This window comes from Neolamprologus brichardi, chromosome 23, assembly GCF_056152115.1.
Source record: "Neolamprologus brichardi isolate AB-2024 chromosome 23, ASM5615211v1, whole genome shotgun sequence".
Taxonomy (NCBI): domain Eukaryota; kingdom Metazoa; phylum Chordata; class Actinopteri; order Cichliformes; family Cichlidae; genus Neolamprologus; species Neolamprologus brichardi.
This window is the reverse complement of record NC_142125.1, coordinates 30,076,611-30,148,699: the sequence shown is the minus strand read 5'-3', so window position 1 is coordinate 30,148,699 and position 72,089 is coordinate 30,076,611. Positions and strand designations below refer to the sequence as shown.

At 39.7% G+C, this 72,089-nt stretch overlaps 2 protein-coding genes and 1 long non-coding RNA gene across 4 annotated transcripts; 1 reads left to right on the top strand and 2 right to left on the bottom strand.

The window, feature by feature from the left end:
* Positions 1–545: 545 nt before the first annotated feature.
* LOC148096253 (uncharacterized) lies at positions 546–8,449 on the bottom strand. Its single transcript, XR_015717191.1, has 6 exons — positions 8,425–8,449; positions 6,049–6,080; positions 5,169–5,194; positions 3,170–3,200; positions 2,059–2,085; positions 546–1,082 (listed from the first exon to the last, which is right to left on the bottom strand). It is a non-coding gene; the product is annotated as an uncharacterized LOC148096253 (long non-coding RNA).
* Positions 8,450–9,709: 1,260 nt separating this feature from the next.
* Positions 9,710–13,207, bottom strand: LOC148096252 (uncharacterized). The gene is made up of 6 exons (XM_087836381.1): positions 13,156–13,207; positions 11,583–11,682; positions 11,024–11,383; positions 10,668–10,736; positions 10,413–10,559; positions 9,710–9,937 (listed from the first exon to the last, which is right to left on the bottom strand). The coding sequence occupies exons 2-6, from the start codon at positions 11,679–11,681 to the stop codon at positions 9,710–9,712; spliced, it is 903 nt and encodes a 300-aa protein (XP_087692507.1). The 5' UTR covers position 11,682; positions 13,156–13,207.
* Positions 13,208–25,383: 12,176 nt separating this feature from the next.
* LOC102781165 (glucose-6-phosphate exchanger SLC37A1-like) lies at positions 25,384–69,806 on the top strand. 2 transcript variants are annotated; one of them, XM_087836300.1, is made up of 20 exons: positions 25,384–25,711; positions 34,357–34,438; positions 35,679–35,799; positions 36,011–36,089; positions 36,614–36,749; positions 37,356–37,432; positions 38,083–38,243; positions 38,491–38,543; positions 38,773–38,847; positions 39,280–39,318; positions 40,195–40,317; positions 40,696–40,786; positions 42,041–42,103; positions 63,509–63,594; positions 64,414–64,462; positions 65,253–65,326; positions 65,455–65,533; positions 65,925–66,022; positions 66,413–66,477; positions 68,102–69,806. In XM_087836300.1, the coding sequence occupies exons 1-20, from the start codon at positions 25,656–25,658 to the stop codon at positions 68,115–68,117; spliced, it is 1,623 nt and encodes a 540-aa protein (XP_087692426.1). In that variant the 5' UTR covers positions 25,384–25,655; the 3' UTR covers positions 68,118–69,806. The 2 variants fall into 2 exon arrangements, with proteins under 2 accessions (XP_087692426.1, XP_087692427.1); XM_087836301.1 differs by lacking the exon at positions 39,280–39,318 and having other exon boundaries at positions 25,385–25,711.
* Positions 69,807–72,089: the final 2,283 nt, after the last annotated feature.

The window sequence follows — 72,089 nt, the reverse complement described above, 5'->3', positions numbered from 1 at the left end:
TGGAAACACTGAAAAACTTGTAGCTCTTCTACTATTGAATCTGATAAATGTACAGTTACTCAAATGTTCTTGTGAATCTGTAATAGATGTACAAGGTTGGCTTTAATCTAAACTCAATATGAAAGATATTCAAAGGTCTCTCAAAACACTTGGCTCAGTTTTATTTTATCTCTTTCAAAATCTTACATATATTTCTTTTAATCTGTATATGGATATGCAGAATAAATAGCAACAATCAAAATACTATAATAAAACTCTTAGCTTTTAAGTAGAAGTACTGCAAATCTTTCAGATATCTAAATTTTAAAGCAAATATAAACAGCTGTGGTGGTGTGGTGATCAAATGAGAGGCAATGAGGATTCTTCAGCTGAATGTTCTGCAGCAGTCAGGAAACAGGAAGTCTGGGTCCTCAGGGCAGCTTCTCGATGATAACTGCAGCCGAACACTTACACTCAGTAACAGAAATGGCTTTGTCTTTAAATAATATTAGTATACACTTACTGCAGTCAAATGTTATAGTCAATGAAACAACTAGCCAAATGTATTTGAAATAATCTAATATTTATGTGAATATAGCACTTTGGATATATTACACAATAACAAGATTATCTTATTACAAATAAACCTTTAAAAAGGTATATATGTTATATAATTTATCAAAGTAATTTCACCTGTAAGCCAAACTATCAGTGTTTATTACAAAGTGTAATGCTGAGACTAAAACTGCAAATGTAGGGCTGTGTAAGTAGTTTCTACTATAAAGTCTACTGTAGTTCTACTACTGTATATTCAACCTTCTACTTGTAATTTCTAACAAAATGACTGGATGTGAGAGGACAGGAAAGAAGGAGCAGTGAGAGTGGAGATCTCTCAGAATTCTGAATACAGATTGACAAAATTCTGATAACAATTTCTGAAAACTTGGATTTCTGAAAATGGGTTCTGATAAAATTAGATAGAGCAGTAGGGATAGAGGGATACAAGATAGAATGGCTTTCAAATTAGATAGAGCAGGGAGAGTGATAGGACAGACAGAATTGCTTATAATGATAGAGGGAGAGGGTTGTCTGCAGCAGGTCACCTGTAAGACACAAAAGGACTGGAATTAGTGGTATTTCCAATAAGCTTGGCTTTACCATATTCTTCAGACTATAAGGCGCACTTAAAATCCTGTCATTTTCTAAAATAGGTAAATAAAATAAACAGTGTGCATTATGTATTGATTCTGGTTGTGCTTACTGACATCGAACTGGATTTATGTGGTACACGGTGCTCAAAATTCTGTCAAATATTTAGTAAGAGTTTGGTAAGCTTCAAAGCTGCACCGCTTGATGTACTGTTGGAGCATTATGGCTACCATAGCCAGGAGCCTCTTGGAGTAATTCGTATAGTGCTTTAACACAATAGTATGGTGTGCGTACAAGGACGTGGCAACTGTTAAGAGACATGCTTACGAAGCAGATTTCAAACTGATCAGCCCATCAAGAATTTGATGGATTTGTGGAAGAGGAATTAACTGAAAAAGTGAGTGTATTGTTCTGTATTTTCTGTGCTACAAATTAACAATGTTGAGAGTTACTATGAGTTAAATGAAGATCAAATTATCTGACTGTTTTGTTTACCTTAATGTACCTTATGCTTAAAAACAGACTAATTTATTTACATGCCTTGTAATCTGAAAAATACAGTACAGAGCTTTACACAATTAAGATTTCTACAGTAAAGTATTGGACTGAACTGAATGACAATGTTTAACAAATGGTGGTGGAGCTGTTATAAGGACACTTGCGTTCTATTTAAACAATAAACTAAGTCTATAAACTCAAACCAAGATGTGCTGCTACAGCAACTTAGTGTTTTTCTCCACTTTATACATGAAATCATCCCTATAAAACTGCTTTTTGTATTTAGGTATACATAGGCAGGTTTAGGTGTATCAGGTTATCCTTGTTAGATGATTTTGAAACGTGACAAAAAAAAGAAAGCATAAACAAAATGAATCTGCAAGGAAAAAATACTTTTCCCAGGACTGTACCTCAGACAAAACCTTTACTTACCAGCGTTGAGACGATCAGATCAGTAGTCTAGAGAAAGGAAACAATATATCAGATCACTGTTTAATCACTCAGACTGTTGAGCCTCTTCACACACAATTAAATTTACTTTGTCATAAAATAACAAGTAAAATCCTCAATTTCTTTAAGCCTTTATAAACTTAACTGTACTCTTAATTTTTAGATCTCACGTGGCTATCACGTGTAACAAAATCATTCATTACTACAGAAGTGCAAAAAATAGGCACAAATATTTGTTGGCACAAATGCAGGATATACCAAATGTTTCTAATAAAATGTGAAGAACCACAAATTTTAATCTCATTTCAGATTAAAGACATTGGATGCAAAATAATTGTTTAAATCAGAAGTAACAGAAAACCTCCCCAGGTTTTAGTTAGTCTGGTCTGAATATGTAAATCCAAAATACAAGTAAATACTGACATGTTGCAGCAATGTCAGTGGCACATCGTTTTGTCATTGAAATTAAAATTTCTTAAAATATTATACTAAAAAGTCCTTCCATTGTACCTATTGGCAGGAATATTTATGTATTTTGCAGTATGTCCCTTTTTGGGAACATTTATATTTGATTCTAAAATACTGGCTTTAATATACCTATTCACACTTTTGATTTTCTTACTTTTTATTATTGCTTAAGTGTCAAAGTATCACTTCTAGTCACTCAGGCAAAATACTTCTAGTGTTGTGACTTCATGCTAATTCATAAGTGGAATATGAGAGACAATAGAAATCGATAGCTGTGGTGCTCTTAAGTGTTTAAGTTACCACCTATACTCACCTAAAGCACTTTCATAGTTTTGTTTGATACTTAAATCCACAAACATAATGAGAAATCGAACAATTGTATAAAGACAACTCTGACATTTAGCTACATTTGGACTTGATAAGTCATCATAAATGAAAATCAGACATAAATGGGCTATTAAACTTCAGGGACATTTTCAGGGGCAGTCAGAGGTCCTCTGTGGGGGGTTTGCTGCTACAGATTATAAATGCTGACTATGTGTTTTTGCCCAGAGCAAATGGCAAGATGTCACAAATAGCCAAACTGTAAGTAAATTACTAAACATCACCATCACTGTCTACTTACCAGCAAAGGCAAAACCAAAGATCTGTTCACTCTATAACAAAAGACAAAAATACAGAATGAGACAACTCAAATCAGCATCAGAGTCAATAATGCATCACTCTCTGTAGTCAAAAAGATTCAGGAAATTTCTTTGTTTACCACAGTTGGAATACAAACAACAACAACTGTTTTTTTTTCTACACCTTAATCACTCTCCTCATAAAGGTAATATGAGATTTTATCCATTTGCAATAAGCCACAAGAGTTTCTTAGTCATGTAATGTTCTAAAATTTAGGTTCTATTACATAACAGAGTAGAAATCATAACCAGTGATTTGCTATTTAAAAGCATACAACAATCACAAATGATGCCTTGTATGTAATGTTTGTAGGCTTTAACATTTGAGGTGGCCTGCATTGAAATTCTATTAAAACAAAAACAAACAGAGTCTGGAAACTTAAACCAAGATGTGCTGCTACAATAACTTACTAAATATTGTGTGGTCCAACAAAAACCACACACTGAGGTTAGAGCAGACAGTTTCTTTAAACCTGCTTTAAAGACTTATCGGAAGGTTGCCGGTTCGAGTCCCGGACAGTCTCGGTGGCTGTGTCCTTGGGCAAGACACTTCACCCGTTGCCTACTGGTGGTGGTCAGAGGGCCTGGTGGCGCCAGTGTCCAGCGCCAGTCAGTCAGTGCACTTCAGGGTGGCTGTGGCTACAATGTAGCTGCCATCACCAGTGTTGTAACAGAGACAGATGGAAAAGCTTCAGGACGCCAGCCCTTAAAGACTGAAATTTGTGACCCCTGCCCTATGTGAATATTCAATTTATTTATTTAAACTGCTAGTCGTGAGCCGCTCTAATGTGAAACAAACTCAGAGAGAGTTATAATTCTGGAAAGATTTACAAAAACCTGTGGGGGCTTTGCTGCTACAGATTATACAGATTTGGAGACCCCAGAAAACAAAAATCCTCCCAGATGTTGTAGGTGAACAGGCAAAATCAATGACTGGCCAAAAAGAACAACTCCATTCTCACATTTGCCAAAAAATATCTTGATCATAACCAAGAGCTGTGCTGACTCACTGCACTAAACTGAATCTTCTATAGTGAGACAAAACATTACCAAAAAAACAACAACAATAAAGAAACAAACACCAGCAATAAAGTCAAACATGGTGCTGTTATTTTACTCCTTCAGGACCTACATCAAGCCATCAGGTCCTGAGCTTAAGTTTAATCACACTTGGGATTCACAGCAGGAAATTGATCTAAAGCACACGAGCAAGTCCAACTCTGAATGGTAAATGGCCTGTATTTATATATCGCTTTACTAGTCCCTAAGGACCCCAAAGCGCTTTACACATCCAGTCATCCACCGATTCACACTGGTGATGGCAGCTACATTGTAGCCATAGCCACCCTGGGGCGCACTGACAGAGGCGAGACTGCCGGACGCTGGTGCCACCGGGCCCTCTGACCACCACCAGTAGTAGGCAACGGGTGAAGTGTCTTGCCCAAGGACACAACGACCGAGACTGTACGAGCCGGGGCTCGAACCGGCAACCTTCCAATTACAAGGCGAACTCCCAACTCTTGAGCCACGATCGAATGAAACAAAACTCTTGGTGTAGACTAATTAGAGTCTGTACTTGAATGGAATTGAGATAGTTGGTATGACTTGAAAACCCTATATTGGACCTTAATTAAGACGATTCTGAAAGTAGAGTGGACCAAAATCCCCTCAGTGATGTAAACCAGTCATTATTAATTACTGTAAATGCATGATGGTACTTGTTGCTCATTAGATTATCTTAGGTTGTTCTGGTTTGTTTTTCTCTGCTTCATACATAAAATCATGACTTTAAAAATCATGACTTTAAAAATGCTTTTTGGTATTCATCCAGGTTCTCCCTGTTAGATGATATGAAACATGTGACAAAAGCATAAACAAAATAAACCTGCAAGGAAGAAAGACTTTTCCCAGCACTGTATTTCAAACACAACCTTTACTTACCAGACTAAGACGATCAGATCAGCAGTCTAGAGAAACGAAACAATAATCAGATCACTGTGTAATGATTCAGACTTTTGACCCTCTTTACACTCAATCCAGCTTACTGTGACAAAAATTAACCATTAAGATCCTCGATTTCTTAAAGCCTTTAACTTACTGCACTCTAAACATGAAAAACATTAGTTGCAGGGTCTCACATGGCTATAACATGTGTAATAAAAGCATTCACTACTACAGAAGTGCAAAGAATAGGCACCAATATTTATTGGCACAATGCAGGATATACCAAATATTTCCTACAAAGAAGCTTTGTGGCTCCAACATTTTCTATCACAAGTCAGTTTTAATAAAATTTGAAAAACCATAACTTTAAATTTCATTTCATATTAAAAATATTGGATACAAAAAATGATAGTCTACATAAATTACACACTGGCTTTAATATAGCAACGATTATCGACTCAGAACTTTGGTTAACTTATTTTTTTTAATTATTGCTCAAGTGTTTAAGCTACCACTTCCATTCACTCATGTTCTGACTTTAATGTAATACTTGAGCAGAATATGAGACACAATATAAATCAATAGCTGTGGTGTTTAAGTTACCACTTATACTGACTCACCTAAAACATGTATGATTTGAGAAGCCATCAAAATTAAAATCAGACATAAATGGTCTATTAAACTTCAGGGACATTTTCAGGGAGAGACACAGGTCCTGTGTGGGGGCTTTGCTGCTACAGATTATAAATCCTGACTATGTGTTTTTGCCTGTCAGTCAATGGATGTCACAAAAAGCCAAACTATTGTATGCTAATTGCTAAACATGTTACACAATGCCGGGTTTATATTGCTTCAGTTACAATGACTGTTTACTTACCAGCAAAGGCAAAACTCACGATGTATTTCACTCTGTGTAACAAAAGACAAAGAGGAAAAAATACAGAATCAGACAACTAAAATCAGCATCAGTTAAGATTCAGTTAACTTGTATGATATATTTGGAGGCTTTAACATTTGAGGTGGCCTGCATTCAAATTCTACTTCCTGAAAATATTATCAAGTGCACACAGTATCATTTAATATGCTGATGTTTTAAAATAAATATCTATACACCTTATTAGTAATATTAATGGCCCACTGCTGAATTTTATTTATTTGAAGGTGGCCTTTTTTATTTCATTAATTTTTCATAAAGTGAAAAGTTGAGAGCTGCAGATTTAGGTTGTATTTAAATGCGGGCCTGAACAAACAAGCTTTTGTTAAACAGTTTTTAAAAATGTGAAAAGTCTCCTTCTCATTAAGAGATGTTATTATTCTTGTATTTAATATGTATTTTATCCTCTCTCTCTCCCCCTTCCATTAATTAACCCCCAACACAGACGTGTCCAAATTCATGGGCTGCATCCTCCTGAGGACCCGGCCTTCGCGGTCTACGTGGGCCGGGTCCTCAGAAGGTCGGGTAGGCCGGAAGTAAACGGCTGGGGAAATTGGACAGTCTAGCCTTCTGATTAGCGTCACCGCTGTCTCGGAGTTTAATAAACTCGGCCGTCTGCTCCTTGCTATCTAAAATATAACAGGACACCGGGAGTTGTGCCGTTCTCGGCGGCTTCAGTGACCCTCGAGCTCCCGGCTTGCTATCGAGCTGGTGGGTAGCAGATGCTCCGAAAACGTCGAAGCACTTTTGTAAATATGCGATATCTTGATAAACCGAGCAGATATTTGATGTTTACACAGCTACTTTCCCGCCTGAAAATATGTTAAAAGTTTATTTTGTGACCCAGAAAGATTAGTAAGAGTAATTTTAAAACTTAGTAGCGGCCGCCATTATTGGAAACTGGAGTTTGGCTGGGCCGCGCTATGAATTCTGGGATACGGTGGGCCAGGAAGGACACACCCGACTCATCCTTCAAATTCGGGGAAAAGGACGACGCATTTGTCGGCTGCATTCGGAGGAGTCTACGAATTTGGACAGCCTTCGGCACGTCGCTGTGACGGTCTACAAATGCGGCCTCAGGAGGATGCAGCCCATGAATTTGGACACGACTATGCGGCCCAGCCAAACTTCAGTTTCCAACAATGGCGGCCGCTACAAAGTTTTAAAGTTACTCTTACTAATCTTTCTGAGTCACAAAATAAACTTTTAACATATTTTCAGGCGGGAAAGTACCTGTGTAAACATCAAATATCTGCTCGGTTTATCAAGATTTTGCATATTTGCAAAAGTGCTTCAACGTTTAGCTCGATAGCAAGCCGGGAGCTCGAGGGTCACTGAAGCCGCCGAGAACGGCACAACTCCGGCACATCATTTTCAGATCACCGCGGACTTTCGATACCCGGGTTAAACGTAATATATAAGTCACTTAGACAACCTAAAAAAAATATTGTTTGGCTTTTTTCAGTGTTTTATTTTTTCGTAAGTAAATCGGTTTGGCTGAGATTAAAGTGATTAGATAACATAAAACTGTATTAATCCCCCGGGTGGGTACCTCCTTGGTTTTCACACAGCTGACTAAACGTCAAACAGAAAACTGATTAAAAATAATTATGAGATGGTTGAGAATTTACGCCTAGATAGCAAGGAGCAGACGCCGAGTTTATTAAACTCCACCGAGACAGCGGTGATGCTAATCAGAAGGCTAGACCGTCCAATTTCCCCAGCCGTTTACTTCCGGCCTACCCGACCTTCCGAGGACCCGGCCCACGTAGAACGCGAAGGCCGGGTACTCAGGAGGAAAATCCAAATTCATGGGCTGTTTTTTTCTCCCGCTGTTGGGTCAGAGGCGGTAAAATGGCTCCTTCAAAGTTGCAGAACCTGCCGCTTCAATTATGTAATGTACCGCCATGGTTCTAAAATGGCGGCACGTTACATACCCTTACAGCCTAAATAATGAGGCGGTTTTAACCGACTGATTTGTTAGAACTAACTGCACCTTCCGTAACAGACTCAGAAATACTAACACACCGAATGAAGCTAATGAAACAACACAATAAAGTGTAGCATACAGTCAAATGAACCATTGTCATTTCAAACTGGGTCTATAAAAGCGCTAGGCGTTAGCATTGGGTTGTCAGGGCTAGCTTCTCGAAAACTCCTTTAAAATAGAAAATTTACAACTTCTCACTAAAAAAGCAGACATTGTATTGCTTTAATATGACTTATACTTTAACTGGCTTTATAAGTCACTAACAACAACTCGGTGAATCACTCAAACAGATAATAAACATTTCAGAGAAGAGAAGAGAAGCAGCTTACCGGGGCAGCGATCCGTGGAAAAGTGGGCGGAGGTTCAGAAGTGAGCCAGAGACGTAAGAAAAAAGAGGCGTTCACTGGTAGTGGGAAATTACACAAAATGGACCTTGAGAACGTAAAAAAAAATGTAATGTAAATGTAAATTTAATAATAATTTTACAGTATTTTTTGCCACAGAAAAAACTAGCAGAAATAAATTTTTTAAAGTTGAATAAATATTTCAAACATGATTATTTAAATTTGAATTAATGATTAAAAGTCATAAATCAATATAAGGTCATTGTGTTAAAATGTGATGTATTAATATAGATTTATTTAACTGACTGAAGCAATGACAACAGTCTTCTCCTGAACACCAACACCAAGGAGGTGGTAAAGAGTTCACCAGACCTAAAAAAAACAAAACAATGCAGGACAGTCTGCAAAGATGTCGAGTCAGTCAGACATTGTGCAGAGCAGATGAGGAAGAAGTTGTAATCTAAAATGGAGAACAATAAATACAGCCACCTAAGCATCCTCACAGGACAAGATGAACTGCAGTGAGAGGGTCATCTCACTGCACTGCAGGACTCAGAGGTTCAGGAGGGTCTTTATCCCCATTGCCATGAGGCTTTTTAACAGCAACTACTCACATGTTCTTCTCACATTTATTTCTTTTATTCTAATAAACATTGGTAGTAATCATATAAATTCTGAGCTAAATGGACTTGCCCTGATAGGCTTCAGCCAGCACAGAAGCTAATACACCACAACACTTAGGGAAACTGAAAATGACTGTTATTAATGTTTTCAAACTGTTTAAGAAAAATATATATAATCTTTCAGCCTTCTAAAAACACACACATAAAAACAGTATTATATGATGTTGAACATACAGATAGGCAGTTGTTGGCCTACAGGAGGAGTGTTCTTTATCGAAGTTTTTAAGTGCTTAAAACGTCTGTTAATCTCTGTACAGAGCATGCAATGTAACTGTACATTAGAGAGTGTTTTATAAACCATGTCTTCTGTTTCATTTAATAAACATGAGACTGCTTTATGCATATTCAGCTATTTATTAGATTTTATCAGATTACAAAACACTTAGCATAAGAATGCAATTGAAAGTATAACTTTTAAATATTGTTTAAATGAATGAACATAGCAACTTGAACATTTTAAAAAATACAAACAAAACAAATGAACTATATTTATATATATAGATCTATATATATATACACATATCTATATATATCTATATCTATCTATATATATCTATATATATCTATATATATAGATATATATATATTTATTCTGTTTTTTTTATGTCTACTATTTGTTTTCCTTTGATTTTTACAGTAACAGTGACCGTGTCCTTCTCAAACTCCTCCTCGTAGGGCTTCCACATTTTCTCTTCAATGAAGAGGGTTTCTCCAGTTTGACGGAGAACCTGCAGCTGGGTGGACTGCAGTGCACTGCACTGCTCTGCAGTGGCCACACCAACTATAGATACTTCAGTCCTTTCATCTTCCTTTGTCTGTCGATACACAAAAAGCATATATTTAATATGGTAATCACGTCTTGATGCATGCTCAATGATCCATGTAAGTAAATCCCAAAAGGCTGATTCTGTTCATCTGGACGTAGCATTTTCAAGTGGGAGAAATGTTTCGTCACTCATCCAGGTGACTTCTTCAGTCTCTTTTACCCAATCTTTTAAACAGTACATTGCATAATGACTGAAACTAGCCCACTGAAGAAACAATAGGCTGGGAGGTCAGTTCATTGGTCAATAATATACAAATTGTCATGCGCACTGATCAAAGACCACAGAAACCTGCAGTCCGCTGAGACTGAAGAAGTCACTTGGATGAGTGATGAAACATTTCTCCCACTTGAAAATGCTACGTCCAGATGAACAGAGTCAATCTTTTGGACCACCTATAATTCTAAACATTTTGGCAAATGACATTACTATTACATGTTGGTACAAACATATGGCTTCTTCATACCTCAATCTTTGTATGGGAAGTCGTCTGGAGCTGTACTCCATAGGCAGAGCAGTGCACTTTCACATGGGAGATGTTTAGCTGATCTCCCACATGAACATCGACAACTGACGCCTCCCTCCACAAGGAGACAGTCATGGTATGCCCATCCTGAAATCACAAAAATGACAGAATGAAACATTTATTCATTAACTAATAGAAATCTCAAATATGCCTATTTTCACCATTTTCAATATTTCACTTTAGTTGCACCATTACCTGCTTTAGCTGGAGCGTTCTTATTGGCACCAGTTGTTTGCCTGAGCAAACTGTCCTCACTGCCGAACACTGAAAATTCAATTAAAATATAATGTCAGTTATAGTGATTGCATAAATCTGTGTGTGTACATATAGGTGCTTCTTTCTTGACTTACTACATCTATTATTTTATTATTGTTGTTAATGATAAATCTACAACCATTTACAAAATAATAGTGGTTGATCTTGTTCTCACAATTTTGTGTTTGTTTGACAAGAACAATAAAATTATTATTTTTACTTTTAAAGACAAAAAAGTAATGGTTTCTTAGAAAACCTAAAGCAATATCAATTCTGATGGAACCACAAATATTTACCTCCACAACCTCCCCTTCCACTGTCATGAGCCCTCCAGATGTTGGGCTCATCTTTAGTGGTGTTGCTGGGGAAGGTGGATTAAGAAGCTCCTCCGCCTTTATGATGAGGGCCTCTGACACAGCAAGGGCAGGCGCTTTAAAGAACTGGGTCCTTGCTGTAATGTTAATGAGATAAGGGGGAGCTTGGCCCCTCAGCTCATGTCCCCTCATCATGTAGGACATGTCTTGTTTTACTTTGGAGGAGAATTCTTCAAATAAGGTGATTTTTACCACTGTTTCACCATCAGTGATGGCTGCCACTTTATTTTTTTTTGTTGTCAGTGGTTTGACCCCTCCACCCTGCATATCCCAGCTGATCACCTGATAAATACATAAATAAAGAAATGTATTTCTATGATCTTACTCCATAGCCATGTTCATACATGTGAAAGTCTACATCATATGATTGTTGGGTTTTTCTCTGTATTTATTATTGTACGATCTACTGTACAATATAAAGCGCCTTAAAGCGACTGTTGTTGTGATTTGATGCTATGTAAATAAAATTGAATTGAATCACCTTTAGCTGGTCGCAGGATTTTAACACCCTGATGTGAATGGGTGGGGGCCGGAAGTACGGCGTCTCAGGCCGGTTATCTGTCAATTTCCTTAAGGCCATTCTGAAGAAAAAAAAGCAAAACAAACACATTAACAGGTTCATACATTTCTGCTGGATCCAGTTCTGATAGAATACAGTAACATCTGTTACTTTCATGTCGTCTATTCACATTTTGATATAAAACAAACACATCATGAACTTCCTCAACCCTAAGTGTGTTTCTGAGGTTCCTGCTTGATATTTACATACCTGAAAACATTTCAATATTTCTGTAAAAACACAAATTATCTTTACAAAATGTTGGTCTGAAAATTAATTTAACGCTTATGAGCCTTCATAAAATACATACAAATATTACAGCACATGTAAGTCTATCCAATTCACTCTGGATGGAACGCAGAAAAAAAAAATCACAATTTTCTTTTCCCCACTTAATATTTTTCAGATAATAATTAAAATAATTATTAATTAAAATAATACTTGAAAAAAGGTTACAGTGGACAATAGAAAACAATGAATCATCATAGGAAGATTATCTGAAAAAGGATTCATGCTCCTGAAGTGAAAAACAGCAACATTACATCTTAAAGATTGCCTGCCTGCCCTTCCCCCTCCCCCAACACATACAGGGCAGGTGCGCACACACACAAACAAAAACATAGTGCACCTGCTTGGTCTCTGTGGCTTTAGTTCATATTGGCTCCCCTTTTTAATCATTTGAGACGATAAAATTATAGAATTACTGTCCCTGCTTTTAGGTGAGTCCCGCCCTCCTTAACTGGGCAGAAAATGGCAATTTTTTGACCAGAAAAAAGCTCTGTGGGAGATGACCACCACCCTTTGCACCAGGCAGTGGAAACATTAGGGCTGAATAGATTTCTCTTTTATATATGTTCCTGTCAACTATTCCTCCTGTCTGCTATGTATATTGTCTTCCGGCACAGTACAATTTCATGACAATACAGGGCTATGAATACGATAAATACTTAGCTATATTCCTATTGGTTACTCAGCTGCTGTATAGACTGGGAAAGTAATTGGCTTGCAAAGTTGGGAGGCGGTTGCCAGGGCAGAGTGCCAGCCTTAAGCAATTTTTTCCTACTAACAGCCCAAACGTAACGTCTTAAAGTTTATAAAACTGTTATAGATCTGGAAGATTTGTCTGATTCTGTAAGATCTTAATATTTCATAAAAAAATAGATGCCATTTTCATGAATACATTCAGATAGTTTTTTCAATTAAATATCCCTGAAACAATAAGTTCATCAAACTATGACACCTCCAAATACATTGCTATCAATACTAAATGTGAATTTATCAAAAGTGATTTTTTTTCTTCGAGAGAAAAATGAAGATACACATATATAAAACATTCGTAGGCCGATAGAAAAGTCAGACCGAATTTTAGGGGTACTTTGACAGTCTTTATATTCACAGGAACTTAAATGGCTAGATCTTTTATCTTTCACTACACAATAATGTGTTGTACATAGTATAAAGGCACTAAAAAAACGGCTCCAATATCAAAACTTACGTTTTATGAAGTTATCACAAGAGCACAAAGTAGAAGAGCTGTTACTCTGACCGAAAGTTTCTTCAGAAAGACCGGGAAAGGGACTGCTGGTCTTTTATGTTACAAATTGTGATGCAATCTGTTGTTACCTGCCTGATTGGCTAACTATGATTGTTGTTTTTCCCAATTGTACTGCCTTGTGTTGATTTTGTCCCTTTACTTTAGGGCGGTTTTTGTTGGTGATCAGACCCGATTCTTGTCTAATTTGAATTATGAAATTATCATTACTATTTTATAAGTCTCAAACTTACAATTTAAAACGTATAAAATTGCTGGTCTTTTTTATTTTTTATGTAGTTAATGTAGTTATGTAGTTCGACTGCTAAAGCCCTGCATGTATTTTTTAGATGAGCTTTTATTTTGAAAGTGGCGATCTCTTTTCCTGGTGTCAAGGGGAAGCACGCCCGACAGATCCACGTTACTGCTAGTCCCCGGGACAGAGTGCGGGAAATCAATGCGGTTCAAATACGTTCATGGACACAGGAGTGCTAATTCCCTCTAGATTTCGCCCAAAGGCGCAGGTTTCAAGGCTGCACACGGTGACTGAGCATCCTAACAAAGGTTCAAGCTTCAAGGTTTTACTTCAAAAAGGTAAGCCAGACTTGGTCAACACATGAAAGGAAAAGGTAAATGTATTAGCTATGTTAAATATAAGTGCCTAATCATGATAGCTTGCTGTAGGGTAAAACACTTAAGGTCAGAAATCTTTACAGTTGTGTTCATTGTAAAGCTGTTGTTTAGGGTATGTTTAAAATAATGTATTATGTAGTTGCACCACCACAGTTATGAAACTGAGAAATGTAATGATGTAAAAGCTATAGCCTGGTTGGGGTTTTGGCTTGGTGAGCTTACAGCCTCCTTAAAATCTGTCAGAATTATCTACAGACAGACTGTTCAATTCATATAACCATTTAATTCAACAAATATATGAAGAAATATGTCAAAGTTAGTATGACTTTCAATCATGAACAACATTGATGTAAAGAAAATTTACCAAACTTTACCAAGTATAACTACAACTCCCAGAATGCACCGGACGAGGGAGCAGGTTGGGCCTGCTGCTCTGGCCAGCTTACCCATGGGGGCAATGGACCCTGTGCACGAGAAAATGCTAACTTCCTGGTTTGAGACCGGATGTGGGGTTGTACATTTCCGGTAGCTTTACTTTGCGGTCAATCGCTACTGCAAAGATATACTCCAAAATTGATGTCCAAAACTCGAAAACGGAACGATCGCGTTAAGTTACAAAGAGGAGAAAGTGGGAACACTCACCACTGTTGTGTCATAAAAATCTAATGATCAATTTTGACGTTTAAAGAGTTTAGATTGATCAGTTGTTTACATCACTCAACACAAGCAGAACTGCAGCAGAAGACACATCGTCCACATTCAGAAGCACATCTCTGTATAGTGACTGGTCTTATGATTTAAACAGGCAAATGTTCAGCATTCAAACTACAGGTGAACAATAGTCAAACCAGATGTTTTCCCCGTTATGTCGATATCAGCTAGTCAAGTACACACACACACAGCATGTTAACAAACCGTGAAAAAAAGCCACACAAAAAATTAATGCTTGCTGGTAACGGTTTCTATACATTAGTATTTACGAAGGGTATGTTGTGACTTACCTTCAAAATTACAGCGGCCCCTCGCTATAACGCGGTTCACCTTTCACCTCGCTGTTTCGCAGATTTTTTAGTGCAAGTTTGCATGCTTTTTTACGTCCTGCGTTCTGATCGCTGCAGACGATCTCCTCCGTCTCTCCTGTACAGTACAGAATCGCTGCATCGCTAGCAGTGTGACTCTGAAGTGCAGTGCTGTATGTCCACGATGTACACGAAACGTTTTGCACCGTCAAAAAATAAAATTGGCTACTTGATTTCACCTATCACTGGTTATTTTTAGAACATAACACCGCGATAAACGAGGGACAGCTGAGAAATATAACATTTGAATCCATTTTCTCTTTTCCCCTGAGGCGTGGGGGAAAAATATCGACAAGTCGATGAACTTCATTTACAGATATATTGGGTAAATGCCCGAGACATCTATAGAAATGTAAATCGCCGCTTTATTTATGAATTTGCTTAACTTGTTTTGGACCGTAAACAGGGCGCGAATAGGACACCGGAAACAAAGCTCCCCACAGGAGTTTCCGCACCGGAAGTAGCATATGCTAACGTGCACATAGTCAATGACAGTGGGAGTTTACATGCTAGGAGTTTCTGCAAGCATGCAAAAAAACCCCGCAATAATATCACGGTTTCTTTTTGGCAAAAATCCAATTCTATAGTAAAGATACACAGCAGAGACTCGGGATGAAGATTTGTATGAGTTTGTAGTTAGCCATCTGCTGAGCAGGGAAAAAGCAATACTGACATGTATGCTGCACTGACGCTATTTGCAGTCCAGTTACATTTGTAAGAGAAGCTGTAGGTGATATAACATGTTTTCAGTAAATCGCTTACATTTTGCCTGAAAACAGAGCAGACTAAAGAGCTCACTGTCATTGTCCAGAGTTTGATCACTCAGTGTCTATGTTTTGTGATTATTAATATTCTTTGTTTTAATTCTTTTTCTGGTTACTTGTTGTTATTTGCAGTGTTTACGTGTTCTCTGTGCATTCCTTGTATTGTGTCTAGTGTTCTTGGTTCTATGTTCATGTTTCCTGTTTTACTTTTGAGAGTCTCGTGCCCCGTGCTTGAGTGTAATCTCTTTTGCTTCCTCCTGGTCTCCTCTGATTAGTGTCATCTGTGTCTCTCTCCTGTGTGCTATTTCAATTTTTCCCTCTGTGTGTACATATAGGTTGTTTCCCAATTAAGAGACCGCACACTTGAAGTATGCGCACTACATGTACTACGTACGGTGAGTACTATAAATACCAGAAGTGCGGAAGTGAGAGGCTTGTGAAATGGGACGGTCTTGCCTTCCTTGCGCTGTTCAGGTTACCTAGCAACCATGATACTAACTGTGAGAAACGTTTCATACAGCATTGTGTGACATAAGTGAAGGAGGAAAAATGTTTTTTTGGTTTTTAATTTTTGTCATGAGATTTGTTTGGAGGGTAGTCCTCACTATGAGAAATAGACTGCAAAAATCCTGTCTCTCTGCTGTGTGTAAAAACGGCTGCACCTGTTTTGGCGGGAAAATGTACACAGCATCTCTGATTGGTTGATTCAAATCCAGCAGCTCACAGGCTGCTTGACTGATCTATAAAGTTGCTTCTCTCTCTTTCTGTGTGTGTTATAGTATTTCTAAATTATAGTATTTCTGCTTTTTATAGTATTTCTGCTAAATTATAGTATTTCTGCTTTTAATAGGATTTGTGCTTAATATAGTATTTCTGCTTTTTATAGTATTTGTGCTTAATATAGTAGTTCTGCTTTTTATAAGATTTGTGCTTAATATAGTATTTCTGCTTTTTATAGGATTTGTGCTTAATATAGTATTTTTGCTTTTTATAGTATTTCTGCTAAATTATAGTATTTCTGTTACATTATAGTATTTCTGCTTTTTATAGTATTTGTGCTAAATTATAGTATTTCTGCTAAATTATAGTATTTCTGCTTTTTATAGTGTTTCTGCTTTTTATACGATTTGTGCTTAATATAGTATTTGTGCTAAATTATAGTATTTCTGCTAAATTACAGTATTTCTGCTTTTTATAGTATTTCTGCTAAATTATAATATTTCTGCTAAATTATAGTATTTCTGCTTTTTATAGTGTTTCTGCTTTTTAGACGATTTGTGCTTAATATAGTATTTCTGCTAAATTATATTATTTCTGCTAAATTATAGTATTTTTGCTTTTTATAGTATTACTGCTTTTTGTACTATTTCTGCTTAATATAGTATTTCTGCTAAATTATAGTATTTCTGCTTTTTATAGTATTACTGCTTTTTGTACTATTTCTGCTTAATATAGTATTTCTGCTAAATTATAGTATTTCTGCTTTTTATAGTATTTGTGCTTCATTTAGTATTTGTGCTTAATATAGTATTTCTGCTAAATTATAGTATTTCTGCTTTTTATAGTAGTTCTGCTTTTTATAGGATTTGTGCTTAATATAGTATTTTTGCTAAATTATAGTATTTCTGCTTTTTATAGGATTTGTGCTTAATATAGTATTTCTGCTTAATATAGTATTTGTGCTTTTTATAGTATTTCTGCTTTTTATAGTATTTGTGCTTAATATAGTATTTTCTGCTAAATATAGTATTTTCTGCTAAATTATAGTATTTCTGCTTTTTATAGTATTTGTGCTAAAACATAGTATTTCTACTAAATGTAGTATTTATGCTTAATCATACTATTTCTATATATTACTGCCAGGTCCCCAGGCAGCCAATCCTCTGTGAGGACTCAGACATTCAAATTCACAAATCAGAGCCTGCACGGCTTCCCAGCCAGCCAATCATATCTGAGGGCTCAGGCATTCAAATTTGCATATTGGGGCCTTCACGGCTTGTAAGCCAGCCAATCCTATCTGAGGTCTGCCGTTTCTTCTCTCGTCATATCTCAGCGACGGTTGTACAAAGAGTAATGAAAATTGCAGTCAAAGTACACCAAAGTCCGCTTATTCACCCAGTACAAAAATTATGTTTCTAATCCACCTAGTTTTTGAGTTACACGACGTTTTGTAACTCCAAAAAACGGCGTTTTTTGCCTCTCACCGCGATCTAATTCTGACTGCTCATCACCCTGTTTTCCAGGCGCCCGCTCTCTTTCCCAGTGGCGCAGTTGGTCTGCAACCAAAAGGTCGTGGGTTCAATTCCACCTTGATCAACATGTTTTTCTACCTTCAAATTAATACACTATCACAGACCAGTAATTCATATTCATCATTTATTACAATTCTGCAAACTTTTATCATTTTACCAGCTTTTCTAATATGGACCTCACATTCTTGTTAACACTCCATGGCACAAATACTGTTCCCTTTAGGCTCTGTGTATGTGTGTGTGTATCAATATTTCTCCCATTTTAAAGTATTACTCCTCCATAATTGTATTTCTGTTAAATCAAAGTACTTTTACTACATCTTAGTACTTCTGCTCAATCATAGTATTTCTGCTAAATCATAGTATTTTTGCCAAATCATGGTTTTTGTGCCAAATCATAACATTTGTGTTATGTTATAGTATTACTACTAAGTGGAGGAATTTCTGTCATGTTACAGTATATGTGCTGATTACAGTATTTCTGCTAAATCATACTATTTCTACTATATTATATTTTTCTTTCTAAATATAGCATTTCTGCTATATAATTGTATTTCCGCTATGTTATAATATTTGTGCTAAACCAGAGTATTTGTGCTGAAACATACTATTTATTTAAAATTACAATATACATAGTTCATCACAGTGTCTCTGGTAAATCCCAGTATTTCTGCTATGTTGTACTATTTTTCTAAATCATAGTGTTTCTGTAATGTTTAAGTATTTTTGGCTAAATATATTCTTTCTATTATCTTATACTATTTCTCCTAAATTCTTGTATATTTGAGAATTTATCATGTTTCTGGTAAGTTACAATATTTCTGCCAAGTTCTGCTATGCTATTGTATTTCTGCCAAGTATTATGTTTCCTCTAAGATATTGCAGTTCTGCTAAGTTATTACCTTTTAGCAAAGTTCCTTTGCTTCTGCAAAGTTTTTACAATTTCTGCAACATTTCAGCTTTTTCAGCTAGTTTTTGCAGACAGCTTCAGCTTTAAAGCATCAACACTGCATTTTCGCAGGAAATGCAAATTTTTCTAGTTCTTATTATTATTCCTCAGTTTCCGCCTGAAATTTTGCAGCGAAACTCGCCCCACAGTTTTGAGACAAGGGTTACATATGTTATATCATTTTGTACGGCTGGGTCTGGACTAGTATGCTATGACTTTTGGTGTTTATGACTTTTATAGTTTTTTAAATATTTAGATTTTAGTGCAAATTTTGGCCCATTTCTAGGCCCATGAGAAAGATTAAACTTTTGGCCCCATAGAAACAGATTTCAAACTTCATTTGTGGTGTGTTGGCTCTCTCTAGTGGTATGTCAGGAGTGGTACGGCCTGTCTACCCGTATTTGGATTACCGCAATGACGAGAATATCAACAGCACGCACAGCGTTGCTGCTTTCAGGAACTATTGAAATTTTTAAGGTTGCACGAACCATTGAATACTTACGGTAACCGCAAGGGCATATGCTTGGTGGAAAACTCCATATCCCACAATTCATAGCATGCCTCTACCGAGTGAAACAATGGCGGCTGCCACCTCGTTTTTATATTCCTCTTATTCGTGTTTCTAGGTCACAAAATAAACTTTTAAGATATTTTCAGGCGAGAATGTAGTTGTGTAAACTTCAAATATCTGCTCGTTTTATCAAGAAGTCCCATATTAGCAACAGTTCTCTCATGATGTTACTGCTAGCGCCGCATGGCAGCTAGCCGGCTACCTGGCTAGCGCGGCTTGGCTGACACCCAGGCCCGGCTGGCTGACACCCAGGCCAGTGTTGTGCCAAAAAGTGATTGTCTGCCAAAAACTGATTTCCGGTATTTGCCAAAAACTGATTGCTCGTATTTAAACTGCTATAAGTAACTTGTTATATGTGAAACATATGTCAAATGCATCCCTCATGGATGACACAAAGTCATATTGAGCCACAAACAACATTCGTGTAACAAGGTAGAAACCGCAATCAGTTTTTGGCAGCGACTTTTATAGAACCTTTATTTATGCAGTTAAAAAAATCTCATTAACATTAAAAATGTCTTTTGTAAGAGTAAGTTGGCCAGGAGGACAGCAGAAATGGCAGCAAATATTACAATAGTGATGTAAAAATATTTTAAGTGGGGATAAAGGACCAGATTGGTTATAATGTGAGTACAATAACACAGAGTTATAAAGATACTTGAAAAAACAGATAATCTTTTAATTCTATATATAATCCCTTTGTAAACGCTGTTCACCGAAGTCTATTTACCAACATACGTAAAGATATTGCACATAAAAAATACACGGAAACATTGGAAATCAGTTTTTGGCAGGCAATCACTTTTTGGCACAACACCTGTTGTGCAGGCAATCACTTTTTGGCACAACACCGGCTCACGCTCTCGTTTCACCCCCTAGTCTTTCGTGAGTACTCTTGGTTGGCTGCTGGACTTATTTTTCATTTATATGGGCTGGTGATTCATTTATTCATTTTAGTAACGGTAAAAACAGTGAAAGGTGGTGGATTGTCCAGATGCTGTTCGATGTGGAAAAAATAACTCAGTTGTTTGGTGGTGGCTAACGCGGAGCTACAACAGTAGGCAGCTAACCACCGGTGTATGACAGAAAGGAGATGGGGAAAAAGAGAGATGCAAGGCGGCTGCCGAGCGACTGGGCCTGGCTTACACCGAGAGCGGTTCTCTGTCTTGTTTCACCCCCTCTCTCTCACACACACACGCCGCCGGTACGAGTGTCCGGTGAACTGAATGTCAGGTAAGAACCATTGAATACTTACGGTAACCGCAAGGGTGTATGCTTGGTGGAAAACTCTATATCCCACAATTCATAGCACGCCTCTACCGAGTGAAACAATGGCGGCTGCCACCTCGTTTTTATATTTCTCTTATTCGTGCTTCTAGGTCACAAAATAAACTTTTAAGATATTTTCAGGCGAGAATGTCGGTGTGTAAACTTCAAATAGCTGCTCGTTTTACCAAGACAAGGCATATTAGCTACAGTTCTCTTACGTGTTGCTGCTAGCCGGCTAGCTAGCTAGCGCGGTTAGTCGGCTAGCTAGCTAGCGCGGTTAGTCGGCTAGCTAGCTAGCGCGGCTAGCCGGCTAGCGCCCCTTCGCTCAAAGGCACCCGGGCTTGGCTTTCAGTGAGGCGGCTTACACTCGTTTCACCCCCGATCGCTCACAAATAGTCTGTTTCTCAGCTGGACTTATTTTTCGTTTATATGGGCCAATGATTCATTTATTCATTTTAGTAACGGTATAAACAGTGAAAGGTGGTTGTCCAGATGCTGGTCGATGTGGAAAAAATAAGTTGTTTGGTGGTGGCTAACGCGGAGCTACAACAGAAGGCAGCTAGCCACCGGTGTATGACAGAAAGGGCATGCGGGGAAAGAGACATACGAGGCGGCCGCCGATCGACCGGTGGTGGCTAACGTGGAGCTCAATCATGGATCAGGGAAACCGAAGGCAGGAGAAGCAGGCGGCTGCCGGTGTTCCAGATCTACTGGCGTTTAGATCAACTGGCGTTGGTCGAACAGATGTGTGGCAGTCTTGCGTTTCAAGAGCTGCTACCGACAAACCAGCAAAAAAACGCCAAATGTGTCATCTGTGACACTTGTGAGGTTATCTCGAACACACTCTGTCAGTCTTGATGCCGTTGAACAACAAAATGTTTACAAATGTTTCGAGTTTACCTGGTGATATCCTCATGCGCGACGCGATCGCGAAAACAGCAAACAATTAACACCACGCCGATGTTGTTCACAGGACAGCAAGAGTAAACGATCGGGAGACTCTTGTCGTCGTTATCGTTCCCCTCACACGTTTTATTTCTCCGGTTTCAGCGTTTTTGCTTCACAACTAAAGCGAGCAGTTTACTTTTTGCACTAACATGGAGTCGAATCAACCAGCGCCACCTCTGGCCAAGTGCCACAGCCTACAGCCAGATCAACCTGTGACACACATCTGCAGCACGTTTGAATTCGTTTCATGCACAACACATTTGTACCTTTCAATTGTCTCTGTCTGTGCGTCATGCAAATAAACCTTGAAAAGAACGAAATGATATCATGTATGTATTATCAGCCCACATTTGTACAAAATGCCAAATTATATACACAAAGTCATAAGAATCAACACCCTTGTTCATCATGATATCAATACTTTTGCCCATAAGAAAAATGTCATGAACAAATATAGACACACTAATATTTCACCAGTGTTGTAACATCACATGTCGTTAGCATGGGTAAGATAACGAAATCAATACCTCAGATGGAAGCACCTTGACTGGGTTACTTCAACATCACTGGGTGACATGTCACTTTGATGCACCGACAGTGGAATTATAGTTCAGGTGACCTGCATGCCTTTGCACTTTAAAGACACTAGACCACCTAAAGGACGCATGGAAACATCAAGTGATACACAGATAAGACTGTTGCACAGAAATATGCAGTATCTGCACACTGTAACATGTTTAGTTGCTTTACTCAAGAGCCTGACTTCAGATGAATGGCTCTGACAATCTAATTTTTCTTGCAGATTGAATGCACCTTCTATGGGAAGTGGTACCACACAGTGTGTGTGGACTTCCCCTCTGCAGAAGGCAACTACAAATGTTGTGGTTGCTAAATAAACAGAAAAAATTGATCCCTGTTGTGTTCGCTTACTGATTGTTTTTAGTGTTGACAATCCACATTGCTGGGATTGCATCTTTCAACATGTTTGTGGGTAGATCTGAATGTACCAGGGGTAAGTGCAGCCACTCAGCCTCTACTCAATGTGATCACAGCAGCAGGTGCAGATGTGTCACAAGTTAATCTAGTAGTAGGCTGTGGTATTTGGCCACAGGTGGCAGCAGTGGACTGACCTCCATTGGAGACTGCTCCAGCTGCTATGTGATAGTGGATCTGCTACAAATTGAAGATCATAAGCAAGTTTTGGAAATTAACCCTTGTATTATGTTGAAAAACAAAAGTGACATTGATTTTGTTGCGGGTCATTTTGACCCGTACTGTGTAAATCCACTCAGAATTGTCAAGAAACTGCAATAAAACAATAGCAACTTTATTTTCCATGAGATAAACATGTAGAACACAGACATACAACAGTTAGACTTTCCATAACTATTTTAGGAACAATTTAGTTTTTCGTTCTTACAAACACATTTCTGTTGAACTTGCCCAACGTTCTCAGTTTTTCAATGTTCAACATTTTCGATTTTGTCCACATGATGGACAGAATGTAACTGTGTGCTTTCTGCAGATGTACTTCTTGCATTTCTCACAAAAAGTGTTTGTTTTCAAACAGGAATCTTCCTAACTAAGATTTAAAACAAAAGATGTCTACGTCTCCTCCAGTCTGACAAACAGATGACAAACCAATCGACACACCTGAGTCACTGACTTTCTTAAATCCACTCACTCTCACTGGCTCTGTTTATTAATAATCACTGTGTAACTGCTGTGAATTCACAGTAACTGCCATCTCCTTACAAATGTTCATTAGATTGACCACACTTATACAGACTGTATATAACTACCAACTCTCCAGCCATGTTGATGGATTGCCTATATTGGCTGGAAATATTCATTTCCAGAGAAAAGACACAGACAGACTCTGCTTACAGGATGTGATGTGACAACACTGATGAAATATTGCTGTGTCATATTTGTCCAAGGCGTATTTCATTGTTATGGAAAAAGAGAATATTAAAATCATGATGACCAATTGGAGTGGTGATTTCTATGACTTTGTGTATATAATTTGGAATTTTGTACAAATGTAGGCCAATAGGAAATATATGATATCATTTCGTTCTTTTCAAAGGTTTATTTGCATGACGCACAGACAGAGACAATTGAAAGGTACAAATGTGTCGTGCATGAAACGAATTCAAACGTGCTGCAGATGTGTGTCACAGGTTGATCTGGCTGTAGGCTGTGGCACTTGGCCAGAGGTGGCGCGTGAGGATATCACCAGGTAAACTCGAAACATTTGTAAACATTTTGTTGTTCGACGGCATCAAGACTGACGGAGTGTGTTGGAGATAACCTCACAAGTGTCACAGATGACACACTTGGCGTTTTTTTGCTGGTTTGTCGGTAGCAGCTCCTGAAACGCAAGACTGCCACACATCTGTTCGACCAACGCCAGTTGATCTAAACGCCAGTAGATCTAAACGCCAGTAGATCTAAACGCCAGTAGATCGGAGCGTGAGGTGAACTGAATTTCAGGTAAGAAGGTATGAACTGCACTCTATTTGGGTCAGATATAAACCGAGTTTAGGTGTAGTTTATTTTCGTTGTGCTGACTTTTTACAATCAGTTTTTACAATGGTAAGTTACTGATGTTGAACTTTATGACAGCCTCCCCTGTCATTCTCTCACCTGTTGCAACTTCAGTCGTGAAACTGATCAATGATCGGCTTTTCTCTCTTGTTTGTTTATTGCGCTAAACAACAGCAGCACGTTTAAATTGATCAGCTGTTGTTAGAATTCATTTGATTTTAATTTCTAGTATCAGCTGATGTTTGCTGGAGCCACAGCTGTAAAAACGGCTGGTCCAAACCATGAGATGTCCTTACTGAATCATCAGAGCTGAACTGGTGATGGAGAAACAAGTTTACCTTTTAGGTGACATGAATGAGTTGAAGGAAAGTTATGAACTGTTTCTGAGAGACGAATAACACAATATCCTTTTTTTGTGTAGCTGACAGCTGGTAACTGTGCAGGGGCGGATCTAGCAAAGCTTTTGCCAGGGGCCCAGGTAGGGCATTAACAGGGAAAGGGGGGCACAAAGAAATACTTTTCTTTCTTACTCTCATATAAAATATTTACCTTTTATTAAATAGTTATCTGAATCTTACAACCAAAGTTTGTATAATAATACACAAGATTGGCTGTAGGCCATTGTTAATCATTCAGAACACTGTGTAAAAATAACAAAAAGTGAATGCAAAAGTGCACAAATATTTATTTTACGTGTTTGATGTGTGTGGCGGGTCGTGGTCTGCAGTGCCGCTGCAGGGGAGGTGGACCCACCTGAGCGGCATCTGCAACCACGCCTTTCAGGCGTAAAGTCTGTGCTCTCTCGGCTGGTTTTTTTGGTGTGTGTCGGGCTGTGAGATGAAAAGCTACAGCCAGCTGTGTGGGTACAGAAACCATGTGTGAAAAGTGGTCAATAAAGTAATGCTACAAAGCGTGTTCATGCAAACATTGTCGGGTCTGCCGTGGTACAATGGGACTTCTGCTCATGAACCTCTGTGCACAGTGTCTACAAATCGGGGCTGTACAAAGTCACCTCATCTTTACACAAAACCGTAAGCTGTCATCTGTGAGGCGTGAGCGGTGTTTGTTGGTGGAGAATAGCTGCTCTGGTGAGTTTTACTCTCTGTAGCCGTATGAATGGCAAACTACACTGATTAGCAGCGGCATAGGCACACTTAAAATTTCTTCGGAAATTTTCGCTTTCTAGTTATTATTATTATTATTATTATTATTTATTAGCATTATCTCTTCTTCATTGTTCTATTCATCCTTTCAGACTGCTGACATCTTCCAACCAGCTCCATGGCTTTGTGGATCAGCTGACTGTAGTTTCTTTTGAAGATGGATATGAACAGAGACAGCAGGGCCATGTCTGCATGTACTTCATGATTTCCTTCAGCGCGAAGAGATTTGAATGCTGAGCCCTCATTAGCTGCCTGTTAGTGGGATTCTCCATACCTGTGTTCAAACATGGCTCCTTTTCCTCCAGGGGTCCGCCTGCTGGTGTCCTTTGACAGGGACCAATGGTGAGTTTAAATTGGACCGGCTGTCTAAAGGTGCTATTGACATTAAATTCTGACCAGTTGTTGGTAACAACCCACCCAGTCCACAGATGTAAAGAAATCAAACCATAGATGGCCATAAATTATATGTAATAATGAGAAGTGGAACAGGGAAATGGTACAGAAACACATAAAGAAAGAAAGGTGCAAAAAGACCTGGAAAAATTTTACCAGCTGAAATCTATCAGTAATTACAAAACTAACCTCTCACTTAGTGCAAATTAATATCAACTGGTTCAGTCCCAACTGGTGAGCTCTCATTACCAAGGTGTCACACAAGAAACATCTCATACTGGACAAAACCAATGGAGAGCTCCAGAAAGATCTAGAACCAGCAGGTATGATTGTTTCAAAGAAAACAATAAGTAATGTCACATTTGCCGTCGCCTGTATGCAAGCTCACATACGTGACTGCACTGCTGAGGAAAAAGCATGTTGTGAACTACTGAGAGAACATAGTGTGGTCAGATGAGACTAAAATTAAACTAATAGCAACGCATGAGACAGTTTCCTCACACAGGAAGTGTGTTGAAGCTGTCATCACCAACAAAGGCTTTTGTATGAAGTATTAAATACATTTCACTAAGCGTGATTATTACATTATTACACATAATTTATGGACTTCTATGGTTGGATTTCTTTGCATGTGTGGATTGGATGGGTTGTTACCAACATTTGGTGATAATTTAATGTCAATAGCACCTTTAGAGATATATTTACTAAGAAATTTGGTGACATATTCAATATTTATTTTACTTGCTGCATACGTTGAAGCCGATCTTTCTGATCACCCTGTAAAATTTACTGTGCAAGGTCGAGCAGTTAGTTTCTGCCTCTTTGACGTAGTAGTTGGCCGTTGAGGCTGCAGCCAGCCAAGTGTCATTGTTGGAGCTGCGTCAGCAAAAATTCCCGGCAGGTAGTTTTACCTGTGCTTACACCTAGTTTCACATACCTGATGCTTTGTGTAGACTCGACTTTCAGGTTTCTGAAAATATGTTGGAATGTTTGTTATTTTTGGTTGTGATTGATTTATTTATAATATTTTTGTTGAAAAGATTTGTAAAAATTCTTTCCATAATGCTGAATAAGCAGAACAGCAGTAACTTTGATCTCTTTCTTTCCTTTTTCTTTTTTGTAAGAGATCAGGGTTTTTTTTAAAGTAGGCTTTAAGTTGTTTGGGCTCATCTTTGGCCTGCATCCAGAAATATCATCTAAGTAGTTACATTGGAATGAACAGGAACAAACCCATTTTTTTGTTATCCTGACTTTGATTTAACAATTGATTTATTAACAAACGTGTTTAATAATTTTTCAGCAAAAGCAGGAGGACACAGACTTTATAGGAAACATATCTTATTTAATGTTTCTGAAACATCCAAAGTTTTCTTTCTACTGCATGACAAATGCAGTAATAAGGTACACGTTTAAGACATTTGACCCTGTGTTTGGGTTTGTAAAGCTTTCATTAGTTACACTGTCTTCACTAAGCCTTTGAAAAGTTATAGTGGGATTTTGTTTTTTTACTTGTGTGTTTATATAACTTAGAATAATTGTGCACTCCTCTGTGAACAGCTAGTGCGTTGGTCCCGGCCACCTATTATAAATTACCAATTTAGGGTAACACTGGTGATACAGAAAGGGGCAATGATGTGACATTCCATGCATTAAATGTAGGGGTCATTAATCATCAGAGCAGCTGCTCATCTAAAAGGTTGAAACTGTTGGTGGAAGTGGTTGTTATTCACTTGAGCTACTTGTAATTCAGACTGCTGTGCACTGGATATATCTAGCTTTTATTATTTGAAGGAAAAAAAAGACAAATTGTTGCCCACTGTGTTAGTTCAAGAATGCATCAGGTTTAAACATAGAAGTCATCTCATTTAAATGTAGCACAAATGAGAAAAAATGTTTTGTCATGACATCACTTTGATTAGTTGAGTATCTGAGGCTGAGGCCACGGGACTGTAAAACATGATTGTTGGGCTTCATTTCTGTACAGAACAGTCATTTAAGATTAGTTAGTAAATAACAATTAGCTAATGTTGTTCATGAGACTAAAATCATCTCACTGTGGTAATGTAAATATAATATGGCCAATATTATATTATTGTCAGATTATTATGTGTGTGTGTGTGTGTGTGTGTATATGTGTATGTGTGTGTGTGTGTATACGTGTGTGTGTGTGTGTGTATATATGTATGTATACACGTGTGTGTGTGTGTATATATGTATGTATATATATGTGTGTATATATGTATATATATGTATGTATATGCATGCTTTAAAACCAAGTTAACGCTGAAAGTACAAACATCACTAATGTCACACAACTTTGCCAACATGTGGCCAACAGCAATGTTTTAATGTTCTTCGTTATTAAACATTCGCACATAAATAAGTGACGTCATGTTCAGTACTTACTTTTGACAGTTCACTCTTCAGCCGCTCCCTTCTGCCGTATTTTGCGGCAAAATTATCCACACCCACCGCCGCGCTATGAATTGTGGGATATATGGGACCACGAAGCGTGCACCGGACCACGCTTGATATTTGGGGAAATCGACGGCGCATTTGGAGTATGCGTTTGAAGTACACTTCGAATTGGGACAGCCGTCGTCGCGTGGCGGTGACGTAATCGCACTTAAAATGCGTACTTCAAGCGTGCAGACCCTGAATTGGGACACAGCAATTGTGTCCTTTGGAGCTGGTGGGCAGCAACCCCTGCCCCCATTTGCATCGGAAACCCCGGGCTACCTATACCGGGTTCCCACGCTACCTTCCCGGCGAAAGCGTTATCGTCGCCGGGGTAAATGAAGCGGTCGCCTGGTGAAGCTAAAGGTTTACCTAAAGAATTATTCTGCTGTTTTCCGACCAGTGCATGGATTCTTGCCAAGGCCGTTTGCGTCTCGGCGTTTTCTGGATCCTGTTGATGCCTGTTTGGTGCCTGTGGTCGGCTTTGATGATGATGCTCCACGGCCTCGCTGCCCATGCCCTCCCAGGCTAAACCTCCGCTGTCAATATTATCGGAACCTGAGATCGCTGTGGCGGGTTTCTGGACCTCCTGAACCCCGAGCGCCAACTCCAGCTCCCGCTAGGATTGGCCTGGTGAACGTCAGATCACTTTTAAACAAAACTTTTATTCTTCGGGACTTCTTCAGTTCCCGTGATCTGGATTTTTTTGTGTGTGACTGAGACGTGGCTGAGTGTTGGTGAGTCCAGTGCTCTATCTGAACTCTTACCTGTGGATTGTTGCTATTTTAACTCGCCACGGACGTCAGGCAGAGGTGGAGGCACAGTGACTGTTTACGAAAAGGATTTTAAATGTAAGCAGTGTTTTCTAAAGCCTTCGTTCTCCAGCTTTGAACTTACCTCGTTTGAGGTGAGTCGTACAAATCCGATTTTCTGCGCTGTCATCTATCGCCCCCCGAAATACAATAAGAACTTCATAAACGACTTTTCTGATTTTTTTTTTAGCTGGGATTATGCCCAACTATGAAAGTGTTCTTATTGTTGGAGATTTTAATATACATGTATGTTGTCCTGATAAGCCACTGGTAGAGGACTTTTTAAGCCTTATTGACTCTTTTAGCCTGGTACAGTCCGTGCCTGGCCCTACACATGAGCACGGACACACACTGGACCTTGTTCTGTCATGTGGTCTGCCTGTCACCACCTTGGAGATTTGTGACTGTGCACTCTCAGATCATATGCCTGTGTTATTCAACGTTGGTTTGACACATACCGCAGTTAAATCTGGCGCTGCTACTCGGTGCTGTCGGGTTATTAACCCCGCCACTGCCGCGCAGTTTTCTGCTGCTTTTAATCAGCTCGGCGGCCCTTCTGACTTTGTTTCCTCTGATACAGAAGAGCTAAATTCCTGGTTTTATTCTTGCTGTCAAACAATCATGGACTCTGTGGCTCCTTTAAAAACCAGGCAGCCTAAGGCTAAACTTGAGCCTTGGTTTAATGAGAGCAGTCGTGCTGTTAAGAGGGAATGTCGTCGAGCAGAACGGAGATGGAAAAAGGATAAATTGCATGTATCATTTCAAATTCTCAAAGACTGCTGGCATCGCTACCAGAACACTGTTAAAGAGGCAAAAAGGGAATATTTTGCAAATATTATTTCTTCCAACTGTCATAACCCACGTGTGTTATTTAGGACCATTGACACTGTTCTTAATACTCCATTGAATGTCTGTTTGGAAGTTTCTCCTGAGATTTGCAATGATTTTCTGAACTTTTTTATTGAAAAGGTTGTCACCATCAGGGCTCTTATCACAGCTCCTGACTCTGACCCCTCTGTCTCTGTCCCTTGCGCTGCTGTTTTCACTCAGTTTGAGCTTGTGACGCTCTCCACTTTAGAGGCTGTGGTTCGCCATATTAAGCCCACAGGTTCCCCACGGGATCCTGTCCCTCCACAATTCTTTAAAGAAATTTTTCCTAGTATACGACAGTATGTCCTTGAAATTATTAAAAGCAGTCTGTCTTCTGGTATGGTTCCTGCAAATTTCAAACATGCAGTAGTGCAGCCACTGCTTAAGAAACCTGGCCTTGATCACACAGTTTTAGCGAACTATAGGCCTATTTCCAAGCTGCCTTTAGTCTCCAAGGTTTTAGAGAAAATTGTTTTTAGTCAACTGAAAGATTTTATAGATGATAATGGCATCTTTTGAGGTTTTTCAATCAGGTTTTAAAACCCTTCACAGCACAGAATCTGCATTATTAAGCGTTTTTAATGACCTCCTTCTGGCATGTGATTCTGGTAACCATGTTGTTCTTGTCTTGCTTGACCTAACTGCTGCCTTTGACACCGTAGACCACAATATTCTAATTTCTCGATTACATGATGTAGTGGGTATTGGTGGCACTGCACTTAATTGGTTTAGGTCTTATTTGTCAAATAGAACTTTCTCTGTCAGCCTTCTCGGTTACGAATCGTCTTCTGCTCCTCTGTCATGCGGCGTCCCACAGGGCTCAATTTTAGGGCCACTGCTCTTTTCACTGTATCTATTGCCTCTGGGTTCTATCCTTAGAAGGCCTGGGATCTCATTTCATTGTTATGCCGATGACTGCCAAATTTATTTGCCACTAAAACACAAGGATGGCATCTCCATAAAACCTCTCTTGACATGTCTAGATGAAATTAAAGCTTGGTTGGCTCTAAACTTTTTAAATTTTAATGAAAAGAAAACAGAAGTGTTGGTGTTTGGACCCAGTGGTCCCTGTGAGTCCTCCTCTGTTGTTTTAGGATCCCTGGAAGTCTATTTTAAACCTGTTGTTACTGACCTTGGTTTTAAGTTGGACAGTGATTTTAAATTGGACAACCAAATCAGATCAGTGGTGAAGTCCAGTTTTTATCATTTAAGGCGACTGGCAAGAGTAAAATCTTTTCTTTCGAGGCAGCATCTTGAAACCGTGATCCATGCTTTTATTTCTTCCCGCCTAGATACTGTAACTCACTTTATGTGGGGGTCAGTCAGTCATTGCTCTCACGTCTGCAGCTGGTTCAAAATGCGGCTGCACGACTCCTAACAGGAACTCGAAAAAGAGAGCATATAACCCCTGTGCTAGCCTCTCTGCACTGCCTGCCTGTGTCTTTTAGAGTTAATTTTAAACTTCTTATGTTTGTTTTTAAATGCCTTCACAGTCTTGCCCCGCCTTACCTCTCTGAGCTTCTTCATCCCCACATACCCTGTCGGTCTCTCAGGTCAGCTGACCAGCTGCTCCTGGAGGTACTGAGATCCAGGAGGAAGCTCAGAGGGGACAGGGCCTTCTCTATTGTGGCTCCAAAATTATGGAATAATTTGCCCATGCACGTTAGAGAGGCCCCTTCACTGTCCACTTTTAAATCACGTCTTAAAACCCACTTTTATTCCTTGGCTTTTAACCTCAGCGAGACTTAGTTTCTCTTTTAATTGAAGTAGTTATTTAATGAGTTCACTCTTCTTTTATTTGGTTTTTACTTATATCTTATGTAATTTTATTTTACAGTTCCAATGTACAGCACTTTGTGTCAGCTGTGGTTGTTTCAAAGTGCTTTATAAATAAAGTTGATGATGATGATGATGATGATGATTAGTCGACTAATCAGATCATGCATCCATTGGACGTACAGCTTATTGCACCAGCATGCATCTGCTCTTATATAACTATTATTAGCTTACAGATTTAAGTGTTTAAGGTATGTGCTAACTAAAAATAAAGACAAGATGATAGTTTATTAAATTTTAATGAAATTTGCAGATTGTTTCGGTGGAGTTTAATAAACTCCTTGCTATCTAAAATATAACAGGGCACCGGAGTAAATTCTTGAGCATCTCACACTTCTGATAATCAGTTGTCTGCTTGACTTTTATTCAGCTGTGCAAAAACTATAACTTTGATCTCAGCCAAACCGATTTACTCAGGAACAAATAAAATACTGAAAAAAAGCCAAACAATAACATATTTAAGTTATCTAAGTAACTTATATATCATGTTTAACCTGAGTAATGAAAGACGGCGGTGGGTTTGAAAACGATTTGCAGGGAGTCCGGTGTTCTCACGGCTCTAGTAAGCCTTGCCCCCGGCTAGCTATCGAGCTAGTGGGTAACAGACGTCTTCGAAAACGTCTGAGCGCTTTTGAAAATATGTGGTGTCTTGATAAACTGAGCAGATATTTGAGGTTTACACAGCTACATTCTCGCCTGAAAATATGTTAAACGTTTATTTTGTGACCCAGAAAGAATAATAAGAGTAATATTAAACCTGCTGCCATTGTTGGAAACTGAGCTGGGCTGCGCTATGAATTCTGGGACAGAGCTACTTCTTCTTCTTCGGAGTTTAACGGCAGCTGGCATCCTTGTACATGCAGTGCTGCCATCTTCTGTTTCAGTCCGTTATTACACTCTTAAATCCTACTACTTATTCCTGCGTCTTTTGGGATCTTACAAAGCTTCAAACGACGCGTCGACTATTAAATCAGTCGTTGACGATTTTGATAGTCGATTTAATCGTGACTAGTCGACTAATCGTGGCAGCCCTACTAACACACCTGGTGGTTTGTGAGCACTTTGTATCTGTCAGGTTTCAAGCTGTTTTGTCAGATGATGGATTTGGTCATCCTGCTGTACCCAGGATGCACCGCTGCAACATACTAACCACATGCTAACTATAAGAGTGTATCTTATTTTTTTTCTCGGCCCATTTTGAGTTTCTGCTGCACAGCCTGGTAAAGCCAACCATAGTCTGTACTGCGGGTCAAATGAAATGTGAATTTTGGGCACAGCCACACCTTCTCTCACGTCTCATTTGACTGCATTTGACTTTCTGTCTTGTGCCAGCCTCTGCTTAGAAATGACCTTACACTCAAGTCAGACATGTGTGAGCAAAGATGAGAGTGAATATGGCTGAGGTAACGCAAACAGTAAAGTACACAATCCAGGTACAGGATATCAGGATTCTGTTACAGGATGTAATAGAATTTGTTGGTTCCTCCTGCTTATTGTAACACATGATACATTTAATCAGTTGATGCCAGGTCTCTCTTGGAAAAGAGATTTTTAATCTGCCAAAATATTTCACGATACTTTTGCCTGTTTATTTACATATGTTGTAGCGTTGGTCAGCTAGGTGTGGGGCATCAAATCAGTTTGCAACATTTCCTTGTAGGGCCACAAAATGTCTGCAGTGAACCTTTGTGCATTTTACAGTTTGAGATGTGGACTTTCTTTGTAAAATAACATCTAAAAATACAACAATTGCAACAATGTTTAAACTTGGGCTGGGCGGTCGACTCCATAGGCTAATGCTAGATGACTGATACTGTTACTGCCACCAATGACAGTCACCAGTCAGCAGACTGGGTGACCGAATAGATTCATGTATAACCATTAGAGTAGCACTTTCACTCTCCTCCACCACAAATGTAAGCACACTGCACACAGTGATGACTGATTTACTGTTTCCATGATTACTTAACACAAGTTGACAAATATCATCCAACAGCTAATATAATAATAATAATAAGTTATAACATTTACGTGTTCTTTATTGTATTGTAATTGTGCTCACTTATTAAGTCTTTTTTTTTTTTAATTCACTCCAACCAGCCAGCTACTGTATACATGGTGTTTTTCAGCCTGTCCATCTCTAAGTGCACTGTACCCCTGTTCTTCAAACAGTCTATTATTAAACAAAGAAGAGAAATGGCACTGGCCAAGTTACCTGCACCTCTCCACCCTCATCCCCAACAGTCTGAAGAAAGGTTTGATACTCTGCTCCTCCAGACCACATAGGCCAGATACTGAACTTCACATTGCCCCATCAAGGTGTGAGTTTGTTGGTAACAGCTAGAAAGCATTTAAGCAAAAAATAAAGCACTGTGACACTGTTACTCTCACAGCGGGGGGCTGTGCTACATGAACACAGCCCCACCATCCTTTTGTTAAGTATAATTTCCCTGGGGGAATTCAAAATTGTGAGTTTGGTGTCAGTTACATCTTTTTTGTAACCCACTGTATCTGGGGTAGTGCAGATGACTCATAATTATGGACATCTCAAACCTGTGGTCTCCATGTTATGAGCTCCCTCATTTCTCAGAGCTGCCTTCCTGTGTTCTCTCCCTTCAGGTACAGAGCTCTCACCTTCATCCTAACCTTCTTGCTCTACACCAGTTTCCACCTGTCCAGGAAACCAATTAGTATTGTCAAGGTAAGATATGGTATTCCAGAAACAGTACATGGCATCAATGATTGTACTAATAGGTGCTGCACTGTTGTGCGATGTTTGTACACTGCTCCAAAAAATTAAAAGAACACTTTGAAGAAATAGCAAATCTCAGATGTTTGTAGCAATTATTTATATGTCAAGACCTACGTATACATATACACACGGCCAAAATAAACTCATCATTCCAGTCTGTGCTCCATCACAGCTTGTTTACAGCCATCGCTGGTTACGACCAGCTGGTGTACATTGTCCTAATAAACACCCGCAGCCTTGGGCTCTGTCCAAATCTCCCCCAAAGAATAGAACAGGAGAAAGCTAAAAGAGGTAGCAAAGGAGCTTGATTTGTAATTCCAGTAAGAAAGAACACTGAACTGGAATGGATGCAGTCTGGACCCGGGACAAATTTGTGAAAGAACTCAATGCAGAAAATCAACGGAGGTGGGACAAAGACGGAGTAGACGCTGAGTGGTGTGCTCTACAGCAGCGGTCCCCAACCTTCTTGGCACCACCGACTGGTTTAATGTCAGACAATATATTCACGGACCGGCCTTTAAGGTGTTGCAGATAAATACAACAAAATAAAATGATACGACCGAGACACAAACGGTGGTATTCTGTAAATATAATAATAAGCGTGAATTCACTGTGTAATAACTTTATTAGCAGCGTCCTCCTGAAATGCACCAACAACATTGAGAGTAACATCCTCCTCTCTGCCCCTTAATGCGCTCTGGTCGCTATGGTAACGCATAAATATTTCTTTCTCTACTGTGACCATCATGGAGTCAGGGAGAAAAGGCTTCGTGAGAAGAAAGATCTTTCAGATTTTTTAGTGAAGGGCAGGAAAGACTATGCCAGTGGAACAGGGAAGACTATATTCAATTAAACAATCAAGCTGCCAGAGAAGTGAGCAGGATGGTTTCCACATCAGGAAAGTGATGCTAAACACACCTCAGAAGAGCAGTGTGTGGCTCCGTGTGTCCAAGAACCTCAGAAAACTGGAGACCTTTAACTGGCAGACTGAGTCTAGATAAACTGAAAAACTCTCAGCTGCTACTTTTTTTATTTTGAATCTTGAAACTGTTAGATGCTTGATTTGAGATATTCATTAACATTTTTGTTTTTGAAATTCTCACCTCTTAAACAGTTACCTAATCACAGTAAAGACCCCTGTTTCTTCTTCCTGTGTTTTCTGTGTGGCTTAATGGTTTTGTGCTTACAGAGTGAGCTTCATAAGAACTGCTCAGCTGTCAGTGAAGCAGCCATCATTGCATCCAGCAGCAGCCAGCAGCCCTCCCTGCTATCTCTCCACACAGATGTCGACTGCGGCTGGAAACCTTTTGGTCTGTGTTATCTTGAGATTTTTTCATCTTTTTCGAATGTTTATAATGTTAGAAGTTTACACTAAAGGCCACAGCATCATCAGCAGCAGGTTTCTTAATACTCATGCATGCAAAACATAGATGAATGTGTCGAGCAATTAGTAAAAACCTCGCAGATAAACAAAACCTGATGTGCTGTCCTGAATTAAACACCTGTTCCCCATATTTACAGATAAAAGCAATTACAAACAGCTGCTGGGAGCCATGGACTACTCCTTTCTGTGTGCTTACGCAATTGGAATGTACTTGAGGTAAGATGGCAAGGTGTGGAGGAGGAAATGATTTTACACAGTAAATGTGAACTGGTGATGAAGAGGGAAGGCCGCAGCTGGCCAGTGGATTTGAATAAGGCACCTTCTTGCTATGAGGCAGCAATACTAACCATCTGCCACCCACCGTTATTAGTCGGATTATTAAAAATTCTCTGGTCTGTTTGTGTCAATAATTCCTACATATTCCTCCATCATTATATGTGCTGTGGTTTCACTGAAGTCCAGCATGTTTTCCATTTTTCCATCGATCTAACAATTCCCAGTCTGTCCTTCCGCAGCCCCTTGACATATACCGCTGGAGTGAGTGAGTGTGTTATGACCACTAATTTAGCAAGTTGCCAGAATAAAATGATAATTGTTGATTCGGTGTATTTATCCTCTTTATCCAACCCCAAAAACCACAACAGAACTTTTTTTTCTCAGTAACTCTCAAATATTTAAACTACTTTATGTGCTGAAATGTGTGATGGTTAATATGACGTCATCACTGTGCATCCATCTAGCGGCATTATCGGGGAGCGCCTGCCCATTCGTCTGTACCTCACAGTGGGCATGCTGGCCAGCGGTGTGTTCACTTGTCTATTTGGGCTTGGCTACATCTACAACATCCACAACCTGAGCTTCTATATATTTGTCCAGGTGAGGTGCAGGATGATCATTTTATAGGATGATATGTTCATTTACACCGCTCAAAAAATTAAAGTAACACGTTAACACACATCAGAGCTCAATAGTAAAGAAAAAGAACATCAGATATGTCTGTACTGATATAGACTGGGTATGAATAGGAATTAAAAGACTTCGTTTGATGAAAATGACAATTATAAACCTACAGAGGGATAAATTTAAAGAAACAATGAAAGTGAAAAAAGTGTAAAAATAACATGGCAGGCTAGTCCACATCAAGGCCTGCTCCTAATGAAGCAGTGGGTGATATCCTGGGGATCTCATCCCAGATATGGACCTCACTGTCAGCAGCACTGAGCTGCTGGACGGTGAGGTACAACCTCACATGACACTAACTTGGCTCAGAGACATTACTACGACTCCTACTTATACAAGGACTCTCCAGTACACATAGGAGTGTAAGTGGATATGCACACAAAAATGCACAATGACAAGTTTATGTAGCAATAAACTTGCCATTGTGTATGTTTATACAGAGGAAGTGCACATGTGACCCTGTAAGGAATGCATAACAACAAACTGTTCTGTACAGTGATTCACCTTCTTGTCATTTTGCAGTTGGCCAATGGCTTGGTTCAGACCACTGGTTGGCCTAGTGCGGTGACCTGTATCGGCAACTGGTTTGGAAAGGGAAGGTAATGTCTAAGAATTCCTGGCTGTATAATGCACACTGGCTGTTAGCAGAACAAAAGAAATAAAAAGTTGGACTTTATGACCGAACAAGATCCATCCATCTATTTTCTTCCACTTAGCCAGGGGAACTCACATTAGCATGTCAGTGAAGAGATATAATCTCTCCAGCATGTCCTGGGTATACCCTGAGGCCTCTTCCCAGTATGACATGCCTGGAACCCCTAACTCAGCAGGCATCCCAGTCAGATGCCCAAACTACATCAACTTTTCATGTGGAGGAGAGCAGCTCTACTCTGAGCCCCTTGAACTGCTGCGCTCTTCACCCTGTCTCTAAGGGAGAAGCCAGCCACCCTTCAGCGAAAGCTCATTTCTTCTCGTCTGCACAGCTGAAAAGAGCAGAAATATCTGTCCACAGGAGTTAAATAGCAATTGATCTTTGAATACATGTCCTTACTTTAGTCATGTCTTAACTGCTTCAACTGTGGGGGCATACGGAGGGTAAAACTCTTTCCAAATATCCTAGGATTTCCTTACCTGGAAAGTTCAGCATGCATCAAAAAAACCCAAACAACTGCCCAAATACTTGTGGAGCAGACTGTATCTCTGTCAGCGTCAGCACTGTATGAACCGAAGGTCTCTGTTTCTGGGTCAGGCGTGGACTCATCATGGGACTGTGGAACTCTCACACTTCAGTGGGAAACATCTTGGGCTCTCTGATTGCCGGCTACTGGGTCTCCTCCAACTGGGGCATGTCCTTCATCGTACCAGGGCTCATCATCATGGGCGTGGTTTGCTTTCTCTTTCTCATTGAGCGTAAGTACAGCTTCATCATGTTTTTCTGATGAGTGTTATAAGGAGTTTCTTGTTTTTCTAAGCGCACACATTCATTGCTCAAAGAATGCTTGCTATCAAATGAAATGAATGCATTTAGATTCAGTTAGCTGAGGCAGTCTGCTTCCTGTGATTGTCTTTTCAGTACGTTGGCTCTTTGAAGAATGGACTTCATAGCTGTAAATGGATTATGTTGTATTAACCTGATGGTACTGTTTTCATTCTTCAGATCCTAATGACCTAAAAACCATCTATACACAAAATTCATCTCTAGGCAAGACTGTAAGTACACAATTTTTGTTTGTTTTAATTTCTTATATTGAAGACTAGTTTGGTTCATTAAGCATGAATAATATTTCAGTGTAATATTAACTCATTCATTTTCATTTTCACTCATTCTCAGTCATTTATAATTAAATGTGGAAATGAAGGAAAAAGTATTTTATTTTTATTTGCATTTGAATTATCAATCAGCAGCCCTGTTTAGCTGTGAATGTCTCTCTTTGATTAGGTCCCAAGCAAGAGTTGGAATGGAGTGAACGGACACACAGAGGTGTATCTACAGTACAAGGACAACAAAAATCAGGTGTGTCTCACAGTTTAACTTAAAACTGAGATTATTTACTGTACTTACTGTAAGGCCACGCCTTATTCCATCACACATCACATGGTCATGATGGATAACCAATCCTACGCACGCACCACTGAACTAATCACCAAGTATGTTGTGTGTGTGGACTGCATGTACTGTATTTCCAAACATCTATCATCGATCAGACTAGAAGATTACAAGATTATAAGCTTGTAATCTTTTTGCTTTACTCTAGAACAAAATCAGCCTTCTGTTTATGTTCAAATAAAACTTTAAAAGTTTCTAAGTGGCACATTTCAGACTGTTGAACAATAAACTGTACAGGCCACATTTTGGAAGCAAGAAATGAATTTGTGCATCTAATAAGACCGATTGTCATGCAGCACCACAGAAACATGTTCTATTATGTCATTGTAATCCATTCAGGTCTGCTATTATTACAAGGATAGTATTCAAAACAGGAAGGTCAGTTCTTCAGAGATCTCTGCTGGTGGTCAGAGCTTTGGATGCTGGGTGAAATCACTGCTAGGCTGAATCCAAATGTCTGGACATGAGGAATGACTGGAGCGCTGAAGAATGCTTAGGGTGAACTCGTGTTTTAACCACTCTACTAAGGAGGCAGAAAGGGTCAGCATTAAAGGTGATGGGGGGTTGCAGTCAAGCACACTCTGACTGCAACAAGGAGCTCTGACTGATGACCATGATTTTTTTTTAGTATTAATGTAAGGAGATGTTTGAATTTAAATATAGTACTTATCCACATCTGTACAGTGTCATCAAAGCGAGTCCTACCCTGCAGAGCACAGTGTGTCTGCACAGACTTAGTTTTAGAAAGCAAGTTTGCAAATAAGAGAAAAATCAGGACATTCGGATTCAGCCGCAGGGTTTCTATTTTTCTCCTTTTTTTCTCCTTGTTTGGAAGGTAGTTGGGCGAGGTTTTCCAGCTCCTGTTCTTTCAAAACTTATCAGTGGGAGTTTTATCCTCAGGTCCTTTACATGAATGCACTGCTGGCAAACCGTGCTCATCTACACCAAACTGCTGACATAATCGTACAGTTATACTTCACATACACACAACGTGTGTTGGTCTGTACAATCTGAAGGGGAGAAATATTCCTTGGTTATTTAATTAGAAAGGAGAATCTTTCAATAATTGGTCTTAAATTGCAGGTTGACTAAGTTCACTCTTTTCCATTTATTTATTTGTTTTTGTAATTTTATTTATGAAACAAAAGTCCAGTCTAAGTACTGTCAGTGCTGACCCCTCGGGGTCCCCTTTGTTCTTCAGCTGTCCGGTGGTCTGGGTATGGGTACAGATCTTTGCTCTGCTCTCTCCCTCAGAGCTACGACACAGAGCTCCTGTTGCCTAGAGAGAGCGAGCGCATCCCCATGCAGCCGGTTGTGGTGGTGAAGAGTGAGTCGGAGCCGTCTGCCATCAGCTTCATGGGAGTGCTACGGATACCCGTAAGTCACACATGCAAACCTGTGTCCATCACCTGCGTCACTCTGATGCTTTCACTGCAACAAAGTCTGACCAAGTCTCCTATCAGGCAAAAGTCTTTTGATGTTGTTTTAAGAGTGATGCTCTAAGTAAGAGCAGGATGTGTAAGATTGTTGTGTAAGTGCTTTAAGATAGAAAATCAATTCAGAAGAATCATCTTGTTTAGTTGCTCTGGTTTTTAGATCTTTTCTCTCAAAGTGAGAAAGAAACAACACTGAAAGGCTTATATTTGGACAGCTTTTGGAGTGATTAGCTTGCAGTTATCTGAGTTGCAAGCTGAGGCAGATCTAACGTAACTTATGAAGTAAGTCTGATTACTGTGTGCGTTTGTTTGTCTGCAGGGAGTGGTGGAGTTCTCTCTGTGTCTGCTGTTTGCTAAGCTGGTCAGCTATACTTTCCTCTTCTGGCTGCCGCTGTACATCACCAAAGCAGGTGAGGAGCACATAGAAACCCCTCAGGCACGACTTCATGCATAGATTTTGACTGTGGATTAAAAAAACAGATTACATTGACAGACGTCCAATATGTCTAAATTTATACGTTGGCTATCTGAAGCAGGACACTGAATTATGGATAAATTGGCAAAAGAAAATCTGCAAAAATATTGGCCAACTGAGAGACTGGAGTAGTGTTTACAGCAGTATTTATCCTGTCAAAAAACATGACATCAGTCAATAGAAACATTTGAACTTCTTTTATTGTCATTGTGCAGTGAAATTAGCTAACAAGACCACATAGGTGCAAGAAAGTGACAAGTTTAAAAACAACAATATAAAAAAAACCACTACTTACACAATGTATAAGTTACAAGAACATTGTGAGGGCGTAGATAAGGCATCATTTAATAAGTAAGGGTGAAGGAGCTCTAGTCATTAAGGATGGTGAAACCATAAGTTCAAAGTTTGGCTACTGTGCTGCAATTTAATACATACTAGATGTGTTGTTAAAAACAATAGGTAATACTGATAATGTCCTGTAGGTGTGAGAGCAGACAGTCAGCCAGGTCCTTACATAAACTGAACAGTTTTTATGAGCCTGGTTTGGTCAACAAAGGCCAGTTCACACTGGAAAAAGAGAAATCTATAGGACTGTGTGAAGATGGATTCATTTTGGTTTCTTTGGGTGCTGCATGAAACTTGTTTTTGTTACTCAACGACCAATGAGCTTATGAATGGGCAAGGCATTAAAGCCGTCCACAGCTGTTAAGACTTGTCCCAGAGTGTTGGTCAGTGAAACAAGATTAAGTTGTTCTGAATATGAATGCAAGCCCCCTTGACTTCTCATTGTTTGTGCAGTACAGCCAGCAGTGACAACAAAACGTTCTTTCAGTCCTTAAACATGTAAACTGTGGTAGACCTTGAGCTTCATGAGTTACTGTGACCTTCTGGTTTCATTTGTAATTAATCCACAGAAACATTGTCAGCATGTAATATAACACAGTTAAAGACTTTTCTATTGTCTGTTTGTAATGTAGTAACTGGGTTATGTAGATATAAAACCAGTATGTTAAACTGAAAGAGGCTGATACAGAGTGTGGCAGAGTTGGACAGGCTTCTCACAGATCACGGAGCAGATGTTTTGTCCTCAGGATATTCTACAGTGAGCAGTCCACTCATGTGTCAGACTGTCAGCAGACTGCTGAAGAAGGAGAACTGACATAATAGACTCTGTGTTTGTGTGTTTCAGCTCACCTGGATGCCAAAAAGGCTGGAGATCTGTCCACACTGTTTGATGTGGGAGGAATTGTGGGTATGTGCTGTTTGTGTGTGTCTGTGTTTAATGCTCGTCTGTCCCAGTGGACCTTCAGCCTCACTGTTTAGCAATGCTTGGGGACAAAATTGATGTCCCAAAGTTAGAGACTGTGTTTGTTTTTAATTATATTTTCATTGTTTTAACCCTTTAAATACCAGTTTGGGTACATGAGCGCCCTGCTTTTTAACAGAAAAAAAATAAAAACTTAAATATTTTTCATAAAATACATTTGAAGTAATATTTGATTGTTATTATAATTAGGCCTTTAGATGGTCCAAACATTGGCACCAACATTCATTTTGATCCATTATTATTTTTTGTGCAGGAGCACACTAAATGTCATATAGTGCCATATCAGGTTTATCATTTTTTTGCATACACCAAATGCTTATTACCTTGTTTTGTTCTAAAATAAAATAGAAATTGTCTAAATAACAATACAAGATCACATCAGAAAAACATTTATTTTAGAAGGATGAACATGAACATTTATGTTACTGGGAATCAGAGAAAGTTGTGTGTCCAGGGGGCGTTGTGAACAGCTCCAGCGGCCCACCAGCAGCACCTTTGCCCGCCACGAGCAGCACCATTGCCCGCTGCCAGGAGATGGGGTTTGGGTCTTGGTGTCAGTGTCCCCAGCGCGACACGTCCGACACCACATGAAAACAAATATATATATTTTTTTGTCGTAGCCCTCAAACTGAATGTAACGATACAAATTTTTCACTCTTTTTGCTTCTTGCGAAACAAAGACACTTCTTCGCGCAGCCTAAACCTGTGCCGTCTAATTTGGCAGGACATAGCACATGTGAATAGTAAGATTCAAGATTCTTTTTTTGTCAAATGCATAGTTCAACATGTTCAATTCAATTCAATTTTATTTATATAGCGCCAAATCACAACAAAAGTCGCCTCAAGGCGCTTCATAGATACAGAGAAAAACCCAACAATCATATGACCCCCTATGAGCAAGCACTTTGGCGACAGTGGGAAGGAAAAACTCCCTTTTAACAGGAAGAAACCTCCGGCAGAACCAGGCTCAGGGAGGGGCGGCCATCTGCTGCGACCGGTTGGGGTGAGAGAAGGAAGACAGGATAAAAGACATGCTGTGGAAGAGAGACAGAGGTTAATAACAGATATGATTCAACACAGAGAGGTCTGTTAATACATAGAGAGCGAGAAAGGTGACTGGAAAGGAAAAACTCAATGCATCATGGGAATCCCCCGGCAGCCTACATCTATTGCAGCATAACTAAGGGAGGATTCAGGGTCACCTGGTCCAGCCCTAACTATATGCTTTAGCAAAAAGGAAAGTTTTAAGCCTAATCTTAAAAGTAGAGATAGTGTCTGTCTCCCGAATCCAAACTGGAAGCTGGTTCCACAGAAGAGGGGCCTGAAAACTGAAGGCTCTGCCTCCCATTCTACTTTTAAATACTCTAGGAACAACAAGTAGGCCTGCAGAGCGGGAGCGAAGTGCTCTAATAGGGTGATATGGTACTACAAGGTCATTAAGATAAGATGGGGCCTGATTATTTAAGACCTTGTATGTGAGGAGCAGGATTTTGAATTCAATTCTGGATTTAACAGGAAGCCAATGAAGGGAAGCCAAAACAGGAGAAATATGCTCTCTCTTTCTAGTCCCTGTCAGTACTCTTGCTGCAGCATTTTGGATTAACTGAAGGCTTTTCAGTGAGTTTTTTGGACATCCTGATAATAATGAATTGCAGTAGTCCAGCCTGGAAGTAATAAATGCATGAACTAGTTTTTCAGCGTCACTCTGAGACAGGATATTTCTAATTTCAGAGATGTTGCGCAAATGGAAGAACGCAGTCTTACATATTTGTTTAATATGTGCGTTGAAGGACATATCCTGGTCAAAAATGACTCCAAGGTTCCTCACAGTGTTACTGGAGGCCAAGGTAATGCCATCCAGAGTAAGAATCTGGTTAGATACCATATTTCTAAGCTTTTCAGCGCCGAGTACAATGACCTCAGTTTTATCTGAGTTAAGAAGCAGAAAGTTAGTGGCCATCCAAGTCTTTATGTCTTTAAGACATTCCTGCAGTTTAACTAATTGGTGTGTGTTATCTGGCTTCATGGACAGATAGAGCTGGGTGTCATCTGCATAGCAGTGAAAATGTATGCTATGTCTTCTAATGATGCTGCCTAGGGGAAGCATGTATAATGTAAACAGAATTGGTCCTAGCACTGAACCCTGTGGAACTCCATAATTAACCTCAGTGTGTGAAGAGGACTCTCCATTTACATGCACAAATTGGAGTCTATTAGATAGATATGATACAAACCACTGCAGTGCAATACCTGTAATACCTACAGCATGTTCTAATCGCTCTAATAGGATATTATGGTCAACAGTATCGAATGCTGCACTAAGGTCAAGAAGGACAAGCACAGAGATGAGTCCACTGTCAGAGGCCATAAGAAGATCATTTGTAACCTTCACTAATGCTGTTTCTGTGCTGTGATGAACTCTGAAACTTGACTGAAACTCTTCAAATAAACCATTCCTCTGCAGATGATCTGTTAGCTGTTTGACAACTACTCTTTCAAGGATTTTTGATATGAAAGGAAGGTTGGAGATTGGCCTATAATTAGCTAAGACTGCTGGGTCTAGAGATGGCTTTTTGAGTAAAGGTTTAACTGCAGCCACCTTGAAGGCCTGTGGTACATAGCCGATTATTAGAGATAGGTTAATCATATATAAGATCGAAGAATTAATCAATGGCAGGACTTCTTTGAGCAGTTTTGTAGGAATGGGGTCTAAAAGACACGTTGATGGTTTGGAGGAAGTAATTATTGAAGTTAACTCAGAAAGATCGATTGGAGAAAAAGAGTCTAACTTAACATCAATGGAACTAAGAGTAGCTGTAGATAATATTACATCTGTGGGATGATTATTGGTAATTTTTTCTCTAATGATAAAAATTTTATTTGTGAAGAAGTTCATGAAGTCATTACTAGTTAACGTTAAAGGGATGGTTGGCTCAAAAGAGCTCTGACTTTTTGTCAGCCTGGCTACAGTGCTGAAGAGAAACCTGGGGTTGTTCTTATTTTCTTCAATCAGTGATGAGTAGCAAGCTGTTCTGGCTTTGCGGAGGGCTTTCTTATAAAGCAACAAACTATTTCTCCAGGCTAAATGATGATCCTCTAAATTTGTGACACGCCATTTCCTCTCCAGATTACGAGTCATCTGCTTTAGGGTACGTGTTTGAGAATTTTACCACGGGGTCAGGTACTTCTGATTAGAGACCTTAGTTTTCACTGGAGCTACAGTATCCAGAGTCGTACGTAGTGAGGAGGTGAAATTATTAACAAGATAATCGACCTCTGTTGGGGTAGCGTTCAGATAGCTGCTCTGCTCTATGTTGGTACAGGGCATTGACGATGATAACAGTGGCTGGATTATATTCTTAAACTTAGTTACAGCGCTTTCAGAAAGACATCTACAACATGTAGTGTACAACACGCAGTGAAATGTGTCAAAAAAGTTCCTTACGCTTCCCCCCGGATGGCGCTTCTCTGTTATGCGGCCACGTCGAGTAGCGGCCTGAGCGCGCTGCGCGCCCGCGCCGTGGGGACTACACGGCGTACGGGCAGCCGGTCGGGTGTCCAAGATTACACGCGCAGCCTTATCACCAACGTTTACGGTGTGTTCACACCGAACGCAATGGACGCGAACAAAAACGCCCCAAACGCCCCTAATTTGACGCGTGCACATTCACGCCTCAGCGCGTGTCCAAGAAAAATCCATCGCGCGTCAAAATATCGGAAATGTGGGAGGAATGTGGGAGGAAGTTGTGCCAGACGGTATCTTTGCAAGATGGCAGCTGTCGAGCTAGTGCTTGAAGAGAGAGTCTCCCTTCTCTATGTACTGTGGAGAGCAGAGCAGCGGCGTAAAAGATGTCCTCGCGTACCTGGGTCCATCAGGTCCTCCAGAGGCGTGAGCAGTTTGGTGAGTTTCACCATTTGCTCCAGGAGCTGCGCCTGGATGACGGCCGATTCCAGCGATATCACCGTCTTTCACTCGGCCAGTTTGAGGACCTGCTTTCCCACGTCGGTCCCAGAATCGCCCGCCTAGACACCAATTACAGGCGCTCAATCCCACCTGCAGAGCACCTGTCCATCTGCCTGAGGTTAGTAAAAGTATTTAATACAGTAGTCCTTTATTGATACCTGTGCTAATATATGCTAAACCATCCATTTATACACTGCTAACATGGATGTGTTATGCTAACAGTGAATGCTCTCGGTGTTTACTGATAGCAAACTGTAGCATTAGGACCACTGTGATACTCACTCCTTTTTATTTAGACCTGGTTTAATTCTGGGATAGTTGAATATTTGTATATAATCCCCACAGACTGTTTTAGAATATATCTAATATATATCATGTAATTATCCTTATAATTACTAAATGTTTTATGTAAGATTTATGTTTTCTAATTTGTAATTTTGTAATTTCAATAATGTATTTTGTAACTGCAGTACACATAATACTCATTTTAAACAATTTTGTCCAGGTTCCTTGCCAGCAAACAACTCCTCCAGGGAGGCTGTCCTGGTGAGGGAGAAATTCATGGCTCACTTCTCGGCGGAGGGAGCTGTGTCTTGGCAACCAAAGGAGTAGCCTGTTTGAAGTCCAAGTGACTTCCCCACAACGGCTCTTTTAACGGCTCCACCCACAAACCTCTAAAGAGTGTTCCTGTCTTTTTAAATTTTTCTTAATAAATGGAGCTTTTTTCTACTCTAAAATAACTTAACTACAAAATAAACTAACCTCTTTTTACTCTCTTAAGTAACTTGTCTTCACTATGTTCCTATATACAGTGTGGTGCAAAAGTTTAGGCAACCTTATTAATAGTCATTATTTTCCTGTATGAATCGCTGTTACAATGAAAAATGTCACTTACATATATCATATAGGAGACACACACATTGATATACACTAAATATTTATTTCATTTCTCTTTTTTTGTGTTGCCAATTTATGCACCTGCTTGATTTAGTTTAAACAGTTATTGCACACTTTCTGTAAATCCAGTGAACTGCATTTCACTTCTCAAATATCACTGTGTCTCCTATATGATATATTTAACTGACAATTTTTATTGTGACAACCAATGATTTGTACAGGAAAATAATTACTTTTCACAATGTTGCCCAAACTTTTGCATCCCACTGTATTAGTATGTTTTGTCATTAGTATAATATGAAATAAATTCTACTTGTGTCAAGTCGGGTGCCAATATTTGCTGTGTAGTAGAACAGAGACATTTGTCATTGTAAATGTTTATTTGAAAAAATATATAAATTCAGTAACAAAAACATTAAACATAAATATATGAAATTTAACTATTTACAGAGAGACAGGAATAAAAAGGACCCAGCTTGGAGTGGAAGAGCCTCAGGGAGAAGGAGGAGAAAAATAAGAACATTGTTTCTGCCCCGGAGAGCTGCTGCCTCATCAGAAAACTACTGATCATTACGGTCCAATGTTTCCAAATTTAACACAGCTATGCTGTTTTCAAAAGCTAATTTATAAATTTGAAATTTCATGAATTCTCGTGTCTGAGGCGGCATGCTCTCCAGAACAGGAACAAGGCCGAGGAGGAAATGTTCTGTTGGAGATGGGCGTGGCCTCTTTAGGGACTCCAGGATGGCCAGCTCCACCGCCGATGGACCGTCCTGGGACCCGTCCCCCTCTGTGGGCCTGTAAAACCACAGCACAAAACAACACAAAGTAATGAGAAGGCTGCTACTAGATTTTCATTTTCAAAATTGAAAAAAACATGATATAAACAGATTGGTTGTAGATATTTAGTAAAGGTGATCACAAGGGAATTCAAGCAAGTAAAAAGCTATCAGTGCTTGATGTTCATACCTGTGGGTGCAGCAGCAGGAGCTGAGGGACCAGGGACTGGGGAGCCAGGAGAAGAGACAGGGGAGGACTCTGCTGCATGATTACTTGACTCTATCAAGACAATAATAAATGTTAACAGGTTGAAGACAATAGTCATAGAGAATATTATATACTTTTATATACAGTGGTCTCTCATTTATTGCAGCACATGAGCAGTAGTCCCAGTTCTCACAAGTTGATTCTCAAAGTGCAAACTTTTGTCGATTTTAAAACGTAAAAGTATTATGCCGCGCTTTTTCTCTGTCTGGGGCGCCACTTTTGTGCGCCTTTTTTGCTCCCGGTGTTCCAGATCTACTGGCGTTTAGATCAACTGCCGTTGGTCGAACAGATGTGTGGCAGTCTTGCGTTTCAGGAGCTGCTACCGACAAACCAGCAAAAAAAATGCCAAATGTGTCACCTGTGACACTTGTGAGGTTATCTCAAACACACTCCGTCAGTCTGGATGCTGTTGAACAACAAAATGTTTAAAAATGTGGCGAGTTTACCTGGTGATATTGTCATGCGCGACGCGATCGCGAAAACAGCAAACAATTAACACCACGCAGGTGTTGTTCACAGGACAGCAAGAGTAAACGATCGGGAGACTCTTGTCGTCGTTATCGTTCCCCTCGCATGTTTTATTACTCCGGTTTCAGCGTTTTTGCTTCACAACTACAGCGAGCAGTTTACTTTGTGCACTAACATGGACTCGAGTCAACCAGCGCCACCTCTGGACAAGTGCCACAGCCTACAGCCAGATCAACCTGTGACACACATCTGCAGCACGTTTGAATTCGTTTCATGCACAACACATTTGTACCTTTCAATCGTGTCTGTTTGTGCGTCATGCAAATAAACCTTTGAAAAGAGTGAAATGACACTAATATTTCACTAGTGTTGTAACATCACATGTCGTTAGCGTAGTCTGTCTGTGTCTTTTCTCTGCGAACAAAGATTTTAGAGTTGGTTGTTATATACAGTCTGTATAAGTATGGTTAATCTAATAAACATTTGTAAGGAGATGGCAGTTACTGTGAATGTACAGCAGGTGATTAGTAATAAACAGTCAGACAATGACCCCAACAATCTCATCCAATCTTTCAGATTGAATGCACCTTCTGTGGAAAGTGGTACCACACAGTGTGTGTGGACTTCCCCTGTGCAGAAGGCGACTACAAATGTTGTGCATGCTAAATAAACAGAAAAAAATTATCCCTGTTGTCTTTGCTTACTGATTGTTTTTAGTGTTGACAATCCACATTGCTGGGATTGCATCTGTCAACATGTTTGTGGGTAGATCTGAATGTACCAGGGATAAGTGCAGCCACTCAGCCTCTACTCAATGTGATCATAGCAGCAGGTGCAGATGTGTCACAAGTTAATCTAGTAGTAGGCTGTGGTACTTGGCCACAGATGGCAGCAGTGGACTGACGTCCATTGGAGACTGCTTCTGCTATGTGATTGTCGATCTGCTACAAATTGAAGATTATAAGCAAGTTATGGAAATTAACCCTTGTATTATGTTGAAGAACAAACAATTGACATTGATTTTGTTGCGGGTCATTTAGATCTGTACTGTGTAAATCCACTCAGAATTATCAAAAAACTGCAATAAAACAATAGCAACTTTATTTTCCATGAGATAAACATGTAGAACACAGACATACAACAGTTAGACTTTCCATAACTATTTTAGGAACAATTTGGTTTTTCGCTCTTACAAACACATTTCTTTTGAACTGGCCCAACGTTCTCAGTTTTTCAATGTTCAACATTTTCAGTTTTGTCCACATGATGGACAGAATGTAACTGTGTGCTTTCTGCAGATGTACTTCTTGCATTTCTCACAAAAAGTGCTTGTTTTCAAACAGGAATCTTCCTAACTTAGATTTAAAACAAAAGATTTCTACGTCTCCTCCAGTCCCAAAAACAGATGACAAACCAATCGCCACACCTGAGTCACTGACTTTCTTAAATCCACTCACTCTCACTGGCTGTTTATTACTAATCACTGTGTAACTGCTGTAAATTCACAGTAACTGCCATCTCCTTACAAATTTTTATTAGATTAACCGAACTTATACAGACTGTATATAACTACCAACTCCCCAGCCAGAGAAAAGACACAGACAGACTCTGCTTACAGGATGTGATGTGACAACACTAATGAAATATTGATGTGTCATATTTGTCCAAGGCGTATTTCATTGTTATGGAAAAAGAGAATATTAAAATCATGATGAACAGGGGTGGTGATTTCTATGACTTTGTGTATATAATTTGGAATTTTGTACAAATGTAGGCCAATAAGGAATATATGATATCATTTCATTCTTTTCAAAGGTGTATTTGCATGAAAGTACAAATGTATTGTGCATGAAACGATTTCAAACGTGCTGCAGATGTGTGTCATAAGTTGATCTGGCTGTAGGCTGTGGCACTTGGCCAGAGGTGGCGCTGGTTGATTCGACTCCATGTTAGTGCACAAAGTAAACTGCTCGCTTTAGTTGTGAAGCAAAAACGCTGAAACCAGAAAAATAAAACATGCGAGGGGAACGATAACGACGACAAGAGTCTCCCGATCGTTTACTCTTGCTGTCCTGTGAACAACACCGGCGTGGTGTTAATTGTTTGCTGTTTTCACGATCGCGTCGCGCATGAGGATATCACCAGGTAAACTCGCCACATTTTTAAACATTTTGTTGTTCAAAAGCATCCAGACTGACGGAGTGTGTTTGAGATAACCTCACAAGTGTCACAGATGACACATTTGGCGTTTTTTTTGCTGGTTTTTCGGTAGCAGTTCCTGAAACGCAAGACTGCCACACATCTGTTCGACCAACGCCAGTTGATCTAAACGCCAGTAGATCTGGAACACCGGTGCAGGTGTCTATTTTCGAATGAGGGTCATAGTTATGAGTGTTTTTGTGCTGTTTTTTTCTATTGGACGTGATGGTTATCAAAACCAAAAATGATAAGTTTGGCAAGCGCAGGAGACACGACACGGAGGAGATTTGTCATTTGGGCTGCAGAATGCAATGTGCATTGTTGAAAGCTGTACGGTGCAATTAAAAAAATCTACGAAAAGGCGAGGCAGTGACGGATGAACAGCGGGACTACTGTATACTGTTTATTAATAAACAAAATATGTTCCTGTATGACAACACACATAAATTAACTGCGTACATTAATTCATTGTAAACATACCTTCTGACTGACACTCCCCTGCTGCCTCTTCGGGCTGTCCCTGGTCCTCGGGAGAAGTTCTCCACGGTCCGCACCATATTTCCGCTTGTCTCCCGCGGGGTGAGGAAGGGGTCCAGAAACCCCATGACCGCGAAGAACTTCCATCTTCTCCCCGATCCTGCTGCAGACCCACTCCTCTTCTCCTTCTCTGTCTTCTTCTCCTTATTATAAGTGTCCCTGAGGCTCTTCCACTTTCTCCTGCAGATGTCCTCTGAATAAACGCATTATCTTGTTAGCGGAAAGGTATTTGTACATCAGTGGGAAAATAGCGGGACAGTAGGCGGGCTTGCTAGCTTTTGCGCGGGTTCATCGGGTCAGTCTAAAAATTAAAACGAAGAAGGAATGAACTTACCAGGTTGCCCGATCTCCTCACTTATGTGTCTCCAAGCTAGGTCCTTTTTATTCCTGTCTCGGTAGAAGTAGTAGCTAGCATCATATAGCTCTGGGTGATTAGCCACGGCACTGATGAGCTTTTCCTCCATACTGAATGAAGAATCAAGGGCTTTGGCTGGATCTGCCCCTTTGACCTAGGTCAGAGCCCACGTCACCAGGCTCCTGATTGGTTGTCGCGGCGCGATTTGACGCTTGAGCTCAGATTTTTCCAACTCGAGCGGTAGACGCAAACCGCAGGTATGCACAAAATGCAACACAAAAACTCACGCGCGGTGTTTTTCGCGAGTCAAACGCGCCAGACACGCATTTCATGCGTTTTGGCGTTTTCGCGACGCAAATCTGCTTCCGAATTTTAGCGTGACCTGCAATCGCGCGTCATCGCGCTTTTCCATTGACTTTACATGTAAACCTGACGCTCTATTCGCGTCCATCGCGTTCGGTGTGAACACACCGTTACGTTTAGAAGTAATCTGCTGCATAGACAATAAAACTAGAGGATCCACAATAAAACTAGAGGATTTTTATTTGTTTACATGCATAGTAAACAAAGAAAAAAGATAGGCAGGACGTCACGGCCATCGTAACATTTAAAAATTAATAATTTTCTGTTGTAACCTTCAAAATAATAATGTAACAATACTTACGTTTACTTTTCACGAAAACATCAGCACTTTTCGTACTCCCGACTGCGAGCGGGGTGTTTATTCCCGAGACTTCGCCACCGTTCTCGGTGCGCACAGGTCACCAAATGGCGACTTGTGCGCGAGAACGGTGGCCAGCCTCGCCATTGTCCGTAAGTTTTTCGAAATTCCACCGTGACGGTTCCCTTGGATCTCCGCTTCGCTCACAATTTGCAGATAGTTGTGTCACTACCCGATTTGTGACCGTTGAAGAGATAAAAAGAAAAAAAAAAAACGCGTCCATCTCACATGCGTCTCTTCCAGGGTTTGTTTACAAACGCACCAAATGGCTTCCCGTCAGTAACTACTTCCGGGTCATAGGTGATTTAACCGCAGCAGTTTTAAAAAATTGTATTTCAAGGTAAAAAATTAATTTTTTAATTAAGTAATTTGGTTTTGGTCCACTTGAACGGCAGCAAGACTTCGAGCTCCGACCTTAACATCCTTTAAGTACGCCTAAACAGCTGTTAAAAGTCAACCTTTTAGTGGCTTCCTCTCCGACCTAAGCTTTGGTCCTGATCTAAACAGCTAGGATGCCAACTAAACATAGGTTTAAATCTAAAACAGCCGGAAAGGATGGATCAGATGACGATGCTAGCAACGAACTTGAAACCGAGAAGATGGAAGGAGCTAGTGCTAGCGCCCAACAGACCGAGGCGAGTGTTTTGGCCGCAATTCAATCGCTGAAAATACACTTCACTGCTCAACTGCAAGAAGTTATAACATCAAACCAAGAAATAAAAGACGCAATTGGAGTGTTTTCAGAGAGGCTTACCTCAGCAGAAACTCGCATTAGCAAAGTTGAAGACGACGTCTCTTCCCTCACAAGTAAAGAGGCTTCCCTTCATAAGAAACTTCAGGAACTCCAGCTAAAAGTGGACGACCTCGAAAACAGAAGCCGGAGATCCAATCTGAGACTCGTCGGATTACCCGAGAATACCGAACAAGGAGAAATCACAATATTTTTGCAAACATGGCTAGTTGACGTTTTGGGACGGGACGCGTTCCAATCCCCACCTATCATTGAGCGAGCACACAGGCTACAAGGCCGAAATACCCCAAATGGCCCGCCCCGTGTGATCATCATGAAGTTCTTGAATTATCAAGACAAGATGAGGGTGATGAGAGCGGCACGTCTGAAGGGAAAAATAATACACAACGGACATCACGTGATGTTTTTCCCTGACCTGTCGACGGAGGTCCAGAAACAACGGAAACAATACAACCAGGTAAAACAACAACTCCGTGAAATGCACATAAATTTCGGACTGATCTTTCCAGCAAAAATGAGGATTTTCCACCATGACAACAGGCTCCTTTTCCACACACCAACGGAGGTGGAAGATTTCATACGAAGACTCCGCCAACAAAACGAGGGATAAATTCACGCCCACTCCGAAACACTATCTACATATCTAACATATCTAAAATGTGCAATTCTGATGAACAATTTCAGTTCGGACTTACAGCGACTGTTGGTGTACAGGTATGATATAGATGGCCTTAGATATGTTATATTTAAATCTTTTCATTCAATTTATATTATGTGGCCACTCCTTTAGTTAATACGGTCGGACCTAAGTTTGAAGCTTCGAATCAATAATAGGACGCTTTATCAGCTCCTTTTCATGGATCTGATGCATAACCAAGCTGTAATGACTTTGGGGGGGAAGGTTTTGAGATCTACACCGATGGGAGGTCTCTGGGTTGTTTTGTTTTTTTGTTTTTTTGTTTGTAAGAGTTTGTCTTTAAAGTGTAGTGCTCTTGAAATAATAATTTGTGAGTTCCGACAGGAGAGACGAGATGTAGTCAGGTTTAGGTTACTAAGGGCACAAACTGTATGAGTAGTTATTCAAATATTGAACTAATTTCCTGGAATGTAAGAGGCCTTAGGAAATGTATTAAACTGAAAAGAGTAATGGATAGAATTAAACAATATCACCCAAAGATAGTCTTTATTCAAGAAACACACTTACTTGCGAGTGAAATTGCCCGGATAAGGAGGAGATGGCCAGGTCAGGTTTTCTCTAGCCACTTCTCAACGCATGCTAGAGGAGTGGCAACACTCATTCATAAATCAGTGCCCATGTGTATTACAGTTTTTTCTGAATGCTTAAACCCTAACTGTGATTCTTATAGCACAATTCCTAAAACTATTAATACTTATAGCAAAACCACTCACTGAGTTTGCAAATCTAAAAGCACAAACACTGCTTTGCACTCAGTTTGCAATTTTGTAACACACACTTTGCAAAACTGTAGGCACAACTCACTGCTTACACTCAATTACCAAATTTCCAACACACTCCTAGCAAAACTATACACATGTATGGCTATCATTAACACTATTTTGCCAACTGTCTGGCACACTTTCACTTGTGAAAACTTTTTTAGATAATTAGTTCACTTTGCAATCAGCCTAAGCACTATAATACAGGTAAGCTCTGTGTGTGGAGTACAATGGAGGGAGCAGGAAGAGTGAGAAGTAGAGGAGGCCGAGGAAGAGGACGTGGAGGTGAAGAAGTAGGATGAAGAGGACGACAAGGACAAGGAGGAGCAAGAGGAGGATGAGAAGGGGGGAGAGGAGGACGAGGAGGGGGGAGAGGAAGGGTAAGAAGAGTAAGAAATAGAATTGCTGATGACATCAGAGCTACAATAGTGGACCATGTAATCAACCGTGGAATGACCCTGAGGGAAGCTGGCCAACGGGTTCAGCCTAACTCGAGCCACTACTCTGTAGCAAGCATCATAAGGACATTTTGAAATGAGAATCAGTTAGTACAGTCACTTTGCACTAAGATTTGTAGCACAACAATACCATAGATGTAAAAATACTGAAATTGTTACTTTACAGAATTGCTAGACGACCAGATGCTGGGGGCAGAGGAAGCATGTTCACTGCAGAACAAGAAACCCATATAGTCAATATGGCGATTGCAAATAATCCTATACTTGGAAATAAACACTTATGTTTGTTTTGATGTGTGTGAATACAGTTTTTTCTGATTGCTTAAGCACATTTTTTGTAACTATTGGCTATTTTTGCAAAACTCTACACACAAATAAGAAAACCTGTCACCCAATTATCAAAACATTGTAGTTCTCTTGCAAAAGCGAACACAGCTAGATTAACTCTTCACACCTTCGTAAAAATGGTGTTTTCGTATCAAACAGTACACACAAGCCATCATCTAATAAGCACACAATGCGCCAACTGCACACTGATGGTATGAATACAAAACACATCTGGCTTTTGCTTTCTCTGTGCACAAGGTAGGCTATGTCAGTTTGAGCTCATACTTTTGTCATTGATTCGTAAGCATAGAGGGATCCAAACTTCAAGTACTGGTGTTTATTCACACACATCAAAACAAACACAAGTGTTTATTACCAAGTATAGGATTATTTGCAATCGCCATATTGACTATATGGGTTTCTTGGTCTGCAGTGAACATGCTTCCTCTGCCCCAGCATCTGGTTGTCTAGCAATTCTGTAAAGTAACAATTTCAGTATTTTTACATCTATGGTATTGTTGTGTTTCTCATCAGCATATGGCAGTGCTACAAATCTTAGTGCAAAGTGACTGTACTAACCGATTCTCATTTCAAAATATCCTTATGATACTTGCTACAGTGTAGCGGCTTGAGTTAGGCTGGACCCGTTGGCCAGCTCCCCTCAGGGTCATTCCACAGTTGATTACATGGTCCACTATTGTAGCTCTGATGTCATCAGCAATTCTATTTCTTACTCTTCTTACCCTTCCTCTCCCCCCTCCTCGTCCTCCTCTCCCCCCTCCTCGTCCTCATCTTGCTCCTCCTTGTCCTTGTCGTCCTCTTCTTCCTACTTCTTCACCTCCACGTCCTCTTCCTCGGCCTCCTCTACTTCTCACTCTTCCTGCTCCCTCCATTGTACTCCACACACAGAGCTTACCTGTATTATAGTGCTTAGGCTGATTGCAAAGTGAACTAATTATCTAAAAAAGTTTTCACAAGTGAAAGTGTGCCAGACAGTTGGCAAAATAGTGTAAATAATAGCCTTAAACGTGTATAGTTTTGCTAGGAGTGCATTGATCATTTGGAAATTGAGTGTAAAGCAGTGAGTTGTGTTTACAGTTCTGCAAAAAGAGTGCTGTGCAGTGGATTGTAGCTACAGGTTTGCAAAGTGTGTGTTACAAAATGGCAAACTAAGTGCAAAGCAGTGTTTGTGCTTTTAGTTTTGCAAACTCAGTGAGTGGTTTTGCTATAAGTATTAATAGTTTTAGAAATTGTGCTATAAGAATCACAGTTAGGGTTTAAGCATTCAGAAAAAACTGTAATAGTACTTGAAGTTAACTGACATAGCCTACCTTGTGCACAGAGAAAGCAAAAGCCAGATGTGTTTTTTATTCATACCATCAGTGTGCAGTTAGCGCATTGTGTGCTTAGTAGATGATGGCTTGTGTGTACTGTTTGATACGAAAACACCATTTTTACGAAGGTGTGAAGAGTTAATCTAGCTGTGTTCGCTTTTGCAAGAGAACTACAATGTTTTGATAATTGGGTGACAGGTTTTCTTATTTGTGTGTAGAGTTTTGCAAAAATAGCCAATAGTTACAAAAAATGTGCTTAAGCAATCAGAAAAAACTGTAAAAAAAAACATCTTAGACCCTGCAGGGAGATTCATCATCCTACAATGCTCCGTGCTGAACCAAGACTTAATTTTAGTTAATTTATATGGCCCCAATATCGACGACTTCACCTTTTACAACAATCTATTCCTCTCTATTGCAGCCCTCCACGGTGAGATAATTGTTGGGGGGGACTTTAACTGTACCCTAGAACCTGAGCTTGATAGATCATCAGGTTCAGACTCTTCTCATCCAAAATCTAGACAAGCCATACAACACTTTATGTCTGAATTGAATCTTAAAGATATATGGAGATTTAAAAATCCAACAGGGAGAGAATACTCCTGCTATTCAGCCAGTCATAATAGCCGCAGTTGCATAGATTATTTTCTTATTTCAAACTCTCTTATCCCCAGAATTAACAGCTGTTCATATAAAAGTGTGCTTATATCTGACCACTCATTACAGTTTTTTCTGAATGCTTAAACCCTAACTGTGATTCTTATAGCACAATTTCTAAAACTATTAATACTTATAGCAAAACCACTCACTGAGTTTGCAAAACTAAAAGCACAAACACTGCTTTGCACTTAGTTTGCCATTTTGTAACACACACTTTGCAAACCTGTAGCTACAATCCACTACACAGCACTCTTTTTGCAGAACTGTAAACACAACTCACTGCTTTACACTCAATTTCCAAATGATCAATGCACTCCTAGCAAAACTATACACATTTAAGGCCATTATTTACACTATTTTGCCAACTGTCTGGCACACTGTCACATGTGAAAACTTTTTTAGATAATTAGTTCACTTTGCAATCAGCCTAAGCACTATAATACAGGTAAGCTCTGTGTGTGGAGTACAATCGAGGGAGCAGGAAGAGTGAGAAGTAGAGGAGGCCGAGGAAGAGGACGTGGAGGTGAAGAAGTAAGACGAAGAGGATGACAAGGACAAGGAGGAGCAAGATGAGGACGAGGAGGGGGGAGAGGAGGACGAGGAGGGGGGAGAGGAAGGGTAAGAAGAGTAAGAAATAGACTTGCTGATGACATCAGAGCTACATTAGTGGACCATGTAATCAACTGTGGAATGACCCTGAGGGGAGCTGGCCAACGGGTCCAGCCTAACTCAAGCCGCTACACTGTAGCAAGCATCATAAGGATATTTTGAAATGAGAATCGTTAGTACAGTCACTTTGCACTAAGATTTGTAGCACTGCCATATGCTGATGAGAAACACAACAATACCATAGATGTAAAAATACTGAAATTGTTACTTTACAGAATTGCTAGACGACCAGATGCTGGGGCAGAGGAAGCATGTTCACTGCAGACCAAGAAACCCATATAGTCAATATGGCGATTGCAAATAATCCTATACTTGGTAATAAACACTTGTGTTTGTTTTGATGTGTGTGAATAAACACCAGTACTTGAAGTTTGGATCCCTCTATGCTTACGGATCTATGACAAAAGTATGAGCTCAAACTGACATAGCCTACCTTGTGCACAGAGAAAGCAAAAGCCAGATGTGTTTTGTATTCATACCATCAGTGTGCAGTTGGCGCATTGTGTGCTTAGTAGATGATGGCTTGTGTGTACTGTTTGATACGAAAACACCATTTTTACGAAGGTGTGAAGAGTTAATCTAGCTGTGTTCGCTTTTGCAAGAGAACTACAATGTTTTGATAATTGGGTGACAGGTTTTTTTATTTGTGTGTAGAGTTTTGCAAAAATAGCCAATAGTTACAAAAAATGTGCTTAAGCAATCAGAAAAAACTGTAACTACGCTTAACTTCTCAGTCACAACAGCTCTTAGACGTAATCCTATTTGGCGTTTAAAACCACACTGGGTGCATAATCAAAAATTCTTGGAATATGTAGGCAAAAATATTGATGACTATTTCTACTTTAATAAATCCGAAACTACAGCCTCAGTAAGATGGGAAGCCTTTAAGGTTTTTATTCGTGGGCAGATGATAAGCTACACCAAAAACAAAGCAAATAAAAATTATACTGAGATGTTGGACCTCGAAGGTCAAATAAAAGAAGTGGAACTTGAGATAAACCTAAATGACTCTAAAGAAAAACAACAAAAACTTTTAAGATTGAGAGCAAAATATGATAAATTAACTACTGAGAAAGCCTCAGCAGGACTACTTAGACTGAGACAGACCTATTATGACCAGGGAGAGAAGGCAGGAAAACTTTTGGCATGGCGCATAAAAACGCTACTGAACGAACAAACGATAAATGAAATTAGAACTGCAGACGAAAACACCACAGATCCTCACAGAATAAATGAACTCTTTGAACTCTACTACTCACAATTATATACCTCAATAAGAGATGCGACTCAAGAATCACTAGAATCCTTCTTTGACTCAATAAGCATCCCTTCACTCTCTGAAGAAGCTCGATGCGAATTAGACTCTCAGTTATCTATGAGTGAACTGTCGATTGCAATTGATAAATTAAAAATGGGAAAAACTCCCGGCCCAGATGGAATCCCACTAGACCTTTTCAAAATATTTAAAGACAAATTAGTACGCCCTCTGTACGACATGCTAGTGGAAAGTTATGATTTAAAAGAGCTTCCCCCCTCCTTGCGTAATGCTCTCATAACGGTATTCCCTAAGCCTGGGAAACCACCCACAAAATGTGAATCTTATAGACCAATTTCATTAATAAACTCTGACGCCAAGATAATAAGTAAAGTACTGGCAAACAGACTTGAACGGTACCTTCATCTTCTTGCTGATACTGACCAGAATGGTTTTGTAAAAGGCCGGCAAGCGCAGCATGGTATTCGCAGAGTACTGAATGTACTTTACTCAAATTCAGAACATCCAGACATGGCTCTGCTCTCCTTGGACGCAGAAAAAGCTTTTGATAGGGTCGAACATAACTACCTCTATAAGGTACTGTCTCAATTTGGCTTTGGCAGTTATTTCATGACCTGGGTCAAAATATTATATGATAAACCTATAGCCTCAGTTAGAACTAACAATATCATATCTAGACCATTCTATCTAGGCAGAGGTACACGTCAAGGCTGTCCCCTTTCGCCTCTTCTTTTCGTCCTAGCAATAGAACCATTGGCTATTGCGATAAGGAGCAATCAAAATATCTCTGGCATTAGAACAAATAATATTGAGTCCAAAATTGGATTATTCGCGGATGACATTATCTTAATGCTGTCCAAATTAAAGAGCTCAATTCCCCAGTTACTCAAAACAATTAATCTCTTTGGCAATATCTCCGGTTATAAAATTAATGAATCTAAGTCGGCCATCCTCTTCTTTAAACATTCTGAAAGAATTAAACCACCTATTCAAACAATGTTTCAAGTTGCCAGAGACAGTCTTACCTATCTAGGTATAAAAATCACACCAAAAATTAACGATTTGGTACATGCAAATTACACTCCCACTATCAACTCTGTTGTTGACTTAATCAATAGATGGTCTATGCTGCCAATCTCTTTGATTGGACGTGTAAATATTCTCAAGATGAACGTTCTTCCAAAATTTTTATATCTCTTCCAAGTCATTCCTCTCAGCCCTCCAGATGACTTCTTCACAAAGGCAAAAACAATATTCATTAAATTCATTTGGAATAACAGACGAGCCAGACTGCGCCTCTCGCTACTATATCTCCCGTATGACAGGGGAGGTCTGTGTGTTCCAAACCTCAAATGGTACTACTGGGCTGCCCAGCTTTCTGCGGCCTCATGCTGGTTTTCAACAACAACCTTACCCTGGGTAAATCTAGAAAGGACAAGCACTACCCCCTTACCGCTCAGCACTTACTTGTACTCCGCAAAGTATAAAGATCTGATGAAAAATACACCAAACCTCTTTGTTAAAAATACTATCCGTGTCTGGTTCGACGCACTCAAGTTTAAAGATGAAACGCCAGCACTATCCCAATTCTCACCTATCTGGGGCAATAGGGCCTTTAAACCCGGCTGGAAAGATTTGGGCTTTAAAATGTGGGCCGTCAGAGGCCTGTGCAAAGTTGCAGACCTATTTGACAAGGACACCCTACTATGTTTTAATGGCTTGACAGAGAAATTTGGCATTCCAACTAAACACTTTTTCAAATTTCTTCAAATCAGAAGCTTCATTTCAAAAACTCAAAAATCCTTAACATTGCCCACTATAAACTCATTAGAGGACATAGCAATAAACCATCAGCTGAAGAAGGGTTTAATATCCCGTTTTTACAGCAACCTCAGAGACGGCTCTCAAACATCCTCAGAAAAAGAAAGACTTGCATGGTGTCAAGACTTAGAGTGTAGAATAACTACAGAGGAATGGCAAAAAGCCTGCTTGAAAGCCCAAACACAATCTATAAACACCCAATTTAAACTAATTCAGTATAAATGGTTAATGAGAACATATATCACCCCAACATTATTAAACAAATTTGACCCCAAAACCCCAGACATATGTGTTAAATGTGGGGAAAAAGGCACACTGATGCATTGCCTATGGGAATGCTCAAAAATCCAAAAGTTTTGGAAAGAAGTTTTAGATGTAATTGCGCATATTACAAGTGTCAAGCTGAAACTGTGTCCTAAACTATGCATTCTAGGAATTTTCCCCGCTGAAATCCAGCTGAGTAAGGTTAACCAAAAAACCACAATCTTCTGCCTGTTACAGGCGAAATATAGCATAGCCAAATCATGGAGATCCATTAGTAGACCACACCTGAGAACTTGGTTATCGACACTGTCAAAATCCCTTGCTTTGGAGAAACTTACGTCTATGATAAAGGGTAAACATGCTTCCTTTAAAAAAATGTGGGGAAATTTTTTGTTATTTTTGGAAAGTGAGGAGACGATCGATAGTGAATAGAAATGACTATATCCATTCAACCTGTATGGGAGAAGTAGTGTTGCAGCTATTAAAGAGAACCTGGGGGGCCTGCGAGTGCTGGACTGCTCAATAGGACAGGAGAAGAGAAGTGAAATTAAATGGACTGGAACTGAAGAGGACACAGTTTATCACTGCAACCGTTAGTTCAGATGCCTCTCTAATTAATTTGACACCCTTGGACTAAACTTCAGCCTGAAGTCCTGGAATAATGCACTTAAACCTATGTCTCACTATGTTATACTTGTTTTATACTTTTCTGGAGCACTATCTGTTAACCCTTGTGGTTTTTTTTTTTGTTTGTTTTTTTGTTTGTTTGTTTGTTTGTTTTTGTTTGTTGTTGTTTGTGTGTTTTTTTTTGTTTTTTGTTTTTTTTTTGTTTTTTTTGGGGGGGGAGGTTTGTTTTGTTTTGTTCTATTTATCTGTATACATGTACATATATATGTGTGCATATGTATATATATGTATATATGTGTGTGTGTGTGTATATGTGTGTGTGTATAGATATATATGTATATATATATATATATATATATTTTATTTATTTTTTTATTTTCTTCCTGTAATAATATTTGACTGATCTACATGGGAGAGTATGAATAACTATATCTATATGTTACCCTAACACTATTCATATATAATGTACATACATTACTATTATACACTCAAATTATTTTTTAAATTTGTTTTATTAATTTTCTCCTTTATTTTATTTGAACTCTCTCTTCCTGTTGGTTAAAATGTTGTTGGGGAAAAGCAATAAATAAATCTTTGGTTTTGGTCCTTGATTTTATTTAATTTGTTTATATTGCAGTGTGGCCGTCTGAGAGAAAATACTTTTGAAAGAAAAAGTGTGTTTGTATCTTTTTTTCTTTTTTTTTTAGACATAAAGGCCTTTATATTTTTAAAAAAAGCACAGTTACACTTTTTATTGCAGAACGACACGCTCAAAATCTTTAATTTTGGCTGAAGTTCGTTCATTGCTTGAAATATGAAAAAATGGCGCCATCTGATGGACAAATGGAAAAATTACAGGTTTAAGGTCCGGACTCCAAAATGGCACCATAACTGAGACAATCACATTAACCTTTGTAAAAATAATGGTGGTATGAAAAATAGCATTTATAATGGGTTTCAATGGGGCAGAAATCGGCCACGAGGTTCGATAGTGGATGTATGCCTTTAGCTCAGCCATTTAAGCTCATTTAAGAAACTCAGACTGAAATTTTAAAATAAAATGAAAAAAAAAATACATGTTTGAAAATTTGGCTATGTTCCATTAAACACAGTGGAAATGGCGTGGAATTAAAAAACGCAAAGGCCACGAAATGGTCCCAGGTTCTACTAATATACAGATTTGTGATCTAGAAAATGAAGCCATGCAGTTTACAGAGCAAAAGAACAGAGGGACATTTTCCCATAGACATGCACACTGTGCATACACAGAAAGAGTCTCTCCCTGCTGGCCTTCAGACAGAATGCAGGTTTAAAATCTATTCAGCTTCACTTTTCAGACCTGGAAGCTTCGTGCATGTTTTGCATGTCTGTGGTTTTAGGTTTGTGATAATTAACCCCGATAGAGACCAGCTGTCAGGGTTTATGAAGCAATGTACAATATGATTACCATGAAGTATTATGATGATTAACGACTGAATGTGTCTTTCTGTCGTATAGAGGGCGTCTTAGCAGGCGTGATCTCTGATAAATTGGGGAAGCGAGCCACCACCTGTGCAGTCATGTTACTGCTAGCTGCTCCTACAGTAAGTCTTCACTGTACTGCAACAGTCAGGAAACATCTTCCACTGTGTGCTGCAAGACTGTGAGAACACTCTTTGATTATGAAGCCTGCACAGGGGAGATTAGACCAGGTTTTTGGCTCCCCCTGCTGTGCAGCACTTGACACAGTCCCTTCATTAGGTGGTGCAGGTTGGCTCCGTTTTGCCTTCAGAACTACCGCGATTCTTCATTTCATAGATCGATAGGTCCTCAAAACATTCTTCAGTTGTTGGCTGATTGTCTAGAAAGTATATTTTCTGTTCCAGTACATCCTGAAGGCACACTGTCAGGTGGAGATCTGGTGACTGCAGAGACCCTTTGAGCACAGTGAACTCACTTCACATGTGAAAAAACTAGCAGACAGAAACTGTCTCAAAATACCAAATCTGTGCAGTTTTTTGCTGTCCAAATTTTGGACAGTAAATGTAGCCTCAGTTTACTGCTGAGAGGAGTGACCCCCATCTGACATCAGCCATCATCAGCGCCGACCAGCCAACAACCACGCCATGTTCACAGACACTTATATCACCTCTTTTCCCTTTCTGATGCTCAGTTTAAACATCAGCATCTTGACCTTGTCTACATCCCTAAATTGAGTTACTGCCATGTGATTGGCTGTGTATTTGCGTTAACAACTTGTTGAACAAGTGTCCCCTATAAAGTGTCCAGTGAGTATAATTGCTGAGGAGCAAAGATTACAACACATTTCATGCTATTTTTATAGTAAAAGGCTTACATGTAAGAGTATGAGGTGATATTAGACATGTGAGCGTTAACTGTCCTGTTTTATTCTTTTCCTGCAGCTTTACGGCTTCTCCATGATCAGTGAGTTTGGTTTGGGGCCAATGATTGGTAAGAACATGCTACCACTGAATGATAGTTAATCAGTAGGTCTGGAACAATTTTCTGTTCCTTAATTGTAATACATGTAAATGAAAGGATAAAGGCATGTTAGCATATGCTTCAGTAGTATGGCTCTGCAGTAAAAGGTTCAAAAGCGGCCTGCAGTCCAGACCTGTCATGTGTTGTTTGTTCAAACAGAAGCCAAACAAATTCCTCTCATACTGCAGGCTTACTCCTGGTTCCCAGGTTACTTAAAGTAGAATGGGAGGCAGAGCCTGCAGCTTTCTGGCCGCCTTCTGTGGAACCAGCACCCACTTTGATTCACGAGACGGACAATAAATAAATTCATATCAGCACTAGAGTTATCTCGCCCTTTGTCTCCAGGTGCTGAGGTCCGTACAAATTTAGTCACATGAGCTGGTTGCATTTATTACAGTAGGTTATCAGTCAGCGATTGAATGTCCAATCAAATCTAAATAAACACAAGTGACTTGTTTACTGTGGCATAAATGACGACTCTTGGTTATTCCCTCTGAGCTGCTGATGGTCAAGGGAAGTTGGCATTATGGGATACAATGTAGTGCCTTCAGAGCAATATCAGCTCACGTTTACTGTAATTACATGAACACCCATTCTAATGAAGAGAAGTGCACATGCTAGTAAGACACTACCGGCAGGTTTGTGGAGGACACAAACACCTCAGCCTGCATGCATTTGTTTCCAGCAGTAAGATTTCAGTGGTTGCAGAATTTCCATTCCTTACAACCAGGATAAAACTTCCTTAATCTGTGTGCTTCAGGGATGCTGTTAGTGTGCGGAGGTCTAGTGAATGGACCATATGCGCTCATCACAACTGCAGTGTCTGCTGATTTGGTAAGGATGTTTAACACTACTGTAATTCGAGTTTGATTGTGTTTGTAAATCATCATTTATTTCATTTTAAAATCACATTCTCCCCTTGTCGTCTTTTCTCTGCCCCCCTTTCTTCTATTTGGCTGTAGGGCACCCACAAGAGCCTGAAAGGCAACGCCAGAGCACTGTCTACAGTCACAGCCATCATTGATGGCACAGGATCTGTAGGTCAGTACTGCTGCTCAGCTTATGTTTACAGCTTGTTTGGATGAGAATGAGGGGTCTTATTAGGGTCCTATTAGTGATATGTATGATAGTAATAATTGTTAATAATTACATTTAACAAGTGCATGAATCCTCAGCCAAGAATTGATTTTAAATTTGTGTACAATTGCGTGTTCAGGGTAATGAGGGCTCATTGGCTCAGGCTAAACAACGAAGCTCTGGCTTTGTTGGATTTGATGATAATAAACGATACAAATATCACTTTAGTTACCATTTAATGATGATTATGTTAGCATGCCTTGTGTTATTTTTGCTCATTTATAATCATCCCATGTAGAAATGTGAAGAGAGGATTCATGTACACGAATAATCTTGTTCATGTTTGGGATGTCAGGCGCAGCACTTGGCCCGCTGTTAGCTGGACTTCTGTCTGCAGGCGGCTGGGATCAGGTCTTCTACATGCTGATGACTGCTGACTTTCTTGCTCTGTTGGTAAGGCCTTTAACTTGCATCATATAAGATTACAAAATGACAAAACGAAAGCAAAAAATTGGCACCTATGTGCACATTAGCACAGAATACTGGCCTCTTTGAACACACTGATAGTTTTCCAGCTCTTTGGTTCAGTCACTGCTGCTGTAAAGGTTTTTTGTAACAACAAGCAGTTGTTTTCAGAAAATCCATCAGTCACTACCTGCTCAGGAGCAAAGAGCAGACAGATGCAGAGACCAGCTGGTGAACCAGTGAAAAGTCAGATATTTAGCTCAGGAGCTAGAGATGAGAAAAATAAGACAATGTTGTGTTTTTACCCTTGTTTCTGATGCCCAATAAAATGCTCACAGATGAGCAAACAGATGCTCATACTAATGTGTAACCTTGCAGCTTTTGCTACGGCTCGTGACAAAGGAGCTGGCCTCATCTAAATCCCATCCTATCTCCACTGTAGAGTAAGTCCTCCTGTTATCTCGATCATGATTATACTCAGCCTGACTGCTGCTTTTGGTGCTGTACTGTAATTCTTGTGTATCTGCATTAATTTGATGTTCAAATGTTGGGCTGCTGTTTTTTTTTTGTTTTGTTTTTTTATAACAAAACAGTTATAATACACTGAGAAGTACTTCAATGTTTATATTATCAAAAGAAATGCAGAACTTTCAAACATGCAGATAATAAAATTGAATTCTACTCATATGGATTAAATACAACATGATGAGTGTGAACACTGGCTTTGCCCCCCAAAATAAATAGGCTTAATCACTATGATCTATAGCCCTGGTGGTGGCAGCCTTTTAATAAAAACGCTCAGGAAATTATTGCATATATCAGGAGAAGCTTAAACAGACATTCTGTGGAGCATTAAGGACAGAGTCAGTAGTGTTAAATGACACATGTGAGTTATGGCCTTTGGAGGAAATGATATTTGCAAAATATTTCTTTTTTGGCTTTTTGATAGCGTTGCAATAATGACGCCGGCAGTCTTTTAAAATGTAAAACGACACCTGTAGTTTAATCTTTCCTATCTGTGTTGTGCTCTGCGACATTTCCTCCTGACAGCATGAGTCATTAAACCAAGGCTCAGGTTTAGCTTTAGGCTGTCTGGTTTTTAAATGGGGCCGCAGGGTCCACGATGGTTTGACAGCAAGAATAAAACCAGGAACTAAACTCCTTTCAGTCAGAATGGCCACAGAGCTGATTGAAAGCAGCAGAAAACAAAAAAGGGAGATAATAACCTGAAGGCCGAACAGGAGCATGTCTTCAGTTAGACATGCCGAATATACAGTTGTGGCCAAAAGTTTTGAGAATGACGCAGCTGTTGGGTTTCACAAAGTTTGCTGGGATGAGATTGAGTTCAGTCTAATAACAGATAAAATGATGCGTTTCAGCTGTCGTTGTCATTATCTACATGCATGTTAGAGTCACCCACAATAATCATTTTAAAATTATTTGAAACTCTGAGTAAGAACCAGGTGGACGATGGATTACAGCAAATAAAACTGTTTTTTTGAATTTTCTGGCTAAGATGCAAGCTAAGTGTCAGGCTTTCAAAAGATTTAAAACTAACCAACCAACCAAACCAACCAAACACACAGAGTGTTTGGTTGGTTTGGGCTGGCTGTAGTTCAGAAGGTTTACACAAGAACTGCACATCTGAAATAACTCAGACATAATTTAAAATTATGTTGCTGATGTCTCTGTGCCAAATTCTTCTATGGTCTTGTAAGTTTATGGAAGACCAGCACCAGACATGTTACACATTAAAGATCTTATTCACTTTATTTTTCTTATTTTTTGTATGTGAGTTTGGTTGAGCTTATACTTGAGTTTCTTAAAAAACAGTCCAAACTTGGTTCATGACTCGAATATTCTTGTCCTTGTACGACTACAGTCAGTGATCGACTATGTGTTCTCGGGGACTGAATGTGAACATAACATGTGTTCACATGTGATTTATTTCCTAAAAACAAACCAACTGTAATGTTCTCTCATGGGCAGGAAGTTCACTGGTGTTGACTGTAAAGCTTAATGACTCAACTTATCAACACAGCGTTAATGTTTGTCTCTTGTTCACAGGTTGAAGGAACACTGAGCACTTTGATTGCACTGCGTACACACATACACGCAGAGTGCAATGAAACCACTTAAGGCTGATATGGATTGTGACTGGACTGTCCTGACAGATGAAACTGATTGTTAATAAACCAGCGTATATGCTTGTGTGCGCCTACAATCATGCTGCAGTGCTTTACTGATGAAGACCTATGACTGAAGTTGCAGCTGCTGCGCTGAGCAAGCAGCGCGGCACACAGTTTAAAAGTCTCATGTGCACTTACTGTACTTGCATAACTTCCCAATGTCCCTCTTAGCCCTTGAATTCAGTTTGAACTTGATGACTGGTATGTCTTGCTGCTCACTTGTATGTTGGAACTTTTTCAACCTTACCTGTCCAATTAATTTAAGGGGCTATTTGTAATTTTGTGCCTTTTACAGTGGTACCTAGCTTTGATAGTTGTTTTTTAAAGCTATCAATCACAGAATTAAGAGCTTCATCAAAGCTGGGGTCGTTGCCAGGACTAAAATAACGTCAGACCTGCTACAAAAACAGCAAGCATGCATACTTTACTTCCTGTGTAGTTCTGTAGCAAATATACAGAAAACATACATGATAGAGTCTCAGGTAACACTGTACTCGCCCAGGACTTCATGATAAATAGCACTTTAACGATTGTAGTTCTGCCAATTAGAACCACTAAAACTGGAAACACCACAGGTTGCTAGGTCTTTGTGTCCTTACTGTCTTTTTTGTATGAATAGTGTTTTATATTGTTGGTGTTTGTATTGGCAAAATTTTCATACAGTTCATTTATTTGGTGCCATGTGAGCTGTCTGTCAAAGTTTGAGGCTTATGAGGAGGACTCTATGCCCATACTGACATTTTTATTTTTATTGTTGTACTGGGATAAATTCATATACCTCTACCCAAAACCTGGACAGAACCACTTCTTAATATCGTGCCTAGAGCTGTTAACTTTTTTGAAACATGAACTTAATCTGATAGCAGTCATCTGGAAAAAGTGATGCAGAACTAATTCCATCATATCTGTTGAAGAGAAGAAGGAAAACAAAGACCAGCTCGTTGAACCAAAGAGATGATGGGATTGGTTTCGTTTACATGTGTATTTATTTTGAAAATCATTTTTGTTTCCTTTTCCATTGTCCTGTGGTAGTTTGTGATTTAGTAATAACTTGAATGTAGCTGATCTCTCTCTTTCTCTCTCTATACACACACACACACACACGCGCGTGTGTGTATCTGTGTGGCGATGGGGGGGATTATTTATGTCAGATTAATAAGACTGTTTCTGTTTTACAGTGGAAAGAATATTTAAAGAATATTTATTGAGAAGGACTAAACACTACATTTAATTCTTGTTCTCGTGATCTTATACACATTAAAAATTCACAAACTGTATATCATGAATTAAAACATTGATTTATTTTTCTGCAGATTTATGTTTTAATCATTAAGAGTGATATATTGTATGTATTTAAAAGATGTGAAATAGGTTTATGTAACGGTATTTTAAAGGGGATCTTGGTTGTACTCTTAAGACAATATCCTTGGAACAAGACCACATGTAAATGTTATGTGTCAGTGATAAGATTAATACTTGAGACCTTGTGTGCCTTTCTTGGTTTTTGCAGGGCAATTTTTTTAAGTTTCCATGGAAATGAACTTGGTTTGAAGTTGATTTATGTAGAGAAAACAAATAAATCATGTGCTTTTTTCACTGGTTGAACCTTGTGTTTCCTGATGCCTGTTTTGTAGTATGCTACTGCAAGCCAGCTTTTACTTTAATTTGTACATGATGTGGACTCACCTGGAAGTGGCAAGTGTTGTGGAAATGGTAAGCTGACAAGGAGAATCCCACTCAGTGGGACAGACTCTAAGTTACACAGAAGCACATGAACAATAGAGAAAAGCCAAAGCTACATGTTGATCTTTGAAATTAGCTAATAACACATTTATTCCATTAGGTCCACCTTTCAGGCTTTGATTTCACTTTTCTGCCTAAAAGTTTAAAGTTGATAGTTACTACAAAGATGGGTACACACAAACATTGGTGTGGTAATATTGGTAATATATGAAGGAAACTTTGTAACGGGGCGGCCTTTTGCGACTGGATTTACAGTGAGGAAGACTAAAATACAGTATGGTGGAAGCAAGAGGCGTTTATCTGCCCACATATCTCTAAGGCCATTTCAAGCCTCACAGCACAAACAATCAGGCCTAAATACTCTCAGCTAAACCATTATTTTATTGTCAGGCAAGGTTTCCCAATTCTAACCTTCCCCCAACATTGTACAATAGACCATTTGAATAAATAAATAGACATTTTATCATTTTGATTAATGTTTTGTTTCCTTTACAATATTATACTTTAATGTATAATATTGTAAAGGAAACAAAACAGGAAAGAAAACATCAATCAAAAAATTGCTCTTTTTTTATTCGGGCTCTGATTCTGATTGTTTCAGGATGACCTGCCATTATCCAATGACACGTCTGCTTACCTCTATCTTTTGCTCATTTCTCTTCCTTTTCTTTTCTCTTTTTTCTAAACTGAGCACCTGATGGCTTTGAACTTTTCTTGTCCATCTTCCATTGGTTTTAATTTTGCACTCCAGTATGAACACCCATCCCTCAACTCGAGGATCACCACAACATGATCTAACATACCTACACCTTAGTTCACAGATTCACTTTGTCTAGGGTGCATTTCTGAGATTTCACCCAGGATTCAAATCATAATTAGATAATGGGATTTACAACATTATAAATGAAATACGCTCTATTTGGAAGCAGCCGGCCCCCCTCCCCTTTCGACGGCTTGTGTGTGAGACTTTAAATCATGACCTCAACCAGCAGCACAGGCCCTGGTGTGGTGAATATGGCCTCACAGGGAGCAGTTGCCCTGGTGCAATGTGGATGGCATCAGCCATGAACACAGGCCCTTTTGAAATCTAGTTGGCCCAATCCAGAAGCACGGGCACTGGTGTGGTACATGGCCTCAGAGGTAGCACTGGCCCTGATGTAATGTGGATGGTATCAGCTAGCATCACAGGCCCTGGTGTAATGTGGATGGCCACAGCCAACACCACTGGCACTGGTGTGGTGAAGATGGCCTCACAGGGAGCACTGGCCCTGCTGCAATGTGGATGTCATCAGCCATCATCACAGGCCCTGGTGAAATATGGATGGTATTGGTCAGCACTACAGGCCCTGGTGTAATGTGGATGGTAGAAGCAGGCACCACAGGCCCTGGTGTAATGTGAATGTCCTCACCCAACACCACTGGCCCGGGTGTAATGTGGATGGCCTAGGCAGAATCACAGGACATGGTGAAATATGGATGGTATTGTCAAGCAGCACAGGGCCTGGTGTAATGTGGATGGCCTCAGCCAACAACACTGGCACTGGTGAAATGTGGATGGCATCAACGGGCAGCAGAGGCCCTGGTGGGGTGAAGATGGCCTCACAGGAAGCACTGTCCCTGGTGTAATGTGGATGGCCTCAGCCAACAACAACACTGGCACTGGTGTAATGTGGATGGCATCAGCCAGTATCACAGGCCCTTGTGTATTGTGGATGGTTTCGGACAGCACCACATGCCCTGGTGTAATGTGGATGCCATCAACGAGTAGCACAGGCCCTGGTGAAATATAGATGGTGTTGATCCGCACCACACACACTGGTGTAATGTGAATGGACTTAACAACACCACTGGCCCTGGTTAAATGAGCATGATATCGGTCAGCACCACAGGAAGCACAGGCCCTTGTGTATTGTGGATCACATCAACCAGCAACACAAGCCCTGGTGAAATGTGGATGGTATCAACGAGTAGCACAGGCCCTGGTGAAATGTGGATGCATCAGCAACTAGCAGAGGCCCTTGTTCATTGTGGCTGGCTTTAGCCAGCAACATACGCCCTGGTGAAATTTAGCTGGCCTCAGCCAGTAGCACGGGCCCTGTTGTAATGTAGATGGCCTCATCTAA

Coding starts and splice junctions, on each gene's coding strand:
- LOC102781165 (XM_087836300.1), top strand. CDS start 25,656: ATGGCTCCTTTTCCTCCAGGGGTCCGCCTGCTGGTGTCCTTTGACAGG. Junction 25,712..34,356: donor TCCTTTGACAGGGACCAATG/GTGAGTTTAAAT, acceptor CTCTCCCTTCAG/GTACAGAGCTCTCACCTTCA. Junction 38,544..38,772: donor ATTCATCTCTAGGCAAGACT/GTAAGTACACAA, acceptor CTCTTTGATTAG/GTCCCAAGCAAGAGTTGGAA.
- LOC148096252 (XM_087836381.1), bottom strand. CDS start 11,681: ATGGCCTTAAGGAAATTGACAGATAACCGGCCTGAGACGCCGTACTTC. Junction 10,737..11,023: donor TGGAAGGGGAGGTTGTGGAG/GTAAATATTTGT, acceptor TTGAATTTTCAG/TGTTCGGCAGTGAGGACAGT. Junction 10,560..10,667: donor GAACGCTCCAGCTAAAGCAG/GTAATGGTGCAA, acceptor TTGTGATTTCAG/GATGGGCATACCATGACTGT.